The sequence below is a fragment of the Chiloscyllium plagiosum genome, unplaced genomic scaffold, assembly GCF_037043375.1.
Source record: "Chiloscyllium plagiosum isolate Xiang-an unplaced genomic scaffold, Cpla_swu_hap1 HiC_scaffold_52, whole genome shotgun sequence".
NCBI classification, from domain to species: Eukaryota; Metazoa; Chordata; class Chondrichthyes; order Orectolobiformes; family Hemiscylliidae; genus Chiloscyllium; species Chiloscyllium plagiosum.
In genome coordinates, this window is record NW_028270190.1 from 17,808,112 (window position 1) to 17,880,200 (window position 72,089).

At 43.1% G+C, this 72,089-nt stretch overlaps 2 protein-coding genes across 2 annotated transcripts; one reads left to right on the plus strand and one right to left on the minus strand.

Moving 5' to 3' along the window:
• The first annotated feature begins 1,989 nt into the window (after positions 1-1,989).
• On the plus strand, positions 1,990-5,620 carry LOC148134819 (putative G protein-coupled receptor 139). The gene is made up of 2 exons (XM_087985376.1): positions 1,990-2,056; positions 4,740-5,620. Exons 1-2 carry the CDS (start codon positions 1,990-1,992, stop codon positions 5,618-5,620), a joined length of 948 nt encoding a protein of 315 aa, XP_087841502.1.
• A 39,598-nt stretch (positions 5,621-45,218) lies between these two features.
• On the minus strand, positions 45,219-47,178 carry LOC148134820 (uncharacterized). Its single transcript, XM_087985382.1, has 2 exons — positions 47,066-47,178; positions 45,219-46,031 (listed from the first exon to the last, which is right to left on the minus strand). The coding sequence occupies exons 1-2, from the start codon at positions 47,161-47,163 to the stop codon at positions 45,371-45,373; spliced, it is 759 nt and encodes a 252-aa protein (XP_087841508.1). The 5' UTR covers positions 47,164-47,178; the 3' UTR covers positions 45,219-45,370.
• Positions 47,179-72,089: the final 24,911 nt, after the last annotated feature.

Genomic DNA, 72,089 nt, shown 5'->3' on the forward strand with positions numbered 1-72,089 from the left:
CACATCCCCCAAATGCCTTGAATATCACTTGCTATATCCGCTATCCAATAAACATTAATATCTTTAACTTCTGGCATTATTAATGGTATATTGGCCTTTTCTACGACCAAGTCCTGCTACGAGCACTCCAAACTTACTTCAATCTGTCAGCCATGTTTATTTGAACTGTTTGTGAGTAATTATGAGACCATCTTCTTTGCTTCTCATTGAAGTGGGTTAGTGTATTTGCTGAGTTTGAAGGAATTGTGAAGGAGCAGAGGGAAATACTCATCCACAGTACGTAAGGTAATAAGTAGAAACATGTTAGCATACTTTACATGCACATGACGTATTTGTGCTGTGTGTTCGTGGTGAGGCTGGTTGGTGGGATAAACAGAGGGGAAGTTTAGCGATGATAAGTATGTTTCATGATACAAATATTCACAGGGTGATTGGCAGTGATGAAGATAATCTCAGGTTCCAGATAGAAACAGACAAATTTGTCAATTGGGCATGTCAGTGGTAGATGAAATTTAACTTTGATAAATGTGAGATGATGCTTCTTTCCAGGAGGCACAAGACAAGACAGTACTCAATGAGTGGTGGCATACTCGGAAGCTAAGAGGAAATAAAGATCCCTCAATGTGGCAGAAGTGGTTAATAGTTCAGTGAAAAAGATATCTTTACCAGCAGGGATTTTCTGTCGGTGCTCTGGAGGACTTTGGTTCAGTCACAATTGGAGTTTTGTGTGCAGTTCTGGTCACTGTACGATAAGAAGGATGTGATTGCATTAGACAGGGTGCACAAAGACATTCGTGAAAATGTTGCTGGGAGAGTAGCAGTTTAGTTGTGAAGACAGATTCTGGATAAGGTCGAGTTCCTATCTTACGAGTAGAGATAAGAGGATATGACTATGAGGGGCATGGATTGGGGACTCTAAAGCAGTATTTCCCCTCCTCTGAAGATCCAATAGCAATGTGACCCATTTTTTCTAGCTGAAAGGCTCGAGGTTTAAAGGGAAGATGACACCCAAAGGACGGTCGGTAGAGTTGAGAATCTTCAAAATCTTTAAAAAGTAGTTGAAAGACAATCAAGACAATGGAGTAAGTTTTGAAATGGGACTCGTGTATAATATAATTTTCGAGTTACAAACAAGACAGATCGATGAGTCAAGTCTGTCCCATATGATGTTATCATTCAATGATTTGTAAGTTAACTTTCTGAATTAGTTTCTGTTTTTAGATTAGATTAGACGATTTACAGTGTGGAAACAGGTCCTACAGCCCAACAAGTCCACACCGACCCTCCGAAGAGCAACCCACCTAAACCCATTCCAATGCATTTACCCCATTCACCTAACACTATGGGCAATTTAACATGGCAAATTCACATAAGTTGCACCTAACTAATTTTTGTCTTCGCTTTGAAGAAATATTAACTTGTGTACGTTCAAGCTGTTGTGATGGTTACTATGAACTTTTGGTTCTGATTCAGAGAATTCATTCACAGATAGATTTTGCCAAACGAGTTGAAAAAGTGAATTAAACGGAAAGCAATAATATAACCATGTTGAATAGAACACCTCTCAACGAACTCTACAACGAGAGGCATTGAATGACCGAATAGCCTCAGCAACAACAAGTGTCCTCGGTGAAAAGAAGTGCAAAAAAATTATATTTGTGGGACTAATTGTGAGAGAAATAAAACAAGTCTTGTCGTTTGAAGACAACCTGCAATTCGCATTTGAGACCCAAGAAGATCCAATTAATTTAGAAATTGGGGGTATTCAAATTGACTTAGTGAAAAACATCATTAAAGTAAACCTGTTGGGAAAATTTGGTTGTTGAAAATGATTAAAACTTTAAAAGTGTCATCATAATTTCCCAACGGATATTCCACACAATATAAAGTGAAGTCTCTGAAACTGTGCTACCTCCAATTCGAAATAATGCTCCAATTTCAACAGATTAACAGCTGCAGCAAGGGAGAGTTAGTGCCACAAACAATAAAATGTATCTTCCAAGGCAACTGATCAAAAAAGTTTACTACACCATCATTGCTGTTGTAGGAGCTCCTGGTAAATCTTGGAACCACTCATGTTGTACATTTCTCTGCATCTTCCAATTAGAAGTATTCGGAATGTGGGTTCCTATTCAAAGAGGAACAAGTAACTCCAGTGTCCAAGTGTTACTGGGAGCATCACTCAAAGTAAAATTATACTGAGTGTGGGTTACTAACTGGAGGGGAACAACTTACCCCAGTGGCTTTGTGTACGTAGGAATATCTATGAATATAGAATGTAACTGTTTGTGATGAACCGAATTCAAGTGAATACCTGACTACGTTCATAACAGGGACCATAATTTGACTGTAAACGTGGAATGCTTCTTTCATAATACATTTCTAATTTCTAATGTGTTCACTGATGAAATTGTCATTGTAGATTGTGAATACGATTGAATGCAAATTAGATCAATCGTTGATGTCTATAGTTGGTACTAAGTTTGCAAAGTTAAATGTTGCATTGGGGGTACATATATGTGACTGATTCGCCCATCGTGAAAATAACAGAATAGCAAAGTCAATTCACTCATTTGTCCGATGGACACATAATGTTTACTTTAAAAATCTTTTGGACTGATTGATATTCCAGCATGGTTAGGGCAAGCCTGTATCATGGCTACTACATTTCTTTATCTTGATGTTAATAATGAAGGATCTGGACTAATAACTGTTGACACTATTTCGCACCTGCATCTGATAAGATTTTGATTAACAATGTTTGAATCGGTTATTCATAATCTAAGCGCAGTTGATTTTTAAAGCGATCACTGCCCATTACTTTGTGATGTGTGTCCTCCTTGGGATGAAGAGGTTTTGTTACGAACGTTGCAACAGTTAGTTTTTAGGCAATATTATTAAAAAGCAAAATAACAATTTGATAGGAAAAAATTCTGATGCAATAAATAGTGGGCATTTGCACTTGCAATATTATGGCTGTGATAAATAATTAAATTAGAGAGGAGTACAGAAAAGAAAGAGAATACAATAAAGAATGTTGTATAATGAATCAGAAAATCGTGAACAAGGTTTTTGACTTCAGGCATATTGGTTAGATTCTACAAGCCGTCTGCATAATTCATGTTACTGGCAGAGCTCATAAATATAATTTTCCAGGTAGAGAGGATTTGTCTTCTTTTCGTGTGATAATGATGAACGTTCTGACTCTGCCAGGTGTCCAACCTCATTCCACAACTCCAATTCGTGATCCACAGTTTCTGACCATTCAACATAACCATGTGTTAAACTCGAAAGTGTGACAAACTCCGGATGGTTTGACTTGCAATTACAAAATATTTATTCCATAATCAGATGTTACTATTTTTATAGTTTTTTTTTAATGAACTGAAATAAAATCTCCGGGTTCTTAACGTATAACTCATAAAATACACTGACAACAGAATGCCTTGAAGAAACTGGAGTCAATGCAATTACCACTCTTTTTATTATTGCACTGCCTACATGTAAGATGGTTCTGGCAGTAAAATGGCAATCATCTCAGCTGTCATACATTGATGCACGAATTCTGCAAGGTCGTGTCCTTGGCCCCAAACTCTGCAGTTGCCTCACCAATGCCCTTCCCTCCACTTGTCATGTCCAAAGCGAAGATGTTCCCATACAATTACACCACGTTCAGCACAGTATAATTGTATAATTTGTGTCCCAAAACTTCATGATAGCCATACAGCTTGTCATGGTAATTGTGAAAGAATATTCACACTCCGCAAACACCAGACAATAATAATCTTAAGCTATAAGAATCTACCAAACACCCATTGACCTACAATGCCATGACCACCCCTGAATGCACGATGAGCATCATAGAGTTGTACAACGGAAACACACACTTCAGTCCAACTTGTCCATGCCGACTAAGTCCTGCACTTCATAGAATCCACATCAGTGGAAACAGGCAGCTCAGTCCAACAAGTCTGCATCCGATCTCCCTACGTTATCCCCTGCAATTCCAATGCCTGACGCACCTAACCAACACATCCCTGAACACCAGGGAAAATTTAGCATACTCATACCACCTGACATGTGCATTTTTGGATTTTTGTTGGAAGTTGGTGCATCCGGCAGAAACTGACGTAAAACACGGGGAAATCGTGTTATCTCCACATCGACAGTTGCAGTGAGGCTGGAATCTAACCTGACTCCCTTGTACTGTGAGACAGCAGTGCAAACCACTGTGCCATCCAAAGCCCTCTATACTTTTCCTGTTCATGTACCTGTCCAAGTGCCTTTTAAATATTACATCTGTACTGGTATTTATCAATTCCTGCGGCAGTTCGTTACAAAACTAAACCACCTTCTGTGTGAAATAGTTGCCCATCAAGAGTCTCCGATTCGTTGTTTTACTGATTCTGTGTTTTTTGTGAGTGTTTTGTTATGGGAAATTACAGCTAGATAGAATAAACTGTAAAGCAAAATAAATAACTTCTCCTGACCCACCCCTCCCCCGCCCCCCAAAAGACGTATTGAGTACCTGGTCGAGTTTCTGAGATTAATTTTCTGCCCATGTGATTCTGTTTGTCTTTTGAAAGTGCAAGTTATTTCACTTGAGAGAAGCTACTGTAGTGGTTCTCATGTCATTGTACTGAACAAAAAGAAACATGAGTTCTAAAATTCAACATGTATCGAGAAAACTTAATTAATCTTTTTTAATCTATTTTCTTCCATTTTCTTTCATCTTACAGTTAGTCTGGTGGCAATTGCATTCTTATCTCGGAGCAAGTGTGGCCTTTCAACATGTTCCACTCGCTATTTCGTCGCCATGGCAGTGTCTGATCTACTCTTCATTATTTTTGATATCATATTTGATGAGTTTGTTTACTATTATTATCCGCTGTCTTTTCTGGACATCACTCCTGTTTGTAGTGTTCTCCACGTCCTGAGCTGCTTTACTGTTGATTGTTCTGTCTGGTTCACTGTTGCTTTTACATTTGATCGATTTGTAGCCATTTGTATTCATCAGATGAAATCTCAGTATTGCACAGCGAAAACAGCAATGAGAGTTCTGGCAACAATTTGCATTTTCTTCTCTTTAAAGAATATTCCCAATTACTTCATATTTGAATCCGGAAGGATCATTAGAAACATTCCATGGTACTGTTACACAAGAGACAGTTATTATGACAATGTACATTGGGTGAGTTTTACATATATTGAAATATTTTTAACACCATTTCTCCCATTCATTTTTATTCTCTTTCTCAACATTCTGACCGTCAGGCACATCTTTGAGGCAGTTAAGGCACGGAAAGGACTGAGGGGTCAGAGAAAAACAGAGAATGACCCAGAGATAGACAGCAGAAAGAAATCTGTGATTTTACTATTTGCCATATCCGCCAATTTTATCCTTCTCTGGTTTGTGTATATTTTATATATGTTCTATCTTGGTGATTACGTGGATGATTTTTATCTCTTTGAACAAGTTGCATACATACTGCGCAACCTTAGTTGCTGCACAAATGCATTTATTTATGTGGTGACACAGAAAAAATTTAGAGACCAGTTAAAGTATGCCGTGAAATATCCAGTTATAAAAACAATTCAATTGATGAAGAAATCCAAGTGACTGAGAGCCAACATGAGATGCAGCAGATAATGGAACGAGGTGTCCACGTGAGGAATGGACGAAGGGGAAAAAAAGGAGTAGCAACAGGATTTTGTTGTTTTTTCCAATGAGAAAGAAATGACCCCATCCCAGGAGCAACACGGAAGAGACAAGAGGAACAAAGTCAAAGTAAACTGCTAATAGCAATGAGCAGCAGAATATAGAAAGCTAAACAACAAAGCCCAAACCGAAAGAGGAATGATTCATGCCTCAGAAAAAAAAAAATCTCCCAAGCAATCACTGCACAGCAAGTGAAGCAGGCACAAAAATAAAGTATCTGGTAAATGTATCATCGCTTATTGCAAGCCTGAGTGGGGAACTCTTTCTCACAGAACTCTCGGATCCACACATCTGGACAAATTGCAAAAACACAAGAAGCTTCCAATTAAAAAGATTAAATAGCATACTGTATAAAATATGTTTTTAAATCATAAATGTGTTTCCATGGATACTTTGTTTCCATTCAGTTCCCCCGGCTTGATCCAGATATCAGTTCCTTCCTTTGTTTATTTTTCTCATCATCCATGTAATCTGAGACAGAGGACCGGAGAAAATGTTGCTGTAAAATCTAATACTTTTTTTCTTTAGGTATTTAGGTATTAGAGGTCATTTCCTCAAATTCCAGGAACAGCAATTACTGTTTTCTAAGCTGTTGCGTTGTTTTGGAAATTTTGGGGAAAAGAAGGATTAGAATAAAAATGACACTTTTTAAAAAAAAAAGAGAGAGAATGGCAAGAACCTCGTGCTCAAGGTATTAAAGGAGAAAGAAACCGACACAACTGTTTTACACAGCTGCTACAAGGAAGTATCTTTGGACATCGAAGTGTGTCTATGAAAAAATAAGCAACAGTCAAATTCCAAGATGAACTTGAAGGAATCTGCGAGAGAGAGCTCGCAGTACAGGAGCAGCTAAGTGCTTAGTTTTTAAAATATTTTAAGTGGAACCTTACTGCCCTTTTTTTGGAAGTCTGCAATAGTGAATAGAGTGGGTTCTTTGTATTGAGTTCTGCCTCTTGATCAAATTTAAAAATGCAAAATATTGATACTGAATTTGCCTGGATCAGTGCTTTATTGGAGCAGTAAGACTGTGCTATTTCTTGCACTTATAGATTGTTCCGGTGCAAAGATTGCCTTTAGGAGAGTAATGTGCCCTTCCTCTACGATGTGAGGGGTTAGGGAGAGTTTCCATGCTATTGTTGAGTATGTTGGCAGTAAGATTGTTTGGTTTTGAATTCAATAACATTATTTTGATCAGCTGGAACGGCAGTTAGAGGCAGTGAAGAATTTACAGCAGCATAACAGTTATAGGAAGGGAGAAAATCCGCAGATACAGTCATGTAGATGGGTTACGTCTATTAAAGTTAGGAAGAAGAGGCAGGTAGTGCTGGAGTTTCTGTGGCTATTCCCATCTCAAACAAGTATGCTGCTTGGGATGTACATGAGATGGATCTCAGATGAATGTAGCACCAGCAGTCAAGTTTCTGTCACCAAGTCAGTCTTTAATGAAACGTAGAATGTCAGGTTCCAAGCGATTGGTTGTGAGAGGAACCTCTAAATTCAGAGATACAAACATTCTGCAGGGGACCGCGCGAATAGCTTGTTGCCTCCACGGTGCCAGGATCAAGAATATCTCGGACAGGGTGTACAATGCGCTCAAAGGTAAAAACAATGACTGCAGATGCTGGAAACTAGATTCTGGAATACCGTGGTGCTGTAAAAGCACAGCAGTTCAGGCAACATCTGAGGAGCAGTGAAATCGACGTTACGGGCAAAAGCCCTTCATCAGGAATACAGGCAGAGTGCGTGAAGGGTGGAGAGATAACTGAGAGGAGGGTGGGGTGGGTATAAAGTACCACAGAGTACAATAGGTGAGTGGGTGGGGGTGGGGATGAAGGTGACAGGTCAGAGAGGAGGGGGGAGTGGACAGGTGGAAAAGAAGATAGGCCGGTCGCACAGGTCACAGGGACGGTGCTGAGCTGGAAGTTGGGAACTGGGGTGAGGTGGGGGAAAGGGAAATGAGAAAACTGATGAAGTCCACATTGATGCCCTGGGGTTGAAGTGTTACGAGGCGGAAGATGAGGCGTTCTTCCTCCAAGCGTCGGGTAGTGAGTGGGGGTGGGGTGCGGTGAAGGAGGCTCAGGACCTCCATGTCCTCGACTGAGTGGGAGGGGGAGTTGAAATGTTGGTCCACAGCGCGGTATGGTTGGTTCGTGCAGGTGTCCCAGAGATGTTCTCTGAAGCAGAGCGCTAAAAAAGAAAGCAGGTGAACCCTAAGGCATCGTAAGAAAATGAAGCAAAAGAGGACAGGGAATGTCAATTTTGATAAGGGATAGCATTACATCCAAAGATAGACCTAAGACGAACTAGTACGGAACATGAGAATTCATTGGCGGATCAAGGAAACCCTGAGGCTTTCTATAGCATCATCACGAATAAAAGAATGAATAGAGTAAGATTAGGGCTAATGTCGCATAGTACTGCAAAGTGGTGTGTGGAGTCAGAGGAGATAGATTAAGCTCTAAATAAACATGTTTCGTCAGTATTCACACGAGAAAAAGACAATGTGTGCGAGGATAATACTGAAATACAAGCTACTAGACCAGATGGGATTGCGGTGCATAAGGAGGAGGTGTTAGCAGTTCTGGAAACTATGAAAATAGATAAGTCCCCTGTGCTGGATAGGATTTATCCTAGGATTCTCAGGGAAGTCAGGGGGAGATTGCTCAGACTTTGGGTTTGATTTTTATATCGTCGTTGCCTCCAGGACTCGTGCCAGAAGACTGGAAGATAGCATATGTTGTTGCCTTGTTCAAAAAGGGGAGTAGAGACAACCTTGGAAATTATAGACCAGTGAGCCTTACTTTTGTTGTCAACAAGTTTTGGAAAGGGTTGTTAGAGACAGGATTTATAATCATCAAGAGATGAATAAGTTCATAAGGGATAATTAACACGGTTTTGTGAAGGGTAGGTCGTGCCTCACGAGCTTTAGTGAGTTCTTTGAGAAGGTGACCAAGCAGGTGGATGGTGGTAAAGCGGTTGATATCGTAGACATGAATTTCAGGAAAGTGTTTGATACGTTTCCCCACTGTCAGCTATTGCACAAATACGGAGACATGGGATTGAGGATGATTTAGCAGTTTGGTTGAGAAATTAGCTAGCTTAAAGCAGACAGAAGGTGACGGTTGATGGGAAATATTCATCCTGGAGTTTGGTTATTAGTGGCGTTCTGCAAGGATCTGCTTTCGGGCCACTGTTTTTCATTTTTACAAATGGCGTGAATGAGAGCATCGAAGTGTGCGTTAGTAAATTTGCGGATGACACTAAGGTTGGTCGAATTGTGAATAATGGTGAAGGATGTTGTATTTTACAGAGAGATATAGATAAGCTGCATAGTTGGGCAAATAGTTGGCAAATGAAGTTTAGTGTGGAGAAGTGTGAGGTGATTCACTTTGGAAGAAGTAACAGGAATACAGAGTACTGGGCTAATGGTAAGATTCTTGGTAGTGTAGATGAGAAGAGAGATCTTGGTGAAAGGTACTTAAGATCCTTGAAAATTACCGCCAAGTTTGATAGTGGAGTAAGAAGGCATACAGTTTGTTAGCTGTTATTGATCAAGGGATTGAGTTTCGGGTCCAGGACATCTTGCTGCAGCATTAAAAAAAAAAACACTGATACAACCACATTTGGAGAATTGCGTACAGTTCTGGTCACCGCATTATAGGAAGGATGTGGATGCTTTGGAAATGTTTCAGAGGGGATTTGCCAGGATGTCGCCAGTTGTGGAGGGAAGGTATTACGTGAAATGGCTGAGAGATCTCAGGGTGTTTTCATTGCAGAGAAAAAGACTGAGAGGCGACCAAATTGATACATATAAGGCAATCAGACATTTAGCTAAGTTGGACAGTGAGATCCTATTTCCTCTGATGGTAATGGCTAGCACGAAGATATGTAGCTTTAATTTGAAGGGTTGTAGATATAGGACGAACAACAGAGGTAGTTCCTTTACTCAGAGAGTAGTAGTGGTGTGGAACGCACTGCCTGCAACAGTGGTGCACTCGCCAACTTTAAGGGCATTTAAATTGTTTTTGGAATAGGCATATGCACGAGAATGGAATACAGTAGGTTAGATGGGCTTCAGGGTGATTCCACAGGTCGGCGCAACATCGACGGACAAAGAGAACGTAATGTTTGATGTTCTATGTACAGAAGGAGGATGCACTTGGTAACACATCCAGGGATGTGGAGCAGGAACTTAGAAAGGAATGATTACCTTATCGGGATTGTACTATACACCCTACAATAATCAACTGGAAATTGATAAACAATCTTGCAAAAGGATCGTAGTTATCGGTAAGAATAATACAATGGTAATGGTAGGGGATTTTAACCTTGCAAACATAAACTAAAATTGCCATAGTTTTAAGGGTTTAGACGGAAAGGAATTTGTCAAGTGTGTGTAAGAAAACGTTCTAATAAATTATGTGGATGTCCCGACTAGAGACAGTGAATAATTTAACTTACTCTTGGGAAACTATGTCGAGCAGGTCACTGAGGAGTCAGTGAGGGAGCACGTTGGGCCAGAGGCCATAACTCTATTGTTTTAAAACAGTGATGGGAAAATATAGACCAGTTCTAAAACTTAATGTTCTAAAGTGGAGGAACGCCAATTTTGAAGGTATTAGGAAAGAATATTCCGAAGCTGATTGGGGGTGAATGTTCCCAGGAAAGCAACAGTTGGAAAATGAGAAGCCTTCAAAAATGGGATAATAAGAATCCAGAGACAGCATGTTCCTGTTCGGGTGAAGGACATTGCTAGACTCAAAAGGGAATACTGGATCACTAGAGAAATTGAGGTTGTGGTTAAGAAAAAAGAAGGAAGCATATGTCAGGTATCGACAGCAGAGATCAAGTGAATCATTAGCAGAGTATAAATGTAGTCGGAATATACTTGAGAGGCGAATCAGGAGTGTGAAAACGGGACACGAGATAACTTTGGCAAATAGGGTTAATGAGAATCCAAATGCATGTCATAAATGAAAGAAGGACAAAAGGCTAACTAAACGAGAGAGTAGATTCCCTTAAACGTCAGCAATGCAGCCGATGAATGGAGCAGCAGGGGGTGGGGATATTCTAAACGAGTATTTTGCATTAGTGTTTACTATGAAGAAGAAAATTGAAGGTGGGGAAATCGATGGTGTTATCTTGAAAAATGTCCATATGAGAAGGGAGCAGGTGCTGGATGTCTTAAAATGCAAAAAGGTGGATAAATCCCAGGACTTTATCAGGTAAAGTCTCGATCTCTGTGGGAAGCTGGAGAAATGATTGCTGTGCACTTTGCTGAGATCTTTGCTTCATCAGTCGTCAGAGGTGACGTGCCACATGATGTGTCACTATTTCAGAAAGGTAGGAAGGAACTGCAGACCAAAAAAAGTCTAATATCAGTGATGGGATAGTTTTTGGAATGCAAGTATTTGGAATGACAAAGATTGATTAGGGATAGTCAACACTGCGTAATGCTTGAGAAGTCATGTCTCACTAACTTGATTGAATTTTTAAAAGAAGTAACGGAAGATGAATGATGACGGCAGAATGGTGGACGTGATCTTTGGGGTATTTCGTAATGCATTTGCAAGATTTCATGCTGCAGAGTGGTTCGCCTGGTTAGATCACATGGAATATAGGGATAACTGGCTATTTCGATCCCGAACTGGCTCCAAGGTAAATGAGTGGTGGTGGTGTTGGTTGGTTGTTTTCCAGGCTGGAGTCCTCTGACCGATGTATTGCCACAGTGAATCGGCTTTTCGTTATATTTAAAAATGATTTGGAAGTGAGCATAGGAGTTATTTTTAGGAAGTTTACAGCTGTCACAAAACTGGAGATGCAGTGGACAGCGAAGAACGTTATCTCATAGTACAATAGGAACTTGATCAGTTGGACCAGTTGGCGGAGGAGTGGCAGATAGAGTAATTTGGATAAATGTGATGTGCTGCATTTTGGAAAGGCAAATCAGTACAAGATATATGCAGGTAATGGTATGTTCATGGGGGTGTGTTGCTGAACAACGAGACCTTGTAGTGTAGCTTCATAGTTTCTTGAAAGTGTATTTTCAGGTAGATAGGATAGAGAAGAAGGCGTTTCGTTTGCTTGCCTTTACTTTTCAGTGCATTGAGAATAAGAGTTGTGAGGTCCCGTTGCGGCTGTACAGGATATTGGTTCGGCCAATTTATGAATATTACATGGAATTCTGGTCTCCCTCCTTTAAGAAGGATGTAATGAAACTTGAAAACGTTCAGAAAAGATTCGCAATAATGTCGTCATTTGAGGGTTTGAGGTATACTGAACCACTGAACTGCCTGGGGCGGTTTTCCCTGTAACGATTGTCACAGAGGAGGGGGCATTTGTTTTTTATTTATAAAATCATGAGGGTCTTGGAGATGGTAATTAAGATTGTATTTTCCATGGGCTGGGGGAATCCAGAAATAGAGGCAATGGCTTTAGGCTGAGGGGCAGGAATTCATAGGGACTTAAGGGGTAATTTTCTTTACGCAGTACATGATGTATATATGGAATGAGCTGCCAGAGGAAGTGGCGAAGGCTGGCACATTTCGAACATTTATTGAACGTCTGGATGGGTATATAACCAGGAAGAGTTTCGAGGCAAATGGGCCAAATGGGACTAAATAGACCTGGGATAACTGGTCAGCATGGATGAGCGTCTGTTTCCATGTTGGACAACACTACGAGACACCAATAAGAGCATGGCTGAACTGTGATCTAACCCCTCATTCCTTCCTTTGTCCCTTACCTGCAACATCTTCGTCCTCAATTCGATTTCAAACAGTAACACACTTCCCGTTGTGTTATGGAATACACATGGTCGTCGTCCTCATCCCTTGTGGCATGTCCTGCTACCGAGCATAGCATCTGATTTCAGGTCAGTATGCAGTACAGAAGCCACTTAGGGCTGGGGGGAGGTGTGTCTTGAATACATAAAATCGTTGATATCATCGATGAAATTCCAGTCTCTAACGCCGTATTAATTAAACATTTGAATATTACATTGTGAGTTGGAATAGAGAAAGCTGAATTTTATTTTCTGTCACATTCTGTTCATCAGTCAAAATTATTTTTGGAGTGTTTCTGTTCCGTGAGGCAGAACACTCCCAACTTCTCAAGGGCTGATAAGAATGGGGGAATAAATGCTGAACCCAGCCAATGATGCCCACATCCCATTACCGAATGAAAAAACATTCCCTTTGAGTTCCCCATCACTCACTGCCTCTGCAGACAAAGCAAAACATCCTCACTTCCCTAGTCCAACGGCTCGATGACATTGGCAAAACATTCTAAAATTTGGTGTCACTATCCCATAAGATCACTCTGATTTGTGCACAACAAAATGGAAAATAATAGTTAATACTTAATAGATTGTGTAGTAAAGGGGTACTAGCTCCAACAACGCAGGGCTCGGGTCTCTTACTCGATTTCTCACTCACACAGGCACACAGAGATACGCACACACACAGACACACACACACACAGACACACACACACACACACATTATATCTATGTGAAACAATCCCTGAATGTCAGATTAACGCCGGACATCCACACACCTGGGTCAGGCTCAAGACACACCTCCCCCCGGCACTGAGTGTCTTCTGTCCTGCATTCTGACCTGAAATCAGATGCTGTGCTCGGTTGCAGGACATGCCACAAGGGATGAGGACGACGGCCATGTGTATCTTCAGAACAGTAATCTAACAGGGAATCAGAACATAACAGTGAGAAGCAAATAAAGAACTTGGTGTTGAATTTGTAGAGTACTTCAGATCTTGATATGTGTGTGTACATGTCTGTGCGGCCTGGCATTGTGTTTGTCTCTGTCTGTGCATCTGAATATAAGATAATGAGAGTTGAGAGTGAATTTAACTCAGCACCTCTTGTCAGATTGTACATGCCTTAAAAACATGTATTGGGATTTCAGCTGTATAAAACTCCATGCTTTACCTGTCTGGGGATTGTGTGGAGCGGTGTTTCCTCTGCATGTAACCCTGTTCTGGCCATCCTGTGGGGGTTGTTGGGGATACATTAAAGATAGCCTTACAGTATATCCAACTCGATCCTGTCCCTAATCAGAAAGTGTTTGATGGGGACAGTGCAGTGGGATGTTAACTTTGGAACATAAGAACTATGCTAAGCCATTCCGCCCTTATGCCTGATCTATCATTCGACGTGGTCATGGCTGATGTGTCCCTTCACTCCATGTTCCTCCCTTTGGCCCACACCCCTCATGAACTTCACTGACTGAAAACATATCTGTCTGAGATTTAAACTGAACAGCAGACCCGACATCTTCGCTGTTTGTGGTAGAGGATTCCAAATCTCTCTCACGCCTTGTGTCTCAAAGCACTTCTTAAATCTCTCCTGAGGTCTCTGAGCATTCAGTCTCAGGCTCTGCTCCATCTCGTTCCACAATCTGCAACCAGTCGGCATTCTTTATCTTGGTGGAACATGTCTCATCCAGTTGATATCTTGACGGCTTTGCTTAGATCTCCCCTGAGTCTTTTCAATTTGAGCGGAAACATTTGTACAATCTCTCCTCAGAATTTATCCTCTCAAGTCCAGGATCATTTTTGCTTCTAACAGTTTCTTCCCGTTCCCCCGATCTATCAATATCTCTGTGTAATTTGGAGGGAGCATCTGCATGTTTTCAATGCTGCTTAACTTTAATCCTATCCCAGTGCTCTGCCTCGTATTATCGAATCAGTGTAGAAAGCGCTTTACTCTGCATTGAACACTGTGCTGCACCTGTCCAGGGAGTGTTTAATAGGGGTAGTATAGAGGGTTCTTCACTTTGCATCTGACTTCATTCTCCACATGTTTTGGTGAGGTCTGGATTGAAAATGTGAGAGGGACACATACTCTGATTTAACCCAGTGATGTTGCTGCCCTGAGTGTATTTGATGGGCTCAGGATGGGGGAAGTCGGAAATTTTATCAATATCTAACACACGCTGAAAGTGGCCTGGGAATTTCAACAGCTGCAGAGGAGAGAGAAATCTATTCTCTATGTAATCCCATTCTCGACTTGCACTGGGTTAAATATGGCGAGTCTGGTGAATTGTTAGGAGAACTGAAACAATGTGACATGTGAATTGATGCTTTGTGAATGTTACACCGAAGACAAGATAAAATAAACGATCATATGTTAATTTGGTAGCAGAAACACAGAAAGCTTCTGTTGTGTTACATGTCTCCAAATTTATGTCTGGGCCAAAAATACTGTCACAATGTGCAATGAATCAAAAGCTGATTTCAGTCCCATATTAATGTATCATCACAATATGAATTTTCGTTACAGAGGTAGTAAATGGAGGAGTTTTTTGAAGGTGATTAAAATGCAAATTCTAGAGATTGCTTGCAGTGAATCCCTGAGACAATGTCACATTTCCCCAGTTTTGTCTTACTTTCCAAGCACCAAATATCTGCGCGACACAAATATGCCAAAACTGATATAGTTCACCCACTGAATTGCACGTGTACAGACTTGTTCAGCTCCTGATGATGGGCTTTTGCCCGAAACGCCGATTTTCCTGCTCCACAGATGCTGCCTGCCATGCTGTGCTTTTCCAGCACCACTAATTCAGATTTGTTCAGTATCTGTCGCAAAGTTTGAATTCTGTAGAGCGAGGCCCCATCCGAAGTCTTTCTCAAATGCCACGCAGACCAGCTTATGTAAAGATGAGACGTGAAGGCTCAGCTAGGGCGCGTGAGAGTAACAAGGCAGCCAGGAAGGACATAAAGAGGGAGCTGAGAAGATCCAGGAGGGGACATAAGAAGTCTTTGGCAGGTAAGATCAAGGAAACCCGAAAGCATTCTAAAGAATACCAGGAGCAAAAGACTGACTTCATTAAGATCTGGGTCATTCAAGGGCAGAGCATGGAACAGTAGAACAGAGAGTGCAGTGCAAGGCATTCGGCCCTCGATGTTGTGCCGACCTGTGGAACCAATCTATAGCCTTTCCATTCTCAACTATTTCATTTTCATCCGTATGTGTATCCAATGACCATTTAAAGATGGCGAGTCTACACCTATTTCCGGCAGTGTGTTCCATGCACCTACTATTCTCTGAGTGAAGAAACTACATCTGTCACCAGTCTTATACCTATCATCCCTCAGTTTAAATTTATGTCCCCTCGTGCGAGCCATCACCATCTGAGGAAAAATGCTCTCACTGTCCACACTATCTAACCCTCTGATTTTCTTATATGTTTCAATTAAGTCACCTCTCAAACGTCTTCTCTCTAACTAAGACAGCTTCAATTCCCTCAGACTTTCATCATTAGACATTGCCTCCATACCAGGCAGCACCCTCATAAATCTCCCCTTAAACCTTTCCAAAGCTTCCATATTCTTCCAATAATGTAGTGCCCAGAACTGTACGCACTACTCCAAGTGTGGCTGCGCCAGAGTTTTGTACAGGTGCAGCATGACCTCGATGTTCTGAAACTCAATCCCTGTACCAATAAAAGCTAATACACCGAATGCCTTCTTAACAGCCCTATCAACCTGGGTTGCAACTTTCAGGGATCTATGTACGTAGACAACAAGATCTCTATACTCATTTATGCTCACCAAGAATCTTACCATGCGCCCAGTTCTCTTTATTACCATTTCTCCTTCCAAAGCGAATTATCTCACACTTTTCCACATTAAACTTCATTTGCCACCTCTCAGCTCAGCTCTGGAGATTAGCTATGTCCCTCTGTAACCTGCAACATTATTCGGCACAGTCCACAACTCCACTGATCTGAGTTTCATCCGAAAATTTACAAACTCTTTCTGCTACACACTCACCTCGGTCATTTATAAAAATAACAAAGCACAATGTCCCCAAAACAGATTATTGTGGTACACTACGAATAACTGTACTCCAGAATGAAAATGTTCTATCAATCACCACCCTCTTCCCTCTTTGAGCTAGCTAATTTCTGTTCCAAACCCATTAAATTAACTTTAACCCCTTGCCTCCGTATTTTGTATAATAGCCTACCATTGGGAAACTCATCAAACGCCTTACTGAAATCCATATGCACCACATCAACGGCTTTACCGTCATCCACCTGTTTGGTCCCCATTTGAAAGAGCTCAATAAGGTTTGTGAGGCACGAACTACCCTTCACAAAACCATGTTGACTATCACTAATGAGATTTATTCTCTCTTGATGGTTCGATATCCTATCTCTCATAACCTTTCCAATATTTTAACTATTTTAGCCAAAGTGAGGCTCACTGGTCTATGATTACCAGGGTTGTCTCTACTCACCTTTTTGAATAAGTGAACCGTATATCCTATCTTCCAGCCTTCTTGCACTAGTCCTGTAGATAATAACGACAGGAAGATCAAAGCAAAAGGCTCTGCAATCTCCTCCCTAACTTCCCAGAGAATTCTATGATAAATCCCAACCAGCCCAGGGGAGTGCTCTATCGTCACACTTTCCACAATTGTTAACACCTCCTCCTTGTGAACCTCAATCTCGTCTAGTCTAATATCTTGTATCTGAGTATTCTCCTCGACAACATTGTCTTTTCTGATTGGGGATGCTGACGAAAATTATTCATTTGGCGCTTTCCTGTGACTCCACTCACAACTTCCTACAACTATACATGATTGTCCCTAATCTTTCTGTCGTCATACCTTTATTCCTGATATCCGTATAGAAAGCTTTCAGGTTTCCCTTGATCTTATCTGCCAACCACTTGTTACGCCCCCTTCTGGCTCTTCATAGCTCTGTCACTGAGACCTTACCTTGCATAACTTGTAATTCACAAATGCCCTGACTGAGCCTTCACGTCTGATCCTAATATAAATTTACTTCTTCCTCTTGTGAAGAGATTCAACATCTTTAGTAAACCACGGCTCCCTGGCTCGACCACCGCCCTACCTGACAGGTGCACATTTATCAAGGTTACGCAATATCTGTTCATTGAATAAGCTCCACATTTCAACTGTGCCAATCCCCTGCAGCTTCCTTCCCCATCCTCTGCATCCTAAATTTAGCCTAATCACATCATAATTCTCTTTCCCCAACAATAACTCTTGCCTGGCTTTCACGCAACCACATTGTGATCATTTTCCTCAAAATACTCACTTACCTGAAAATCTGGCACCTGAAGTGGTTCGTTACCTTGTACCAAATCCAACGCAGCCTCTGCCCATGTTAGCTTTTCTACATACTGTATCAGGAAACCACCCTGAACACACTGGACAAAAACTGACCCACCTGTATTCCATCAATGTTATTTTCAATCTAGATTTCGAAAGTTGAACTCCCCCATAACAACTACACTGTCACTTTTGCTCCTATCCATAATTATCTTTGCTCTCTTCTCCTCTACGTCTCTGGAATTATTTGGAAGCCTATAGAAAACAGCCAATCGTGTACCTTCTCATTTCCTGCTTCTAAACTCAGTCCATATTACCTAAATATACGAGTTCTCAAACGTTCTTTCTATCAATGTAATACTATCCTTGACTAACAATGCGACACCTCCCCCTCTTTTACCATCTTCTCTGTTCTTACTGAAACATCTAAATCCCGGAACCTGAAACAACCATTCTTAATCCTGCTCTATCCATTTTTCTGAAATCGCCACAATATCGAATTCACAGGTACCAACCCATGCTGCAAGTTCACCCACTTTATTCCAGATGTTTGTGGAATTTATGTAGACACATATGCTTATCCTATATATAAACCCCCAGATCCCCTCAGTTAGATTGTGCACAGTTACTCACTCACCAGTATGTATTGCCTATGTTTAAAACACCAGATCCACTCGATTGGGTTACACACTGTAAATCACTCTCCGGTACTCGTTATCCTCCATCTATACACCAGATGGCCTCGATTAGATCACATATTGTACCTCACTCCCCAATATATATTATCCCGTGTATAAAACCCCAGATCAGTTCAATTTGATTGCACACTGTGCATCACTTCTCCGTTTATGTTCTAACATGTATTAAAAACTCACGATCCCTTCGATCAGATTAAAGACTCTAACTCACTCTCCGTTATATGATACCATTTATATAAAGCCCAAGATCCCCTCAATTATATTACACACTGTAACCCACTCCCTGGTGTGTGTCATCCAATAATTATAAAACTACAGATCCCCTCGATTACATTATACACTTTGACCCACTCCCCAGTGTGTGTTATCCTATATATAAAACCACAGAATTCTTCGATAAGATTACATTCCATAACTCACACGGCGGTTTGTTATACTCCCATTCAAAACACAATGGCCTGGTGAAAAATGTCAATGTGTCACTTTTCCTCCCCCTCACATCCTTTGTTATTGAAAATCTAGATGAAATCTAAATGAGTGAAAGTTCTGAGATTGTGCACGAGAGAGAGAGATTCCGTATGAGAGAGACAGTGAGAATGTGCATGGCAGAGTGTAAGAATGTGTATGAGAGAGATTATGTATATGTCAGAGAGAGCGTGAGAATGCATATGAGAGAGATATTGAGATTGTGCAGGAGAGAGAGAGACGTAGTGAGATTGTGTATGAGAGAATGTGGGATTGTGTGTGAGAGAGCAAGATTGTGTATGAATGAGAGAGATTGGGATTGTGTATGAGAGAGAGAATGTGCATGAGGGAGAGAGTTGGATTGTGCATGAGAGACAGTGATTAAGCATGAGACAGAGTGAGATTGTGTATGAGAGAGACAGTGATAGTGTGTATAAGAAAAGATGGGACAAATGTGTCAAAAGCGGTCTTGAAGTTTGATGACAGAATCACACCATTTGTGATTTGCGTAAAAGGATAGGATAATAGTGTTGAATACTGAATAAGTACTGAAGTAAAGGAGGAGCTAACACAATAATGCAGGTCTATGATAGCACGCACACACGCACAATCACTCACACACAGATGCACACTGGCTCACAGTTATACAGGGACATGGAAAGGCAAACTGATATTGGGATTTTAAAAGGAAAGTTCCATTAAACGATCAAGAGGTGTCATTTTAAAACAGGATATTTAAACAAATGGGTTAGGTTCAAGACGCTGAAAGGCTCCTGTCTCACACTTCGGATAGGAATCAGATGGTGTTTTTGGTAGCAGGACGTGGCACATGGGATTAGGTTGACTTTACATGCGGATTTTCAGAAACAGGAATCTAATCGGGAATCAGAACAGAACAAAGAGAATCAAACAAAAGACTTAGTTTTGCATCTGTAAAGTAGTTCTTTTGATGTTGAGAAGGCTTGCATCATGGTCAAGAAGGAAGGGGCATGTGCGTGGGGGCGAATGTGTGCGTGTGCAAGAGTGAGTGTGGGTGTGTGTATATGTGAGAGAAATACAGAGAGCGAGTTTGAGCGTCTCTGTGTGTGACAGTGTCCATGTAAGAGAATGTGTTGTGATAGAGAGATTGTGAGTGTGTGTGAGACTGTGTGAGTGTGTGCGTGTGTATGTACGTGCAAATGTGTGCATATGGGAGATATGTATGATAGAGTATGTATAAGAGAGTGTGAGCGTGAGTGTGTGTGAGAGAGACTGTATGTGAGAGTGCGTGAGTGTATAGTGTGTGAAGGTGTGAGAGTGAAATTGTGACATAATGTGTGAGACAGTGTGAGAGACTGTGCAGCGCGTGTGTGAGAGTGTGTCAGCCTGCCTGTATAGAGCATAGAATATAGAACAATGAACAATACAGCACAGAACAGGCCCTTCAGCCCACAATGTTGTGCCGACCACTGATCCTCATGTATGCACCCTCAAATGACTGTGACCATATGCATGTCCAGTAGTCTCTTAAATGTCCCCAATGACCTTGCTTCCACAGCTGTTGCTGGTAACGCATTCTATGCTCTCACAACTCTGTGTAAAGAACCCGCCTCTGACATCCCCTCTATACTTTCCTCCAACCAGCTTAAAACTATGACCCGTCGTGTTAGCCATTTCTGCCCTGGGAAATAGTCTCTTGCTATCGACTCTATCTATGCCTCTCATTATCTTGTATACCTCAGTTGGGTCCCTTCTCCTCCTTTTCTCCAATGAAAAAAGTCCGTGCTCAGTCAACTTCTCTTCATAAGATAAGCCCTCCAGTCCAGGCAGCATCCTGGTAAACCTCCTCTGAACCCTCTCCAAAGCATCCACATCTTTCCTATAATAGGGCGACCAGAACTGGACGCAGTATTCCAAGTGCGGTCTAACCAAACTTTTATAGAGCTGCAACAAGATCTCACGACTCTTAAACTTAATCCCCCTGTTAATGAAAGCCAAAACATGATACGCTTTCTTAATAACCCTGTCCACTTGGGTGGCCATTTTAAGGGATCTATGTACCTGCACGCCAAGATCCCTCTGTTCCTCTACACTGCCAAGAATCCTATCCTTAATCCTGTACATAGCTTTCAAATGCGACCTTCCAAAATGCATCACCTCGCATTTATCCAGGTTTAACTCAATCTGCCACCTCTCAGCCCATCTCTGCATCCTGTCAATGTCCCGCTGCAGCCTGCAACAGCCCTCTATACTGTCAACGACACCTCCAACCTTTGTGTCGTCTGCAAACTTGCTGACCCATCCTTCAATCCCCTCATCCAAATCATTAATAAAAGTTACAAACAGTAGAGGCCCAAGGACAGAGCTCTGTGGAACACCACTCACCACAGACTTCCAGGCAGAATATTTTCCTTCTACTACCACTCGCTGTCTTCTGTTTGCCAGCCAATTCTGTATCCAGACAGTTAAGATCCCCTGTATCCCATTCCTACTGACCTTCTAAATGAGCCTATCATGGGGAACCTTATCAAATGCCTTGCTGAAGTCCATATCCACCACATCCACAGTTCGACCCTCATCAACCTTTCTAGTCACATCCTCAAAGGTTTGTGAGGCATGAGCTGCCCCTCACAAAGCCGTGTTGATTGCACTTAATCAAGCCACGCTCTTCCAGATGGTCATAAATTATCTCCCACTGAATCCTTTCTAACACATTGCAGACGACAGACCTGAGACTTACTGGTCTGTAATTGCCGGGGATTTCCCTATTTCTTTTCTTGAAGAGAGGAATTACATTTGCCTCTCTACAGTCCTCAGGTACGACTCCAGTGGAGAGCGAGGATTCAAAGATCTTCGCAAGTGGCGAAGCAATTGCATTTCAGGTTTCCCAAATCTGGTCCGGGCCTGGTGACTTGTCAATCTTAATGTTTGACAGAATTTTCAGCACATCAGCTTCCTCTAGCACTATCCATTCCACATGCACACTTGCTCTTCAAAGTTTTAATTCACTACAAAGTTCGTTTCTTTCGTAAAGACAGAAATAAAACACTCATTTTGGACTTCGCCTACCTCCTCAGACTCCACACACAAATTCCCTATGCTATCTCTGATCGGCCCTCCTCTTTTTTGACCATTGTCTTACTCCTCACGTAATGTGCACTTTACTCAAAGACACAAACCAGCTGGTATCTGGCAAGTGAACAACCTGACAATGAAGCATTGCCTCACCACTGCTCCTTATAATACGACAGTCCGTATACTCTGTCGTCTGGTGAGCTTCCATTTAAATCAAAGATTTTAATGATTTCATCATTTGTAACAAATTTGAGTTCCAATCATGAGCAAAAGCCTAAAGAGATCTAATCATGGAATACAGGGGAAGGTAAAGAGTGTTGTCAATTAAAGAAAGAGGTGTACAAAGCTGATGTTGGGTTGTGGGGAGCGTTTTCTTGTGCAGTGGTAATGTAATAAATGTACAAATTATATATAAAGCTGACGTTAAACCCTGGGCCTGTGGACTCAGAACATTTTCTAATTCAAGAAGGCAGGACTAACAAAATAATGCGTTGAGAGAGAAAGCAACATGAAATAAACTCGTGAGAGATACAAACGTGTTCGCAACAGGTTTCTATTGATAAAGCAAAATGTAATCAGAAAAGTCAATATATGCCCTCGATTGGTAGCAGAAGAAAAGCTGCAATTGGGACAAAGTAAACAACAGAGAAATAAAGATAATATTTTGGGTCTTTTTGCAGAGACGAAAATTCACTGAGGTTCTCAGCAATACAACAGGCACAATACTCTCATCAAAATGAGGAGATAGACGAATTGGTTATTCGTGAACAGAAGTAGAACATAGAAAAGCACAGCAGACAGCAGGCCCTTGTGCCCACGATCTTGTGCCGAGTATTAATCCTAACCGAAAATAAAATAACCTAACCTACCCACCCCTCAATTCACTGCTGTCCATGTGCATGTCCAGTAGTCACTTAATGACTCTGTTTCCACTATCACTGCTGGCAATGCATTCTATGCGTTTCGAACTATTGTGTAAAGAACCTATCTCTGACATCTCCGCTGTACCTCCCCCCAACACCTTAAAACTATGACCCCTCATGCCAGTCAATCCTGCCCTGCGGAAAAATCTCTGGCAATCGACTCTGTCCATGTCTCTCCTTATCTTGTCCACCTCGATCAGCCTATCTCTTTTCCTCCTTCTCTCCAGAGAGAGAAGAGCGAGATTAGTCAATCTCTCTTCTTAAGACAAACCCTCCAGACCAGGCACCATCCTGGTAAACCTTTTTTACAGTTCTCTCTCACTGACCCTCCATTCTATCCCTCTCATTGTTTCTCCCATCTCTCTCGCTGCCCCCCCCGCTATCCGCCCTCTCACTGTCCCTCTCTCTCGCTGCTCCCCTCTCTTGCTGTCCCCCTCACTTTCTCTCGCTGTCCCGCGCTCCCACGGTCGCTGTTCTCCGCTTTCTCGCTGTCCCGTGCTCTCTCTCTCTCACATTCCCGCGTTCTCCCTGTCCCTGTCGCGCACGCGGTCCCGTTCTCCCTCTCTCTCACTGTCCCGTGCGCCCTTTCGCTGTGCCCGCTCTCCCCATCGTTATCCCAAGCTCCCTCTCGCTGTTCTGCAGGTGGCCTGGGGGAAGGGGAGATGTGTGACAATATACGCCTTGAAGAGGGATTTGCTCTGTTCTGTTCTGTTTCTCTCCAAACCAGGTTCTTCGTTGCCTGCTCCATGAAAAGCAGAGGAAGTAGCTTTCACTTAAAGTGAACAAAGGAACGATGAATGGGTGGATTTTGTCTCACACACAGACCCAGGTTTTAATTTTGCTTTCACTTGTTGAAGTTGGAGTCTTGGATTGGAACCTGCGAGATGCAGGTCTCCCTCTCTCCCTGCTGCGAGGCTCCTAGTGTCGGTGTACCTTCTCCTGGACTGGAGATACCGCAAGTCAGCAAAATCTGCTGAATTGTAGGATTTGCCTCTGCCAAGGATGTGTTTAGAGGATGCTACTATACTGGCACTGTTGATAAACAGAAGTAATTTTGTGAAGTAACTCGATAGAGTTAAGGTTATGCCAACCCGTCTTCTTATAGAGTCATAGAGATGTACAGCATGGAAACAAACACTTAGGTCCAACCTGTCCACATCAACCAGATATCCCACCCCAAACTAGTCCCACTTGCCAGCATCCGGCCCATATCCCTCCAAACCCTTCCTATTCATATACCCATCCAAATGCCTCTTAAATGTTGCAATTGTACCAGCCTCCACCACATCCTCTGGCAGCTCATTCCATACATGTACTACCCTCTGCGTGAAAAGTTGCGCCTTAAGTCTTTTTTATATCTTACCCCTCTCACCATAAACCTATGCCGTCTAATTCTGGACTCACCGGCCCCAGGGAAAAGACTTTGTCTATTTAACATACCCATGCCCCACATAATTTCTTAAACCTCTCTAAGGTGACCCCTCAGCCTCCAGACGCTCCAGGGAAAACAGCCACAGCCTATTCAGCCTTTCCAAATAGCTCAAATCCACCAACCCTGGCAACATCCTTGTAAATCTTTTCCGAACCCTTTCAAGTTTCACAGCATCTTTGGTATTTGAAATGTGGTGTAAGAATAAAGTGTGTTTTACCCAAAGCCTAGCAGTTTGATCATTCAAATCACATCTGGAATGCAACGTGGTCTTTCCATAACACATGAAAGGGCTGTGTAAGCAACGAGATAATGGAGAGCAGGCCAGGACAGAACAGAAACTGAATGTGTGATAACAAAGGCAAAGAATAGGAGAGAATGGGCAATGGGGCAGAGTGCGACCTTCCCATCGGCCCTGCTCCATCTTCCGATATGATCATGTCAGATCCTTTATCACGCAGTCACATACCTGTTATTTTTCCAGACGCACTGACACTTTTAGCTTCAGGAAATCTAGATGTTTCTTTCTTTAAAAACAAAGTCACTTTGCCTTCAGAGCTTTCTGCAGTCGACGTCTCCAGATGGTCACCCTTGTCTGAGTGAAGACATTTCTCAGCATCTCAGTCGGAAATAGTGTCCCATATGTATGCTGAGACAGTGGCCCCTTTCTCTCGACTCCCAGGCCAGGGGAAACAGCATCACTGCATCCTGAGCCCTGTCTGGATCCTACATACAGTGGGACACTTGACCTTCGCATATCATCCAGTCAATACAGGCCCACCCAACCCCCAACTGTCCTCATAGGACGAACCTGGCACAGCAACAATTATAATGGTAAACCCTTACTGTTGTCTCCTCACAACAGGTATCAATTTCCATCGGTATCTGAATCAAGAATATCCATAATACTCCAGCTGTGGTCTCACTAACTGTACAAGCTTTCAAGTTGTGATGAAATGCTCGGGCAATGAAGACCAACATGCCGCTTGCCTTTCTAACATGTTGCTACACGGCTGCACCTTCATTTTGGATTTCAGTTACCTCAGGACAAGAATATCCATAGAGTCATCGATTCATACAGCATGGAAATAGGCCCTTTGATACAACCCGGCCATACCCACCAGGTTTCGCAAACTAAACTAGTTCCATTTGGCCCATATCCCGATGAACCTTTCCTATTCATGCATTTGTTCAAATGCATTTTAAATATTGTATCTGTACCTACATCTCCCTCTTCCTCTGGCAGTTCAATCCACACATGAACTACCCTCCGTTTAACAATTTTGCCCTCAGGTCCTTTTTAAATCTGTCGCCTCTCACCTAAACACTGTGCCGTCTAGTTTTGAACTCCCCTACCCTGAGGAGAAGACCTTTGCTATTCACCTCTTCTATGCCCTCATGATTTTCCAACCTCTCTAATGTAACCGCTCCACCTCCTAAGCTCCACTGAATAAATGTCCCAGCCTATCCCTCCTCGCCTTATGGATGCCAATATTGCCCCATTCTATTACAATTTGAATAAGACTCTGCAATTCCGTCTCTTATTACGTACTGACGTGGACAATTTCCCATTCCCACCTTCCATGTGTTTCCCAGTTTACTGAGTTTAGCATCATAGCCTCCTTATCTCCTCTACATCGATCACAATGATGCACAGGTTTGAATTGTTATCTTGATTCTCCTGTCCAAATTGCTGATATGTGTTGTGAATAACTGGACCTACACCAGGGTCAGTTTGTGATCAGTGTGTAATACTGGGAACCTGTGCAATATCCTGTGAGACCTATCAACCATTTAAAGGTACTATGTAAGTGCACAGTGTTGTGGACATTTTCAAGGTCCTGTTACTTGGAGGCTGAGTACACATCTCCTCCAACTAACCATCCAAAAGAGCTGTGACCTATTGTACCTATTCTGAAAGGTTAGCTATACCCGATAACTCCTGGAAGAAACTCCAATCCTCACCTGAAAATCGGGCCCAAGCACTCAGCAGAAATTCTGCTTAATGACAGGGCAAGCATCACACAGGGCAATAGTGTCATTTTGTGTTTACTGACATGTGTGTCCCTATATCTCTTTCACCATTTCACCAATGTAATTATGAATTGCACAAGTTGTTTTTACATCCTTTACAAGTTTCTTCTGAGTGTTCACTATAGTACGGTTAAAGATGCTGACAAATCTCAACATGCGAGCACTCTGTATGTTCCTGCTGGTACTCACAATCCCCATGTCAGTTGCAGCTGTATTGGATAACCATGCATTGACTAGCATTGTCATTCGGTAAGTGTCAGTGAAACAGGTCTTACCTGACCAGCTCTGTAAACTGTGGGCTGGGCACAATCTGAGGTCAAATCGGAGCCTTGTTGCCTGAAGCAAGCTGATAATAAATGGAGAGGACACGGCGGGTATAGGGAGTGCTCTATAGCTGTGGGAAATAAGTCTCAACCCAGTACCAAGGACGCTCATTACTCCCTGAGGAAGGGGCTTCCTGGGAAACTATGACCAGATTTCCTGGGATCACATTACTAAGAGTGAAATTGATCGTATCCGCTGACCACGAAAAAAAGGAGAGAGCGAAATACATCAGAGTGAGGTTTGAAGATCCACACACAGGCAACATTCTACTGTTTGCTGAATCATCTCACTAAACTCTCAATTTCCCTTTGTCTCCCTCTGCCTCCTTTGGTATGATTCCTATTTCCTCTCGATCTACAAGTCTTTTGTTCTGTTTGTCACTCTTCTGTTCCCTTGCTTTTCCGTTAACGTCATAGAGATATACAGCACAGAAACAGACCCTTCGGCCTAAGTTGTCCCTGCCGACAAGAAATCCCAACCGAATCTAGTCCCATCTGCCAGTACCCGGCCCATATCCCTCCAAATCCTTCTTCTTCATACACCCATCCAGATACCCTTTAAATGTTGCAATTGTACTAACCTCCACAACTTCCTCTGGTAGCCCATTCCATACAAATACCACCCTCTGCGTAAAAAAGTTGCCCCTTAGGACTCTTTTTTATCTTTCCCCTCTCGCATTAAAAACTATACCCTCTCGTTCTGGACTCCCCAACCCCAGGGAAGAGACTTTGTTTATTTGTCCAATCTATGCCTCTCACGATTTTATAAAGCTCTACAAGTCACCCCTCAACGTCTGATGCTCCAGGAAAAACAGCCTCAGCCTATTCAACCTCTCCCTATAGCTCAAATCCTCCAATCCTAGCAAAATGCTTGTAAATCTTTTCTGAACTATTTCAAGTTTCACAACAACCTTTCAATAGGAAGGAGCCCAGAATTGCACGCGGATGTTCGAAAAGTGGCCAAACCAATGTCTTGTAAAGCCGCAACATGATCTCCCAACTCCTGTACTCAACACTCTGACCAATAACGGAAAGAATACCAAATGCCTTCTTCACTATCCTATTTACCTGCGACTCCACTTTCAAGGAACTTTGAACCTGCACTCCAAGCTCTCTTTGTTTAGCAACACTCCCTCGGACCTGACCATTCAGCGTTTAAGTCCAGCTCTGATTTGCTTTCCCAAATTGCGGCACCTCGCATTAAACTAAATTAAACGACATCTGTCACTTCTCAGCTCATTGGCCCATCTGATCAAGATCCTTTTGTAAACTGAGGTGACCGTCATCGCTGTCCACTCCACCTCCAATTTTGGTGTCATCTGCAAACTTATTAAATATATCGCCTATGCTCTCATCTGAATCATTCATATAAACGATGAGAAGTAGTGTACGCAGCATGCGCTACACCTTTTCCTGATGCCCCAAACTTTTCTGGTTTACAATTCTTCCAAGATTCACTCTATCCCCAGCTCCCACTGTCTGATCCTGGAGCTCTCATTCTCTCTTTCTCTCTCTTTCTCTCTACCCAACTCTATTTTTACCCATCAAATATCGCTTGGGGGATTGAGAAGGGCATTATTCAAAGGATATTACAATAAAGCTACGGTGAGCTATCAGGAAGCTAGTGACATTTTATGGTTCATTGCAGGAGGATTTGTACAAAAATAAGTAACAATGTTGTGCTCTCTGTCAAATTACCCTGATTCTCTCTTTAAACCTCTCGATGATCCCAGGATTTACTACAAGAGTGTGATAGGGATAAAAAGTGAAGCAACATTGCAAGAATTTGAAATGTGCATTTCAGGGTTTCACATTGTATTTAATATGATGGGCATTGTTCCAAGTAACACATCTCAAACTGGGCGCACTGACACGACAGATAGAATGTTTCACCCAAAGTCCATCCCTTGACTCACACCCTTACTTTACTCCTTTCAGTTTCCGCTTGGCGGCTGGCCATCAGGCATCTGATTATGGGAGAAAACATCTCGCCTTCCTGTTGGCTTTACCTACTTCCCACTGCAAAAAAGATCAACGTAGATTTACACTTTAACACCAGCAGATCAATACATTCTTTTATCACCGACGATGTGAACGTTTTCCTGAACTACCCAGGTGGAAATGACCTTGCTGTCTTCCCGAACATCGGCAGACGTTGCCCAGAAAATAAATTGCTGAACCCCACACAGATCAATAGGAACCGCACCACGGCTCAGCTTTTCCAAACTCAGCTGAATAACAGGACCCAGCACAATAACCAGCCAGTGGGCTGTATCATTCTCTACACCACCTACAGCCTCTGTCTAGATCACTGTTTCAGTAACACGGGGAATTTTGAGATCATCCCTGCCTTGCAAAGTTCACTATTTCGGGACATATGGACTGAACCAGACATTCACAAGTATTTTGTCTTCAGTAAAATATTTGCACATGATGCAGATCAGAGCCGACACCAGGAAATACGGGAATAGCTGGCTGCAGTGGAGAATATCGAGTTTCATGTCCGAAGGTGTGCTATCGAATACACAATCAGGTGTAAAGAATACTTCGCTCCATAACACGGCATCGAACAGGTTACAAAATTGAATATACAAGTTAAAGTCTGTGGTATTTTCTGTAAGTGAGTGCCATGCACATTCAAAAACATTTCAAATCAGCATAATAATCTCAATTTACCAGTATACACGGATATTGTTTCAGCTTATAATTCGATGGATCATACCAGATATCATCAGAGAATAAAGGTCAATTACCAACTCAATAAATTCAAGAATCCCTCACAGTCGAAATCAATTCCATTCACAACCTCTTTTTCCTGTCCATCAACACATCTGCAAATGCAACCCAATACTGGTCCGACATTTTCAGTGTCAGTCTTATTCGAACCCTGCTGCTCATTGCATACAGTGATAGAACATAGATACAGAAGGTTTGAGGAACTGAACAAGCTTACAGGGATAGGATGTGTTAAAACACAGCGCCTTACATGCTTTTTGGCCCTCAATTTTGTACCGACCTGTGAAATCAATGAGAAGCCCATCTAACCCACGCTATTCCATTATCGTCCATATGTTTATCCAGTGATCATTTAAATAACTTTAAAGTTGGCGAGTCATCTACCGATGCAGGCAGGGCATTCCATGCCCTTACTACTTTCTGAGTAAAGACTCTATCTCTGATATCTGTCCTGTATGTATCACCTCTCATTAAACTATGCCCCCTCGTGCTTGCAGTCCCCATCCGTGGAAAAAGGCTCTCACTGTCTGCCCTATCTATTCCTCTGATCATCTTGTGTGCCTCTGTCAAGTCACCTTTTAACCTTCTTCTCTCTAAGGAAAACAACATTAAATCCTACAGCCTTCTTCATAAGACCTTCTCTCCGCACCAGGCAACATCCTGGTTAATATCCTCTGCACTATTTCCAAAGCTTCCACACCATTCCTATAATGCAGTGACCAGAACTGTGCGCATTTTTCCAAGTGTGGCCACACCAGTGTTTGGTACAGTTGCAACATGACCTCATGAGTACAAAACTCAATCCCTCTACCAATAAAAGCTAACGCACCGTATGCCAACTTAACAACCCTTCAACCTGGGTGGAAACTTTCAGGGCTCCAACATGGACACCGAGATCTCTCTGCTCATCCACACTACCAAGAATGTTACCATCAGCCCAGTACTCTGTATTGCTGTTACTCCTTCCAAAGTGGATCACCTCACACATTTCCACATTAAGCACCATTTGCCACCTCTCATCCCAGCTCTACAGCTTATCTATGTCCCTCTGCACCGGAGTAAACCTTCAGCACTGTCCACAACTCCACCGACTTTCGTGTTATCTGCAAATTTACTAACCATCATTTTATGCCCTTATCCAGGTCATTTTTAAAAGTGACAAACAGCGATGGCCCAAAAACAGATCCTTGTGATACAACACTAGTAACTGAACTCCAGGATGAGCATTTCCCATGAACCACCACCCTCTGTCTTCTTTCAGCTCGCCAATTTCTGATGTAAACAGCTAAATTACCCTTAATTCCATGCCTCGGTATTTTTTGCAATAACCCACCCTGCCAAACTTTATCAAACGTTTTACCGAAACAGAGATGTTTGACAACAATACTTGAAACAGGTTCAGAAAAGATTTCCAAGGATGTTGCCACAGTTATTGGCCTTGAGCTTCAGGGAGAGGCTGAATAGACTGTACTCCGTGTGATCTTACCTTGCTAACCAGCTTACAATGAGAAACTTTGTCAAACCCTTTCCTGAAATCCATACATTTGACATCCACCACTGTATTAAAAATCATTTGGATGGCTATATGAATAAGAAGGCTTTTGAAGAATATGGGCCAAATTCTGGAAATGCTGCGACATTTATTTCGGATATCTCTTTGGCATGGACGCTTTGGACCGAAGGGTCTGTTTCTGTGCTGTAACTCTGTATGACTCTATGACTGTGATTCTAATAGGAAGGGTATTCAGTAACGTTCAAACCCAGTCCTGGAAATGTACGTGAAATAACTGCACAAAGGCTGGTGGCCTTTTCCAAGTCAATCTTTATTTCCACGTAAACTGTCCTTGACCTCATCACTGCTTCGTTCAGAGACTGCATCTCTGACACTGACACTTATCTGTCAGCCAGGACCCCCTGCCTGGTCCAGATTAGCAGCCTTAATCAGGGAATCCATATTCTGACACAGACGATGATTAGAGGAATAGATAGAGCAGACAGTGAGAGCCTTTTTCCTCTGATGGTGATTGCTCGCACGAGGGGGCATACTTTAAACTGAGGGGTGATACATGTAGGATAGATATCAGAGATAGATTATTTACTCAGAGAGTAGGAAGGGCATGGAACGCCCTGCCTGCATCAGTGGAGGACTCGCCAACTTTAAGGGCATTTAAATGATCACTGTAGAAACATATGGATGAATATCTTTTTGAGTGGCTGACGTGGTCACAACGACTGCAGTATGCCCCTGGAAATAAAGCACATGCTAATGAGAAACAGTTACACACCGGGGTAAAGGGAGGGATAAGGCCATGCTGTGGAAGGAAAGGGAGACCCAGAGAATGGAAGAAAATCGAATCGGAAGGAGACCAGAAAAGACAGAGGGAGACAGATTTAATTGGCTGAACGAAGCATTCAATTTGACAAAAGGTATAAGATTTTGGGACAGAGTATGTCTTCAGTTTCCCCTTAATTGACGTGCAGGTTCGGCATCATTTCCAAATGTTCTCTCTCTAGTGTTATATTGTTGGAATGGTTTGAACAGCAGAGATATAATTTATTTGCACAGTTATATTCAGTGAAATGAGTTGCATGCAAAACTACACATCATTTTTCTGTTTTTGTTTTAGGTATATAAAATAAAGTTAATCCCGCCATTAAACAGCAATCTATTTTCAGATGTACGATTCATCTCATTCACCTGCCATTGATTCCTGTTGATGAGTCGTGTTTCGGTTTTCTGAAGAAATATGAATGAACTGGAGAAGTAATGGCAGTGCCCATGTGGGGATTCTCCAACACTGCAGCTGGATGGTGGGGTCAGGGAGGAGGGTAGAGTTCACAAGAACGATTCAGGAGGGAAAGGGAGAGACACATGGTGTATGTGGGTGCACCAAGGCAGTGAGGAGAATGAAATGCGGCCTGGAGAGGTCTCTGCCTGTACACTCAAAGAAAGCAGCTAAATGGGAGAGGACACACATGACTGACTCACATGAAGTAAGGATCAGGCTAGGCTGACCTTGAAACAGGCAACAGATATTGGGAAGTTACTGGTAGGAGTTTGAACAGTTCATGCTCAATGTGAGACTGTTTCCAGTCATCGTATAGTTACTGGGAGATGTGGCGATGAGACCAGTCTCACATACACAGATGCTTATTTGACACTAATTGCCGTGAATTCCCCGAGGGTGAAGTGTGAACAGCTAGCCATCCGTAGCAGCTCCCACTGCTGCTGGCAGCTTCCAGGCCAGTCATTCAGGCCAGAGACTTCAACTGCATCATCAATGTGGGTGGACGATCTGGAGTGGCTGACAGCGAACTGGACTACACGTCCAGATTCCTATTGGAAACGGTTAAAGTCACCAAGCTGTACGATATCGTCAGCACTCCCTGCAGGCGGAGTGCAGCGTACACACACTTGATCCCAGCCAGATGGGGCTATCCGCTCAAGGATAGATTTCCTGTTTGTGACCTGTGCATTCTCGCTCAGATCCATCGCTGTCAAGCTAGTGTTCTTCACTGACCACTGCCTCCTGCTGGCAAGGGAACTTGGAAGCTGACCATGAAACTTTTGACCCCAGAAAATACTGAGACAAAAAGGGATTAAACAGTTTGAAGAACCGTGAAGACCACTTAAAAGGGTTCCCCACATGGACTGGTGGGAAACAGTCAAAGGGAACATCAGGTGGTGTTCAGAAGCTGGAAAAGAGTTGGGCAAGACTATCGAAATTTTCAGAAAACCATGCAGAGCCTACTGCTGCTGCAGACGATGTGAGTATTTGTCACGGAGGATCTCCAGGAGGTAACCAGCCAGCCAGCAATCTTCCGGGCCAGAATTCGCACCGTGAAGCAAGATGAGACATGCTGGTGTTTCTCCTTCCAGAAGGTGCAGAAGGAGAGCTCTGTGCTCAGCAGCCTGAAGGAAGATGATGGCTCAGTAACATCAACTCAGTCTGGCATAGAGGATGAGCAAAGCCTTTGATGCCAATTTGTATGACATGAACACACAGACAGCGCTGCCTCCCAGTCGTTCCTGTCCTCCATTACGGAGGTCTTAGACAGCAGCATGCGGGAGACGCTGGACCAGCCGTTACCTCTGGATGAGCTAACAAAGGCCCTGTAATCATGAGAAAAGAATAATACCCCTGGAAGCAACAACTTAAATGCTTATTTGTATTCGGTTCAGTGGGAAGTGATTGGCCAGGACCTGCTGGGCGAGTATGACAGTATGCTTCTGGCAGATACAATAAGCAAATTCATGAGGAAAGGTATCATCTCCTTCATCGATAAGTGGAAGGGGGAAGAGGGGGAAATTAGAATTTGGCGAACAATATCATTGCTGAATGTAGACTACAAAATCCTGTCTAAGGTCATCACAAACCGGATCCGGTGTGCTCTGGGATCAGTGATGAAATTGCCTGATACTGAGCCAGCCTTCTGTGTTAATTTCAAAAATATACTTTATTCATGCAAAATCTCCTTGTGTACATTGTCACAGTTTGGTTCTGTACAATCTCCATTAGTTTTAAAACAATGATGTTAACGATAGACCGGATCTAAAATTTAAAGTTATAAATTGGAGGAAGGTTAGTTTTGATGGTATTAGGCAAAAACTTTCAAAAGTGGATTGGGGGCGGTTGTTTGTAGGTAAAGGGACGGCTGGATAATGGAAAGCCTTCAGAAATGACATAACGAGAGTCCAGAGACTATATGCTCTTATTAAGAGTTAACAGCAACGTCGGTAAGTGTAGGGAATGCTGGATGCCTACAGAAATGGCGGTTTTAGTCAAAATAAGGAGGCATATGTGTAGACATTTGAGATTAAGTGAATTGGAAGAGTATGAAGGCAGTCGGAATATAATTAAGAGGGAATTCAGGAAGGCACAAAGGGGGCATGGGATAGTTTTGGCAAATAGTGTTGAGGAGAATCCAAACGGATTCTACAAATATATTAAGGACAAAAGGGTAACTAAGGAGAGAATAGGGCCCCTCAAAGATCAGTAAGGGTACCTCTGTGTAATCGTCGGGCATTGGGTAGATGCTAATCAACTATTTTGCATCAGTGTGGGGAAGCTTATGGAAGATAGAGAACGTGGGAAATAAATAGCAACAACTTGAAAATGTCCATCTTAGAGAGGAGAAGCTACTAAACCGTGTTCACGGTGGGCGGCACGGTGGCACAGTGGTTAGCACTGCTGCCTCACAGCGCCTGAGACCCGGGTTCAATTCCCGCCTCAGGCGACTGACTGTGTGGAGTTTGCACGTTCTCCCCGTGTCTGCGTGGGTTTCCTCCGGGTGCTCCGGTTTCCTCCCACAGTCCAAAAAGATGTGCAGGGTCAGGTGAATTGGCCATGCTAAATTGCCCGTAGTGTTAGGTAAGGGGTAAATGTAGGAGTATGGGCGGGTTTCGCTTCGGCGGGTCGGTGTGGACTTGTTGGGCCGAAGGGCCTGTTTCCACACTGTAATGTAATCTAATCTAATCTAAACGTATTAAAACACATAAACGTGGATAAATCCGCTGGACCTGATCATTTGTACGCTAGAACTCTTTGGGAAACGACGGAAATGATTGCTTGGCGCCTTGCTTTGTATTATCAATAGCCACAGGTGGTGCGTTAGAAGATTGGAGGTTTGCTGACTGGTGCTACCATTTAAGAAAAGTGTTAGGAAAAAGCCAGGGAACAGCAGATTGATGAGCATGACATCGGTGGTGGGCATGTTGTTGGAGGGAATTCTAATGGATATGTTTTACATCTACTGGAAAGGCAAGGACTGATTACGGACACTTAATATGTCATTGTGCATGGGAAGTCATATCTAAAAACTTGATTGAGCGTTTTGAAGTAGCAAAGGGGATTGATCAGAGCAGAGTGGGGGACGTGATCTATATGGACTTCAGTAAGGTGTTCAACAAGGTTCCGCATGGTAGACAGTTTGGCAAGGTCAAATCATATGGAACACAGGGAGAACGAGCTATGTGGATGCAGAACTGGCTCAAAGGGAGAAGACAGGTGGTGGTGGTGGAGGGATGTCTCTCATTCTGGGGGCCTGTTGCCAATGGTGTGCCACAATGATCCATGCTGAGTCCACTCCTATTTGTCATTTATACAAATGTTTTGGATGTCAACAAAGGAGGTATGATTAGCAAGTTTACAGATGACACCAGATTTGGAGGAGCAATGGACAGCAAAGTCGCTTACCTGAGAGTGCAGCAGGATCTTGATTAGATGTGCCAATGGGCAGGAGAGTGACAGATGGATTTTAATTCAGATAAATGTGAGGTGTTGCATTTTGGAAAGGTAAATAAGGGCAGGAGTGAACACCCGTAATGGGGAAGGTCCTGGGGAGTGTTGCTGAACAACGAGGCCTTGGAGTGTAGGTTCATCGTCCCTTGAAAGTGGAATCACAGGCAGATAGGACAGTGAAGAAGGTATTTAGTTAGCTTGCATTTATTGATCAGTGCATTGAGTACCGGAGTTGGGAGGTTATGTTGGTGCAGGACATTGGTTCGGACACTTTTGGAATATTGTGTGCAATTGTGGTCTGCCTGCAAAAGGCAGAATGTTGTGAAACTTAAAAGGGTTCAGAAAAGATTTACAAAGATCTTGCAAGGACTGAACGGTTTGAACTATAGGGAGGGGCGAATAGGCTGGAGATATTTCCCCTGGACCAGCAGGGGCTGAGCGGTGACCTTACAGAGGTTTATAAAATTATGAATGTCATGAATAGGGTAACTGGACAAGGTAAGGTCCCCGGTGTGGGTAGTCCAAAATTAGAGGTTATGGGTTAAAAGGGAGAGGACAATGATTTAAAAGGTACCGAAGGAACAAACATTTTCATGCAGAGGGTGATGCATGTATGGAATAAGCTGTCAGAGGTAGTGATGGAGGCTGGTACAAATACAGCATTTAAAAGGCATCTGGATGGGTATATGAATTAGAAGTATTTGGAGGGATATGGGCCCAATACTGGAAAATGAATCTATATTAATTTAGGATATCTGGTTGGCAGGACAAGTTGCAGTGGAGGGTCTGTTTCTGTGCTGTTCAACTTTGCGACTCTATGATAATTTAGATAGGCAGGAACATAGAGGGAGGAAGAGGGGATAGACAGAGGGTTGTAAGGATGGAAGGGCTTTACAGAGAAACAGAGGTTAACTCGGGATGACAGGTAGTTACAGTGATTGGAAGAATTGCAGGGAGTGGCAGAGGCTTTGAAAATAAATTGTGGACTCATGTCTAGAGGAGATTCTGGAGATAAGCAGCCATGTATGAACTGAAGGAGATGACAGAAGGAAAGTGTTGAATGGACTGAAAAGTTTACATGGATATGGTACGTACGAGGGACAAGTACAATGTCGGGAGAATGAATACGTTGTCGAGATGGATGGACGTTATTGAGATTGTTCCTTACACGAGACTAGATAGATCTGACATTCATAAAGAAAAGTGTAATCAATTCTGGAAAGTGTTAAAATAGATACGTCTCATGGGCCAGATGGGATTTATCCTAGAATTCTCTGGGAAGCCTGGGAGGAGACAGCCGAGTCCTTGGCTTTGAGCTTTATATCGTCATTGTCCAGAGGAATAGTGTCTGTCGGAAGACTGTAGGATAGCAGTTCCTTGTCATGAAAGACCGGTGAGCCTGACTTTGTGGATAAAGTGTTGGAAAACATTGTAAGAGATAGAGAGAAGGGAATAAGCTGATTAGGAATACTCAACACGATTTTGTGACGGGTAGATCGTGCCTCACAAACCTCATAGAGTTCTTTCAGAAGGTGACCAAATAGGAGGATGAGGGTTAAGCTATTGATGGATAGAGTCATAGAGATGTACAGCATGGAAACAGACCATTAAGTCGAACTCGTCCATGCCGACCAGATATCCCAACCCAACCTAGACCCACCTGCCAGCATCCAGCCCATATCCCTCCAAACCCTTCCTATTCATATACCCATGCAAATTATCGTAAATGTTGCAGTTGTACAAATCTCCACCACTTTCTCTGGCAGCTCATTCCATACACGTATCACACTCTTTGTGAAAAAGCTGTCCTTTAGGTCTCTTTTATATCTTTCGCCACTCACCCTAAACGTATGCCCTCTAGTTCTGGTCTCCCCCACCCCAGGGAAAATACTTTGTCGATTTACCCTATCCATGCCCCTCATAATTTTGTAAACCTCTCGAAAGTCATCTCTCAGCCTCCGACGCTCCAGTCAAAACAGCCCCAGCCTGTTCAGCCTCTCCCGATAGCTCAAATCCTCCAACTCTGGCAACATCCTTGTAAATCTTTTCTGAACCCTTTCAAGTTTCACAACATCTTTGGTATTTGAACTGTGGTGTAAGAATGGAGTGTGTTTATATAAAGCCTAGCAGTTTGACCATTCAAATCATATCTGGAATGCATCTTCGTCTATTTTTATCTGAACTCCTCCAGTTGCTAAAATGCTCCATATCTCTACTTCCTCCAGTCACTACTAGCCTTCCTAACGCAGTAATCTCCTCCAAACGCTAAAACTAACCATTTCCTTTTAACATTTTCTTGATTGATATAAGCACCTCCAGCCCCTCAAGCTGTCTCTTTGAAAGAGATTGGAGGAAATAACAGACATGAGGAGGGTCGAAGTAACTTCGCAAGGTCAGACAAATAGCGAAGGAAGTGAAGAATTCAGCAGGTTACACAGGAAGGGAAAGCTGTAGCCACTGGTCAACTTTAAGCAATTGGGGAGATTTGTATGAACAGTTGAAGATTACAGAGATTGTGCATTGTTGTTGAAGGGAGGAAGCAGAGTTGCAGGGACTGGAGGAGGGTGTACAGATGAGGCGGATTCGAGTTGTTGGAGGAGGTTTTCAGACAGTGGAGGAGATGACAGAGATAGTGACTTCGACAATGACTGGACATCGAAATTGCTGAGATAAAACATGTTGTAGAGACAGGAACGAATTACAAAGAAAGAAATTGAGGGTTTGGTTAAGAAAAAGAAGGAAGCATATATCAGGTATAGATCGAGTGAATCCTTAGAAGAGAATAAAGCTAAGAGGAGTTTCCATAACAGGGAAATCAGGAGGGCAAAATGGGACATGAGATAGCTTTGGCAAATACAGTTAAGGAGTATCCTAAATACATTAAGGACAAAAGGGTATCTAGGGAGAGAATAGGGCCCCTCAAAGACCAGCAAGGCGGCCTTTCTGTCCAGCCGCAGAAAATGGGGCAGATATTAAACGAGTATTTTGCATTAGTATTTACTGTGGAAAATGACATGAAAGATACAGAATGTGGGGAAATAGATGGTGACATCTTGAAAAATGTCCATATTACAGAGGAGGAAGTGCTGGATATCTTGAAACGCATAGTAGTGGATATACCCCCAGGATCTGATCAGGTGTAACTTTGACGTCCTTGGGAAGCTATAGAGTGATTGCTGGGCCTCTTCCTGAGATATTTGTACCATCAATATCACAGCTGAGGTGCAGGAAGACTGGAGGTTGGCGAATGCGGTGGCCCTGATTAAGAAGGGTGGCAAGGAAAATCGAGGGCACTATGGACCAGTGAGCCTGACGTCGGTGGTGATCAAGTTGTTGGAGGGAATCCTGAGGGACAGGATGCACATTGATTTGGACAGGCAATGACTGATTAGGGATAGTCAACATGGTTTTGTGTGTGGGAAATCATGTCTCACAACTTGATTGATTGAGGGCAGAGCGGTAGATGTGATCTATATAGACTTCAGTAAGACATTCGCCAAGGTTTCACAAGGGAGACTGGTGAGCAAGTTTAGTTCTCGTGGAATACAGGGAGAACTCGCCATTTCAATACAGAACTGGCTCAAAGGTAGAAGACAGGGTGGTGGTGGAGGGTTGTTTTTCAGACTGGAGGTCTGTGACCTGTGGAATGCCACAAAGATCGGTGCTGGGTCCACTACATTTCATCGTTTAAACAAATAATTTCGATGTGAGCATAAGAGGTATACTTAGTAAGGTTGCAGATGACACCAAAGTTGGAGGTGTAGTGGACAGTGAAGAAAATCACCTTATATTACAACGAGATCTTGACCAGTTGGGCCAATGAGATGAGAAGTGGCAGATGATGTTTAATCTAGATAAATGTGTGATGCTGCATTTTGGGAAAGCAAATCTTAGCATGACTTATACACTGAATGGTAAGGTCCTCAGGACTGTTGCTGACCAAAGAGACCATGGAGTGTAAGTCCATGGCTCCTTGAAAGTGGAGTCGCAGATAAATAGGACAGTGAAGAAGACATTTGGTATGCTTTCCTTTATTGATCAGAGTATTGAGTACAGGAGTTAGGAGGTCATGTTGCGGCTGTACAGGACATTGGTTAAGCCACTTTTGCAACATTGTGTGCAATTCTGATCTCCTTTCCATCGGAAAAATGTTGTGAAACTTCAAAGGGTTCAGATAAGATTTACAAGGATGTTTCTAATTTTGGAGGATTTGAGCTACAGGGAGAGGTTGAATTGGTTAGGGCTGTTTTCCCTGGAGCGTCGGAGGCTGAGGGATGACCTTATAGAGGTTTATAATATCATGAGGGGCATGGATAGCATAAGAGACAAAGTCTTTTCCCTGGGGTGGGGGAGTCCACAACTAATGGGTATAGGTTTAGGGTGAGAGTGGAAAGGTAGAAAAGAGACCTAAAGGGCAACTGTTTCACTCAAGAGGGTGGTACGTATATGGAATGGGTTGCCAGAGGAACTGGTGTAGCTGAAAATGTGTTGCTGGAAAAGCGCAGCAGGTCAGGCAGCATCCAAGGAACAGGAGAATCGAAGTTTCGGGCATAAGTCCTTCTTCAGGAATGAGGAACGTGGGATAGAGGAAGCAGTGGAACCTAGTACACTTGCAACATTTGAATGATATCTGAATGGGTATATGAATAGGAAGGGTTTAGAGGGATATAGCAAGTGGGACAACATTGGGTTGGGATATCTGGTCGGCATGGACGAGTTGGACCGAAAGATCTGTTTCCCTGCTGTACATGTCTATGACTCTATGAGATAGGGACTGGAGGATGTTACAGAGATTGGGACTGTCATTGATGTTAGAAAGGTGAAACACACAGGATCATAAGATGTGACATAATTATAGTGTTGATGAGAGAACAGAATAGAATACAAAGATATCAGGCTTAATTGCCGGTCTCTAATGAAGGGCCAGCTTTTACCTTTGTTGAACTGAGCTTCATGAAAACAGCATGTGAAGATCCCAGTCATCAATTGTGGCCTGTGCTGTCTTCGTGGATCTCAGTAAAGTAGTGGTGAAAACAGGCCTCTCATGACAGGATGACAATCAGCCTTTGTGTTCTCTCTTCAACTCTCGAGCTAAATCACGTTTGTGGGCCTACAGATTCGAGCCCTCTAATTCGTCTCCTGCTTTATCCAACATGAGTGATCTTTCCTGTAGGATTTATTGAACGCTGTAGATCTCACTGTCGTTCATCTTTCTGGCTGGTTGACTGTGATACTGGATGATACAAGAACTACAAGTAACTACAGGAGACACAGAAATAGACAGACGCAGAAAGCAAATTCATGTAGTAAGAATTACACATGTAGAATGGTACTGAGTCTCACGGAGATCTGGAAAATTTCAGTCTCCATTCCTGGCCTGTGCAGCATCATCTCTCAGGGACAAACATGGGAAGAAACGGGCTCAAATATTCAACAAAAAAACACATTCTTTCGCTATGGGCACTCTCACCATCTGTTCCCCTTGGTCTACAACACAAAGGCCAGCATTTTCGAGCAGCTCCATCAAGTTCTGAACAAGATTTAGGTCAGACTCTCGACATTAACTATTTCTCTTTCCACACATCATTCCTCAGCCATTCACTTCCCGCAGAACAGTGTGGACTACATTAGCCATGCTGCCCTGGCAGACAGCGACTGCGCAGTAAAGGCCGGCTACCTTGGTATCGACAGGGTTGGTTCGCGGTGGCGCATGTGAGTTGTAGTTCTGACGAGCACTCATGGGCACCTCGGAGCTGAACGACCAACGGCCGGGCGTTCGAAACACAGCGCGCGGCAGCCCCGAGCGGAGGTCACGTGGTGCGTCAGGAATGGGGGAGCGCCCCTATAAATCCCCGGGAGGCGAGGTTTGTAGATCCATGGAGTCCTCAGTCAATAGGCTCTCCCCAAACCTGGGGGAGTAAGAGAGTAATGACACAGACATTAGTTTCATGTGGGAAATAAAAACATAATTTTGAATTACGGGGAACAAACTGTCCTGTAACATAAAGCATGTAAATCCATCTGAAGATATAAAAGCAAGGAAAAAACAAACTACCAGCGATGGAGATCTGAATTATAAACTAAGTGCTGGTAATCTCAACTGGTCTGGCAAAATCTATGGGAAAGGCTGGTCTCGAATCCCAAAAGAGCCAGGTCAATTCTCTGGTGACAGGGATTTGAATCTGAGGAGGTCATCCGGTGGAACTGATTATAATTTTGTCAATGCCATGAAGGAAAAAGCTAGTCCCAGTAATGGGGACTATGAATCGCCCATTGAGAAATGTAACAACTGAACAGGTTCATTCATGTCCTTTAGGATGGAAATTTGCCATCCTCATCTGGTCTGGCCCACATGACACTCCAGCCCCACAATGATTTAGTGAACTCTTTGGGAATGATGTGGACAAATATTTTCCTTCTGATTTAATGATACAGCAAACAAAACGAATACCAGAAACAACTGTAAACTAGGAGAATATCATAACTGTCCCAGAGGAAGTGCACTAAATGGTCAAACATTTTATCTCTTATTGTTCATTTGTGGGATGTGGGTGTCACTAACTGGGCCAGCATTTTATTGCCCGTCCCTAATCACAGTCGGGAAAAGAGCTGGTGAGCAGTCCCCTCAGACTGCTGCAGTTCATCTGCTGTCGGTTGACCCACACTGCTGTTAAAGAAGGAAGGACAAGATATTGACTCAACGGCACTGAAGGAATGGCTATATATTTCCAATTCAGAATAGTGAGTGGCTTGGAGGTTAACTTATAGGGAGGATGGTACTCTCTTGAATCTGGATATTTGGTGAAGTTCTGCAGTGCGTCTTGTAGATAGTACACACTGAGTATCAGTGGTGAAGGGAATGGATGTTTGTGGATATGATGCCAATCAAGCAGGCAGCTTTGTCCTGGATGGTTTCAAACTTCTTGAGTGTTGCTGGAGTTACACCATCAAGGCAAGTAGGGAGTATTTCATCACACTCCTGACTTATGATTGGAGAAGTGGACAGCCTTGGGGGAGTCAGGACGTGAGTTACACAACTCAAAGCTTGTTGGCGGCATGTTGGCACAGTGGTTAGCGCTGCTGCCTCACAGCACCAGAGACCCGCATTCAATTCCCGCCTCAGGCGACTCTCTGTGTGGACTCTGAACATTATCCCCGTGTCTGCGTGGGTTTCCTGTGGGTGCTCCGGTTTCCTCCCACGATCCACAAATGAGCAGGTTAGGTGAATTGGCCATGCTAAATTGCGGCTTGTGTTAGGTGAAGGTGTAAATGTCGGGGAATGGGTCTGGGTGGGCTGCGCTTCGACGGGTCGGTGTGGACTTGCCAGGCCAAAGGGACAGTTTCCACACTGTCAGTAATATTTTTAAAAAATTCCGAACTTCTGACCTATAAGGATAGTGGTGGGAAGTTGTACGTGGAATTTGAGGAGATAAGGGAAGCAATAAATGAATATTTTTCGCCAGTATACACACTGGAAACAGAAAATGTTGCCGAGGAGAACTGAGATTGAGACTCGTGAACTAGACGGGATTGAGGTTCACAAGGAGGATGTGTTAGCAATTCTGGAGAGTGGGAAAATAGGTAAATCCATTGGGCCGGATGGGATTTCGCCTAGGATTCTCTGGGAAGCCAGGGAGGAGATTTCAGAACCTTTGGCTTTGATCTTCATGCCGTCATTGTCTACTGGAATAGTGCCAGAAGACTGAATGATAGCAAATGTTGCCTCTTGTTTAAGGTGCGGAGTAGAGACAATCCTGATAATTGTAGACCAGTCAGCCCTACTTCATTTGTGGGTAAAGTGTTGGAAAATGTTATAAGTGATAGAATTTATAATCATATGGAGAGTAATAAATTGTTTGAAGATTGTCAAAACAGTTTTGTGAAGGGTAGGTCATGCCTCACACAACGTATTGAGTTCTTTGAGAAGGTGACCATACAGATGGATGAGGGTAAAGGCGATAGATGTGGTATATATAGATTTCGGTAAGGCATTTTATAAGGTAGGTGAATGCACAAAATAAGGAGTTAAAAATCACACAACACCAGGTTAGAGTCCAACAGGTTTAATTGGAAGCACACTAGCTTTCGGAGCGACGCTCCTTCATCAGGTGTTTGTGGAGGGCTCGATCGTAACACAGCAAAAATGTGCAGTGTGATGTAACTGAAATTATACATTGAAGAATTGATTGTCTGTTAAGCCTTTCATCTGTTAGAATACAGTGATAGTTTCCGGCATCTCCGAATCAAAATAAGGAGGCATGTGATTAAGGGTGATTTAGCGATTGGATCAGAAATCGGCTCGCTGAAAGAAGACAGAGGGTGATGGTTGAGAGGAAATCTTCATCCTGGATTTCAATTTCTTGTGGATTACTACAAGGATCTGTTTTGGAGCCAGTGATGTTTGTCATTTTTCATAAGTGATCTAGATAACGGCGTAGAAGAATGGTTAGTACGCTTGCAGATGTCACGAAGATCAGTGGGGTTGTGTATAGTGCTGAAGTTACAGAGGGATGTAGATAAGCTGCAGAGCTGGGCTGAGAGGTGGCAAATGGAGTTTAATGTGGAAAGGTGTGAGGGGACTCACTTTGAAAGGAGTAACAGTAATAAAGAGTAGTGGGCTAAAGGTAAGATTCGTATAAGTCCAGGCAAATTTGAGGGATCTATGTTCTGGCACAGCCAGATCCATCTGTTCCTCCACACTGCCAAGAATCCTGTCTTTACTCCGATATTCAGCATTCCAGTTCAACCTTCCAAAATGCATCACTTTGCACTTATCCAGTTTGAACACTATCTGCCATTTCTCAGCTCAGCTCTGCATCCTGTCTATGTCGCGCTGCAGGCTGCAGTAGCCTTCTATACTATCGACGACACCTCGAACACTTGTGTCATTTGCAAATTTACTAACCCACCCTTCAACCTCATAATCCAAGTCATTTATAAAAACTACAACGAGCACAGACCCAAGAACACTGTAAGTAATCTAGTCTAATCCAAAAACAGAGCCCTGCAGGACACCACTCAACACTGACCTCCAGGCAGAAAACTTTCCATCCACAACCACTCTCTGCCTTCTCTCAGCCACACAATTCTGAATTGAGATGGCCAAATCTTCTTGTATCACATACTTCCTGACATTATGAATGAACCTACCATGGGGAACCTTATCAAATGTAGGATAGATGGGCTTCATATTTGTTTCACAGGTCAGTGTAACATCGCGGAACGAAGGGCCTGTTTTGCACCCTATTGTTCTATGTTCTAACAACCTATTCCTGTAAGCTTGTTCTGTATCTTTAAGCATTCTGTATTCATGTTCTATCTCTGTCTGCAGTGATCAGTAGGGTTAGAAATAAAACTAATACTGAGAATGTGGGACCAGTGTTGTGTTGCATTTGCAGATTTGTTGATGGACAGGAAAAAGAGATTGTGAATGGAAATGATGTTGACTGCGAGGGATTCTTGAATTTATTCAGTTGATAATTGACTTTTTCTTCTGATGATATCTGGTAAGATTCATTGACTGATCAGCAGAAATGATGACAGTGCATGTTGGTAAGTTTGGATTATTATACTGATGTGAAATGTAATAGATGTATTTGAATGCGAACGGCACCCAATTCCAGAAATTACCAGATCCCTTAGTATAATGAATGAATTATTGGAGACTGTTCGATGCAGTATTTCGGTGCAGAGCATTCTTTACACCTGATTGGGTATTCTACATCACACCTTCTGACATGAAACCCGGTATTCTCCACTGCAGCCAGCTTTTCCCGGATTTCCTGGTGTCGGCTCTGATCTGCATCATGTGCAAATATTTTACTGAAAACAAAATACTTGTGAATGTCTGGTTCAGTCCATATGTCCCGAAATGGGGACTTTTGCAAGGCAGGGATGATCTCACAATTCCCCGTGTTACTGAAACAGTGATGTAGACATGGGCTGTAGGTGGTGTAGAGAATGATACAGCCCACTGGCTGATTATTGTGCTGGGTTCTGTTATTCAGCAGATTTTGGAAAAGCTGAGCCACGATGTGGTTCCTGTTGATCTGGGCGGGGTTCAGCAATTTACTTTCTGGGCAATGACTGCTGCCGTTCGGGAAGACAGCGAGGTAATTTCCACCTGGGTAGTTCAGGAAAAAGTTCACATCGGAGGTAATAAAAGGTTGTTTTGAAAACCTGGCGTTCAAGTCTACATCTAAGTTGGTCTCTCTGCACTGGGAAGCAGGTAAAGCCACCAGGAAGGCGAAATGTCCTCTCCCATAATCAGAAGCCCGGTGCCCAGACGCCATGTGGAAACTGAAAGGAGTAAAGTTAGGTTGTGAATCAAGGGGTGGACTTTGGAATCAGTGAGAGATTTAAAGAGAGAATCAGGGTAATGTGACAGAAAGCAGAACGTTGTTACTCATTGTTGTACAAATCCCCCCGCAATGAATCACAGAATGCCACTAGCCTTCTTGATAACTCACTGTGGCTTCATTTTGAGACTCTTTGACTGATGCCCGATTTGATGCTGATATCACACGTGATGGAGAGAGACAGAATGAATGAGAGTTTTAGGAACAATCAGCTTGAACGGCATGTCATAGAGTGAAAGAGATGTACAGCATGGAAACAGTCCCTTCGGTCCATCCCGTCCATGCCAATCAGATATCCCAACCCAATCTAGACCCTCCTGCCAGCACCCGGCCCATATCCCTCCAAACCCTTTCTATTCATGTACCCACCCAGATGGCTTTGAAATGTTGCAATTGTACCAGCCTCCACCACTTCCTTTGGAAGCTCATTTCATACATGTACCACCCTCTGTGTGAAAACGTTGCCCATTGTGTGGAGCAACTAAAAAGCAAGGGAATAGAAGATAGAGACAAAAGAGAAAAAAAAGAGTTGCAGACCAACAGGAAATGGGAATAATAGCTAAAGAGGCAGAGGGAGACAAAGGGACACTGAGAGGTGAATGAGATGATTCTTAAAAAAAGTAAATTGTTTCCTGTGTGTGGTATTTGGGCGTTTTCTCCAAACCGCACTCCGATGTATTTCAATCTCTCCTTTATTTCGGGGTCAGCAGATGCTTTCGATTTCACTCTTAGTGAGGTGACCCCGGGACATCTGGTAATAATTTCCCTTGAAGTCCCTTTTCCATGGAGTAATGAATGTTCTGGGTAATGGGTTGAGCCTTATTTCCCACAGCGACTGAGTGCTCCCCATACCTGCCGTGTCCTCTCCATTTTTACCAGCCTGAACCAGCCAACCAGGATCCGAATTGAGCTCAGATTGAGCACAGCTCCCAGCTGACATAGCTGGTCAGGTAAGTCTGTTTCACTGACACTTACCGGTGAACAATGTGAGCCAAGCAACGGTTATCAAGTACAGCCGTATCTGACATAGGGATTGTGAGCAGCACCAACAGGAACAGGCAGAGTGTCCGCATTTTGAGATTTGTCAGCACCCTTTAACCGTACTGTAGGGAAAACACAGAAAAAAATGAAAAGGATAAAAAAACAAGCTGTTCCGTTCAGAAGTACATTAACGCGAGTGACATACATCCAGGGACACACGTGTCAGCAAATATAAAATGTCTCTCTGTCGTACTGGGTAGTGCTTGCCCATTAATTAAGCAGAGGTTCTGGTTATCGCCCATGGACACGATTTGCAGGTGAAGATTGGAGTTTCTTCCAGGAGTTTTAGGTATAGCCAACCTTTCAGAATAGGTGCAATATGCCCACGGCTCTCTTGGCGGGTCGTAGGAGGAGATGTGTACTCAGTCTCCAATTACAACAGGACCTCGACAATGTCCACAACACTATGCACTTACACAGCACCTTTAAATGATTGATACGTCTCCCAGGATCTTGCACAGGTTCCCAGTATTACACACGGATCACAAACTGTCCTTGGCATGGGGTTATTCACAACATATGTCAGCAATTTGGTTGGGTGAACCAAGCGTAAATATCCAGGTTTGATGACCGTTCAAACCTGTGCATCATTGAGACCGATGTGGAGGAGGTAAGGAGGCTTCAGATTGATACTAACAATCTCAGTAAATTGGGAAACACATGGAAGGTCCAAATGGGAAATTGTCCACGTCAGTAGGTGATAAGAGACATAAGTGCAGAGTATTATTCAAATAGTGATAGAATGGGGCAAGAGTGGCATCCATAAGGAGAGGAGAGATAGGCTGGAACACTTATTCACTGGAGCTTAGGAGGTGGAGGGGTGACCTTGGAGAAGTTGAAAAATCATGAGGGGCATAGATGAGCTGAATACCAACGGTCTTTTTGCTTCGGTAGGGCAGTTCAAAACTCGAGGGCACAGTCTTTAGGTGAGAGGAGACAGATTTAAAATGGACCTGAGGGGCACCATTGGGAGTGAGGGTCTATCGTGTGTGGATTGAACTGCCAGAGGAAGAGGAAGATGCGGGTACAGTTACATTTAAAAGACATTTGGACAGATACGTGAAAGGAAACGTTCAAAGAGATATGGGTCAAATTCAGCAAAACTGAACTAGTTCAGATTGGGAAAACTGGTAGGCATGAAGAGATTGCACCGAAGGTTCTGTTTTCATGCTGTATGAGTCTATGACTCTGAATGTCCTTGTCCAGAGGTCACCGAAATAAAAAATGAAGGTGCAACAGGGGAACAATATGTTGGAATGGCAAACGGCATGTTAGCCTTCATTGCCCGAGGATTTCAGTCCAGACGAAATGCTTATACAGTTGGTAATACCACAGCTGGAGGATTACCTACATTCTTCAGTAGGTGTAGTGGACAGCGAAGAGGGTTACCTGAGATTACAACAGGATCGTGACCGGATGGCCAATGGGCCGAGAAGATGGTTTTTAATTCAGATAATTGTGAGGTGCTGCATTTTGGTAAAGCAAATCTTAGCATGACGTATACACATTATGGCAAGGTCCGAGGCAGTGTTGCTCAACAAAGAGACCTTGGAGTGGAGGTTCATAGCTTCTTGAAAGTAGAGTCGCAGGTAGATAGGATAGTGAAGGCGGCGTTTGGTATACTTTCCTTTGTTGGTCAGAGTATTGAATATAGGAGTTGGCAGGTCATATTGCAGCTGTAGAGGACATTGGTTAGGCCATATTAGGAATATTGCATGCAATTCTGTTCTCTTTCCTAACGGAAAGATGTTGTGAAATTTGAAAGGGTTCAGAAAACGTTTACAAGGACGTTGCCCTGTATGGAGGATTTATGGATGGATGGATGAACGGACGGAGAGATAGATAGATAGATAGAGAGAGAGAGAGAGAGAGAGAGAGAGAGCGACATAGAGAGAGAGTGGTAAAGAGAGAGTGAGATCGAGAGAGTGTGAGAGCGAGATAGAGAGAGAGAGAGATAGAGAGAGATAGAGATAGAGAGAGATAGAGAGAGCGAGGTAGAGATAGAGAGAGTGAGAGAGACGAGAGAGAGATAGAGAGATAGAAAGATAAAGTAAGAGAGAGAGAGACAGCGAGAGTGAGAGAGCGAGATAGAGATAGAGGGAGAGCGCGAAATAGAGACAGAGAGCGAGATAGAGAGAAAGAAAGGGAGAGATAGTAAGAGAGAGAGAGATGGAGAGAGAAGCGAGCCAGCGAGAGATAGAGAGAGATAGAGAGTGAGAGATATATTGATAGAGAGAGATTGAGCGAGAGAGAGGGGATAGAGAAAGAGAGAGATAGAGAGCGAGAGAGAGACGGAGGGAGACGGAGGGAGACGGAGGGAGACGGAGGGAGACAGAGGGAGATAGAGAGAGATAGAGAGAGAGAGAGAGCGACAGAGAGATAGAGAGCGAGAGAGACAGAGTGCGGGAGAGAGAGAGAGTGAGAGACGAGAGAGATCAATAGAGAGAGCAAGAAAGAGAGATAGAGAGCGCGAGAGAGAGAGAGCGAGTGAGACCGAGAGATAGCGAGAGCGAGAGGAATAGAGAGAGAGAGCGAGAGAGCGGGATAGAGAGAGAAAAAGAACGAGCGAGCGAGAGAGAGACCGGGAAAGAGAGAGCAAAGGAGAGAGCGAGTGAGAGCCAGAGTGAAGAGAGAGAGAGCGAGAGAGAGAGATAAAGCGAGAGAGAGATATAGGGAGATAGCGAGAGATACAGAGAGAGAAAGAGAAAGGGAGAGATAGAGAAAGGGAGAGATAGAGAAAGGGAGAGATAGAGAGAGATAACGATAGAGAGATTGAATGAGAGATAGAGATAGTGAGATAAAGAGAGAGAGCATTAGAGAGAGAGATAGAGAGAGATGGAAGAGACATATAGAGATATAGGTAGAGAGAGACAGAGCGAGAACGAAAGGGAGACGGAGTAAGAGAAAAAGAGAAAGACATAAAGAGAGAGAGAGAGAGAGATAGAAGGATAGATAGAGAAAGATAGAGAGAGAGGTAGAAAGAAGAGATAAAGAGAGAGGGAGAAATAGAGGGAGTGAGATAGAGAAAGATAAAGAGAGAGAGATAGAAAGAGAGAGATAGAGACAGAAGTAGAAAGAGATAGAGAGACAGATAGAGAGAGAGATAGAGAGAGTAAGAGATAGAGAGAGATGGAGAGAGAGAGATAGAGATTTAGAGAGGGGGGAGAGAGAAAGAAATAGAGATAGAGAGAGAGAGATGGAGAGAGAGATAGAGAGAGAGTTTGGGTGAGGGTGAGGGAGAGTGAGGTAGAGAGACAGAGTGAGCGATAGAGATAAAGAGAGAGGGATAGAGAGAGGGTGATAGAGAGAGGGTGATAGAGAGAGTGATAGAGAGAGTGATAGAGATAGAGAGATAAAGACGGAGCGATAGAGAGAGATACAGAGAGATAGAGAGATAGAGAGAGAGAGATAGAGAGACATAAAGAGAGAGATGGAGAGAGAGATTGAGAGGGAGAGATAGAGATAGGATCATAAAGAGAGAGCGATAGAGAGAGAGAGACTGAGAGAGGGATGGAGAGAGTGAGCGAGTGAGATAGAGAGAGAGAGATAGAGAGAGATAGAGAGAGAGATAGAGAGAGAGATAGAGAGATAGATAGAAAGAGAGAGATAGAGAGAGAGATAGAGAGAGTGATAGAGAGAGAGAGATAGAGTGAGAGATAGAGTGAGAGATGGAGAGACATAGAGAGCTTGGGCGAGGGAGAGTGAGCTAGAGAGACAGAGCGAGTGAGCGAGATAAAGAGAAAGAGAGGTATAGAGAGATAGAGAGAGGAATAGAGAGAAATGGAGATAGAGGAGTGTGATAGCGAGATAGAGAGAAGAGATAAAGAGAGATAGAGAGAGAGAGATAGAGTGAGAGATAGAGAGCGATAGAGTGAGAGAGAGATAAAGAGAGAGAGAGAGTTCGAGAATAATGAAGAGACAGATAGAGAGATATAGAGAGGTATATACATAGATAGAGAGATAGAGAGATAGAGAGAGTTAGATAGAGAGATATAGAGTGATAGAGAGAGAGATGTAGAGAGAGATAGAGATAGTGGGAGAGAGAGAGTGAGAGATAGAGAGAGAGGTAGAGAGAGGTAGAGAGAGATAGAGAGAGAGATAAGGACAGATAGCGAGAGCGTGAATGATAGAGAGAGTGTGAGGCAGAGAGAGTGAGAGACAGAGAGATAGATAGGGAGAGATATATAGAGAGATAGAGAGAGGGATAGAGAGATAGACAGAAAGAGATTGAGAGAGAAAGATAGAGATAGAGAGGGAGAGAGAAATAGAGAGTTGGAGAGAAGTAGAGAGAGATAGAGATAGGGAGAGAAATAGAGAGAGATAGAGAGAGAAATAGAGAGAGGTAGAGATAGAGAGAGATAGAGGTAGAGAGAGATAGAGAGAGCAAGAGAGATAGACAGAGTGAGAGATAGAGATAGAGACAGAGTTGGAGTGAGACAGAGAGAGAGAGAACTAGAGAGAGTGAGAGATAGAAAGAGGGATAGAGAGAGAGATCGAGAGATAGAGAGGGAGACTGAGATAGAGATAGAGTGAGATATAGATAGAGAGCGATAAATGAGAGCGTTAGAGGGAGATAGATAGTGTGAGAGATGGAGAGAGAGAAAGTTAGAGAGAGATAGAGATAGAGAGAGAGATGGATAGAGAGAGATAAAAGAGAGCGTTAGAGAGAGATAGATAGTGTGAGAGAGGGAGAGAGAGAAAGTTAGAGAGATATATAGAGAGAGTGAGAGATAGAGAGTGTGAGCGATAGAGAGAGATAGAGAGAGGGAAGTAGAGAGAGAGATAGAGAGATAGAGTAAGATAGAGAGAGATAAAGAGAAAGAGAGAGACAGAGAGGGTGAGATAGAGAGAGATAAAGAGAGAGAGATAGAGAGATAGAGAGAGCGATAGGGAGAGAGATAGAGACAGAGAGAGTGAGACAGTGATAGTGGTCTAAATAGAGAAAGATAGAGAGAGAGAGCGATAGAGAGAGTGAGTGGGTGATAAACAGCGAGATACATAAAGAGAGAAATTGGAGAACATTGAACATAGAACATAGAACAATACAGCACAGAACAGGCCCTCCGGCCAACGATGTTGTGCCGAACATTTGTCCTAGCTTAAGCACCCATCCATGTACCTAACCAATTGCCGCTTAAAGGTCACCAAAGATTCTGACTCTACCACTCCCACAGGCAGCGCATTCCATGCCCCCACCACTCTCTGGGTAAAGAACCCACCCCTGACATCGGCTAATGAAATCTAATACACCATAGGCCTTCTTACAAGCTCTATCCACCTGAGTGGCAACTTTCAAAGATCTATGAACATAGACCCCAAGATCCCTCTGTTCCTCCACCTCACTAAGAACCCTACAGTTAATCCTGTATTCCGCATTCTTATTTGTCTTTCCAAAATGGACAACCTCACACTTGTCAGGGTTGAACTCCATCTGCCACTCTTCATCCCAGCTCTGCATCATATCGAAGACTCTTTACAGCCGACAACAGCCCTCCGCACTATCCACAACTCCACCAATCTTCCTATCATCTGCAAATTTACTGACCCACCCTTGAACTCCCTCATCCAAGTCATTAATAAAAATTACAAACAGCAGAGGACCCAGAACTGATCCCTGCGGAACTCCACTTGTAACTGGGCTCCAGGCTGAATATTTGCGATCTACCACCACTCTCTGACTTCGACCAGTTAACCAGTTTTCTATCCAATTGTCCAAATTTCCCTCTATCCCATGCCTCCTGACTTTCCGCATAAGCCTACCATGGGGAACCTGATCAAATGCCTTACTAAAATCCATGTATACTACATCCACTGCTCTACCCTCATCCAAATGCTTGGTCACCTCCTCAAAGAATTCAATAAGACTTGTAAGGCAAGACCTACCCTTCACAAATCCGTGCTGGCTGTCACTAATCAAGCAGTGTCTTTCCAGATACTCATAAATCCTACCCCTCAGTACCCTTTCCATTACTTTGCCTACCACCGAAGTAAGACTAACTGGCCTGTAATTCCCGGGGTTATCCATATTCCCTTTTTTGAACAGGAGCACAACATTCACCACTCTCCAGTCCCCTGGTACCACCCCCGTTGACAGTGAAGATGAAAAGATCATTGCCAACGGTACTGCAATTTCCTCTCTTGCTTCCCACATAATCCTAGGATATATCCCGTCAGGCCCGGTGGACTTGTCTATCCTCAAGTTGGTCAAAATGTCCAACACATCTTCCTTCCTAACAAGTATCTCCTCTAGCTTATCAGTCCGTTTCACACTCTCCTCTTCAACAATACGGTCCCTCTCGTTCGTAAATACTGAATAAAAGTACTCATTCAAGACCTCTCCTATCTCTTCCGACTCAATGCACAGTCTCCCACTACTGTCCTTGATCGGACCTACCCTCGTTCTCGTCACTCTCCTGTTTCTCACATACGCATAAAATGCCTTTGGGTTATCCTTGATTCTATCCGCCAAAGATTTTTCATGCCCTCTCTTAGCTCTCCTAATCACTTTCTTCAGCTCCCTTCTGGCTATCCTGTATCCCTCCACTGCTCTGTCTGAACCCTGTTACCTCAACCTTATGTAAGCCTCCTTCTTCCGCTTTACAAGACATTCAACCTCCCTCGTCAACCAAGGTTCCCTCACACGACCATATCTTTCCTGCCTGACCGGTACATACATATCAAGGACACGTCGTATCTGTTCCTTCAAAATGTTCCACATTTCCACGACATCCATCCCTGACAGCCTATGCTCCCAACTTATGCTCCTCAGATCCTGTCTTACAGCATCGTATTTACCCTTCCCCCAATTGTAAAACCTACCCTGTGGCACGCACCTATCTCTCTCCAGAACCAAGGTGAAAGTCACAGAATTGTGGTCACCATCACCAAAATATTCACTCACTAACAAGCCCATCACTTGTCCCGGTTCATTTACGAGTACCAAATCCAATATGGCCTCCCCTCTGGTCGGACAATCTACATACTGAATTAGAAAAGCTTCCTGGACACACAGCACAAACACCGCCCCATCCAATCTACTTGATCTAAAGAGCTTCCAATCAATATTTGGGAAGTTGAAATCGCCCATGACTACTACCCTGTGGCTTCTGCACCTTTCCAAAATCTGTTTCCCAATCTGTTTCTCCACATCTCTGCTGCTATTGGGGGGCCTATAGTAAACACCCAACAAGGTGACTGCACCTTTCCTATTTCTGACTTCAGCCCATACTACCTCCAAAGGCAGATCCCCCTCGAATTGCCTTTCTGCAGCCGTTATACCATTTCTAATTAGCAACGCCACCCCCCCAACCTTTTTCACCACCCTCCCAAATCTAACTGAAACATCTGTAACCAGGAACCTCCAACAACCATTCCTGTCCCTCTTCTATCCACGTTTCCGTGATGGCCACAACATCGTAGTCCCAGGTACCGATCTACGCCTTAAGTTCACCCACCTTATTTCTGATACTCCTTGCGTTGATGTATACGCACTTGATCCCATCTCGGTGTTCGCAAGTATTCCCTGTCAGTGCTTCCTTCTTCACAGCCTCCCTGCATTCTTGGACATCCTGACAAACAGCTAGCCTACTTGCTGGACTACAAGTCCGGATCCCATCCCCCTGCTAAATTAGTTTAAACCCCCTCTAAGAGTGCTAGCAAACCTACCCCCCAGGATATTGGTGCCCTTCTGGTTCAGGTGCAACCCGTCCTGCTTGTACAGGTCCCACCTTCCCCAGAATGCAGTCCAATTATCCAAGTACCTGAAGCCCTCCCTCCTACACCATCCTTGCAGCCACGTGTTCAACTGCACTCTCTCCCTATTCCTTGCCTCACTGTCACGTGGTACCGGCAACAACCCAGAGATGACGACTCTGTCTGTCCCAGCTTTTAGCTTCCAGCCTAACTCCCTGAGCTCTTGAATGACCTCCCCACCCCTCATCCTACCTATGTCGTTTGTGCCAACGTGCACCACGACTTCTGGCTGCACACCCACCCCCTTAAGGATTCTGAAGACACGGTCCGAGACGTCTCGTACCCTGGCACCCGGGAGGCAACAAACCATCCGAGAGTCTCGCCCCTGTCCACAGAACCGCCTGTCCGTCCCTCTAACTATAGTGGCTCCTATAACTTGCGCTCTCCTCCTCTCCCCCTTTCCCTTCTGAGTCTCAGAGCCAGACCTCGCGCCACAGACCCGGTCACTGCAGCTTACCTCTGCTAGGCCGTCCACCATTACAGTATCCAAAGCCGTATACTTATTGTTTTGAGGAACGACCACAGGGGATCCCTGCACTGCCTGCTTCCTCCCCTTCCCACCTCTAACTGTTACCCAGCTACCTCTGTTCTCTGGCGTAGCTATGTCCCTGTAGCTTCTATCTATCACCCTCTCAGCCTCTCGAATAATCCTCAGTTCATCCAACTCCAGTTCCAGTTCCCTAACTCGTTCTTTGAGGAGCAGGATCTGACTGCATTTCCTGCAGATGAAGTCGGCAGGAGTATCGGTGGTCACCCCTACCTCGAACATCCTGCAGGAGGAACATTTCTCTGCCTGCGCTGCCATTACTCTACACCTCGTCTCCGAAAACAAGAACACTGAGTAGCTTACCTGTGGACTTTAAAATTAGGTTAGAGGAGGAGGATGGGAGGGAGGCCTGGAGTCGAGAACACACCTACTGAAATATCAATCACTTAACTTACCGACCAGCTCTGCGCTCCAACCTCACTTCCGTCCAGCTCGCGCCGCTCTCCGCTGTGAGAGAGATAGAGACGGATAGATAGAGCGAGACAGATATATAGAAAGAGATCGAGAGAGATAAAAAGAGATAGATAAAGAGAGAGACAGATAGAGATAGAGAGAGATAGAGAGATAGAGGTAGTGAGAGGTAAAGGTAGTGTTAGAGAGATTGAGGGAGTGAGAGATAGAGAGAGATAGAGATAGAGCGACAGATAGAGATAGTTAGAAAGAGATAGAATGATAGAGACAGAGAGAGATATAGAGCGAGTTATATAGACATAGAGATAGAGAGAGATAGAGAGAGATAGAGATAGAGAGATAGAGATAGAGAGAAAGATAGAAAGACAGCAATATAGATAGACACACAGATAGAGAAATAGAGATAGAGAGAGATAGAAAGATAGCGATAGATTGAGAGAGATAGTGTGAGAGATAGAGAGATATATAGAGAGTGAGAGATAGAGTTGGAAAGAGGGATAGAGAAAGGGAGAGACAGAAAGAGAGAGGGAGAAATAAAGAGAGAGAGGGATAGATAGAGAGAGATAGAGAGCGAGAGAGAGAAATAGGGAGAGAGAGTGACAGAGATGGAGAGATAAAGATAGAGAGAGAGCGAGAGAGATAAAGAGAGAGGGAGGTAGAGAGGTGTAGAGAGAGATAGAGAGAGAGAGGGAGGTAGAGAGACGGAGATTGTGAGAGATAGAGAGAAGAGAAACGAGAGAGAAATGGAGAGTGAGTATAGAGAGAGTGAGATAGAGAGAAACAGAGAGAGATAGAGTGAGATAGAGAGAGAGAGGTAGAAAGAGAGATAGAGAGAGAGATAGAGAGAGATTGATTGAGATATATATAGAGAGATAGAGAGAGACATAGAGGGAGAGAGAGGGATATGTAAAGAGAGATTGATGGAGAGAGTGAGATAGTGGGATTGAGAAAGAGATAGAGAGAGATAAAGATAGAGAGATAGAATGAGAGATAGAGATAGAGAAATAAAGAGAGAGAGAGAGCGATAGAGAGAGAGATAGAGAGAGAGAATGAGAGACAGAGATAGACAGATAAACAGATAGAGTGCGATAGAGAGATAGATAGAGTGAGACATAGAGACAGAGAGAGATAGAGTCTTAGAGATAGAAAGAGGGAATTAGAGAGAGATAGAGGGATATAGAGATAGAGAGAGAGATAAAGAGAGAGCGATAGAGATCGAGAGAGAGATCGAGAGAGATAGAGACAGAGAAAGAGAGGGAGAGATACAGAGAAACTGAGAGAGAGATAGAGAGAGATTGAGAGAGAGATAGAGATAGAGAGGGATAGAGAGATAGAGAGAGATGGAGATAGATAGAGAGAGGGTGAGAAATAGAGAGAGATAGACAGAGAAATATAGAGATATAGAGATAGAGAAAGATAGAGAGAGCGAGAGAGATAGACAGAGTCAGAGATAGAGCTAGAGTTGGAGTGAGACAGAGAGAGAGATAGAGATAGAGCAAGAGAGAATGAGAGATAGAAAGAGTGATAGAGAGAGACATAGAGAGAGAGATAGAGAGATGGAGAGGGAGACAGAGAGAGAGATAGAAAGAGAGCGATCGAGAGAGACACATAGTGTGAGAGATGGAGAGAGAGAGTGAGAGAATGACCGATAGAGAGAGATAGAGAGAGGGAAATAGAGAGAGAGATAGAGAGAGATAAAGAGAAAGAGAGACAGATAGGGAGAGTGAGATAGAGAGAGATAAAGAGAGAGATAGAGATAGAGAGTGAGATAGAGATAGAGAGATAAAGAGTGAGAGAGCAATAGAGAGATCGATAGAGAGAGATAGAGAGAGAGAGCTAGTGACAGAGAAAGTGAGACAGAGATAGAGGTCGAAATAGAGAAATAAATAGAGAGATAGAGAGAGAGCGATAGAGAGAGTGAGTGGGTGATAAAGAGTGAGAGACATAAAGAGAGAAAGAGAGCGATAGAGGTAGAGAGAGATAGAGATAGAGAGAGATAGAAAGAGGGCGATAGAAAGATATATATTGTGAGAGACAGAGCAGCTATATAGAGAGTGAGAGATAGAGAGAGAGATGGAGAGAGGGATAGACAAAGGGAGAGATAGAAAGAGAGAGGGGAAATAAAGAGAGAGAGGGATAGAGTGAGAGAGATAGAGAGCGGGAGATAGAGCGAGAGGGAGAGATAGTGAGAGAGCGACACAGAGATAGAGACGGAGAGATAGGGAGTGAGATAGAGAGAGAGCGAGAGATAAAGAGAGAGAGAGACAGAGAGACATAGAGGGAGAGATAGGGAGATATAGAGAGAGAGACTGATGGAGAGAGTGAGATAGTGAGATAGAGAGTGATAGAGAGAGAGAGAGAAAGAGATAGAGAAAGGGAGTGATAGATAAAGGGAGAGAGGTAAAGAGAGAGATAGAGAGAGATGGAGAGAGAGATAAAGCGAGAGAGAGATAGGGAGATAGCGAGAGATAGAGAGAGAGATAGAGAGAGATAAAGATAGAGAGATAGAGAGAGATAGAGAGAGAGATAAAGATAGAGAGATAGAGAGAGATAGAGAGAGAGAGAGATAAAGATAGAGAGATAGAATGAGAGATAGAGATAGAGAGATAAAGAGATAGAGTGCGATAGAGAGAGAGACAGAGAGAGAGATAGTGTGAGAGATAGAGAACGAGAGCTAGAGATATATATATATATAGAGAGAGAGAGTGAGACATAGAGACAGTGAGAGATAGAGAGATATAGAGAGAGGGAAATCGAGAGAGAGATAAAGAGAGATAAAGAGAGAGATATATAGAGATAGAAAGAGAGCGATAGAGAGCGCGATAGAGATAGAGAGATAGATAGAGTGAGAGATAGAGACAGAGAAATATAGAGAGAGACAGAGAGAAATATATAGAGAGAGCGATAGAGAGAGGGAGTGGGAGGTAAAGAGTGAGAGAGATAAAAAGAGAGAGATAGAGAGAGATAGAGAGGGAGCGATAGAGAGAGAGATGGAGAGAGACAGAGATAGAGAGAGAGATACAGAGAGAGCAATAGAGAGATATAGAGATAGTGAGAGATAGAGATAGCGAGAGATAGAGTGTAAGGTAGAGATAGAGAGAGAGAGATAGAGGGAGATAGAGAGAGATATAAAGAGACAGAGAGATAGCGATAGATAGAGTTAGAGAGAGATAGAGAAAGAAATATAGAGTTAGAGAGAGAGATAGTGAGAGAGAGAGATAGAGATCGAGAGAGATGGAGAGAGAGAGTGAGCGATAGCGAGAGGAAGCAACAGATAAAGAGAGAAAGAGATAGAGAGAGATAGCGTGAGATAGAGCGACAGAGAGAGAGAAAGAGACAGAGAGAGATAGAACGAGAGACATAGATAGAGGGAGATAAAGTGAGATAGAGAGACAGATAGAGAGAGATAAAGCGAGAGTGAGAGAGAGTGTGAGAGAGACAGAGAGTAAGATACAGAGAGAGGTAGAGAGAGATAAAGAGAGGGAGGGAGATAGAGAAAGAGATAGTGATCGAGACATAAAGAGAGAGAGGGATCGAGAAAGGGAGAGATAGAGAGAGGGAGGAATAAACAGAGAGGGAACAATAGAAAGAGAGAGGGAGAAATAAACAGAGAGAGGGATAGATAGAGAGAGAGCGAGAGATAGAGAGAGAGAGATAGAGTGAGAAACCGAGAGAGAGATAGAGAGGGAGAGATAGAGAGACAGAGAGAGAGAGAGAAAGAGAGAGAGATAGAGAGATAAAGAGAGAGGGTGGTAGAGAGAGAGTGAGAGATAAAAAGCGAGAGAGAGATAAAGAGATAGAGAGAGAGACCGAGAGAGATAAAGAGAGAGGGAGGTAGAGAGAGATAGAGAGAGAGATAGATAGAGAGATACAGAGAGAAATATATAGGGAGAGATAGAGACATAGAGGGAGAGAGAGGGGGATAGAGAGAGAGAGACTGATGGAGAGAGTGAGATAGTGTGATAGAGGGAGAGAAATAGAGAGAGTGATAGAAAGAGATAGAGCGAAGGAGTGAGAGATAAAGGGAGAGAGGTAAAGAGAGAGAGGTAGAAAGAAATAGCGAGAGAGATAGAGTGAGCGAGATGGAGAAAGAGATAAAGCGAGAGAAAGAGATATAGGGAGATAGCGAGAGATAGAGAGAGATAGAGAGCGAGATAGAGATAGGAAGAGATAGAGAGATAGAGGGAAAGATAGAGAGAGATAGAGAGAGATAGAGAGAGACATAGAGAGGGATAGGTAGAGAGATAGAGAGAGAGAGACAGAGAGAGCGCGAAAAATAGAGGGAGTGAGAGAAAAAGAGAGAGGAATAAACAGAGAGAAATAGAGATAGAGAAATAGGGGGACAGTTACAGCGAGAGAGACAGAGAGAGGAAGATGGGGAGAGGTAGATAGAGAGAGAGGGAGGTAGAGAGAAGAGATAAAGAGAGACAGATAGAGAGAGAGATAGAGAGAGAGATGGAGAGAGTGAGATAGTGAGTTAGAGAGAGACAGAGAGGGAGAGAGAGAGAGAGATAGGGAGAGTGATAGAGAGGGATAGAGAGAGATAGAAATAGAGATAGAGAGAGATGGAGAGAGAGAGAGATAGAGAGAGAGTTTGGGTGAGGGAGAGACAGAGGTTGAGAGACAGAGTGATCGAGAGATATAAAGAGAGAGGGAGGTAGAGAGAGATAGAGAGAGTGATAGAGATAGAGAGATAAAGAGAGAGATATATATACAGAGAGATAGAGAGAGATAGAGAGAGAGAGAGAAATAGAGAGAAAGTGAGATTGAGAGACATAAAGTGAGAGAGATAGAGAGAGAGATTGAGAGGGAGACAGAGATAGAGAGATAAAGAGAGAGAGAGAGCGATAGAGAGAGAGACAGAGAGACTGAGAGAGGGATGGAGAGAGTTAGATAGAGAGAGATAGAGAGAGAGATAGAGAGGGAGAGAGAGAGATAGGGAGAGAGAAGAGATAAAGGGAGATAGTGAGAAGAAGTCAAGGGGATAGAGAGGGAGATAGAAAGAGAGACAAAGAGAGAGATAGAGAGAGTGATAGAGATAGAGTGACAAAGAGAGAGTGATAGAGAGAGATTCAGAGAGATAGAGAGAGAGATAGAGAGAGAGTGATATTGAGAGACATAAAAAGAGAGAGATAAAGAGAGAGAGAGATAGAGAGCGAGAGATAGTGAGAGTGATAGAGAGAGATAGAGGGAGAGATAGAGAGATATAGAGAGTGAGATAGAGAGAGCGGGAGATAGAGAAATAGATTGATAGAGATAGTGAGATAGTGAGATAGAAAGAGAGGTAGAAAGAGAGAGGGAATGAGAGATAAAGGGAGAGAGATAAAGACAGAGAGCGAGAGAGATAGTGATAGAGACATAGAGAGAGATAGAGAGAGAAAGAGAGATAGAGAGAGACAGAGAAAGTGATAGAGATAGGAAGATAGAGAGAGCGAACGATAGAGAGAGAGATACAGAGAGATAGAGAGAGAGATAGACAGAGAAAGAGTGAGATTGAGAGACATAAAGATAGAGAGAGATAGAGACGGAGAGATAGAGATAGACAGATAAAGAGAGAGAGCGATAGAGAGAGAGACAGAGAGAGAGAGAGAGAGAGAGAGAGAGAGAGAGAGAGAGATATATGCACCGAGAGCGAGAGATAGAGAGAGAGATCAAGCGATAACAGAGATAGAGGGAGATAGAGAGAGATTGAGATAGATAAGGATAGAGAGAAATAGAGAGACAGAGAGACAAGGAGAGAATGATAGAGAGAGATAGAGAGAGAGCTAGAAATAGAGATGGAGAGAGAGTGAGATTGAGAGAGATAAAGAGAGAGAGAGCGAGCGATAGAGAGAGATAGAGATAGAGATAGAGATAGAGATAGAGATAGAGATAGAGAGATCAATAGAGAAAGGGAGTGAGAGATAAAGAAAGAGAGATAGAGAGACATAAAGAGAGAGAGACATGGAGAGGGAGAGACAGAGATAGACAGATAACGAGAGAGATCGATAGAGAGAGACAGACAGAGAGAGAGATGCACTGAGAGCGAGAGCTAGAGAGAGAGATCGAGCGAGAAGAGAGATAGAGGGAGACAGAGAGATAGAGATAGATAAGGATAGAGAGAAAGAGAGAGATAGAGAGAGTGATAGAGATAGAATAATAAAGAGAGAGTGTGATAGACAGAGATAGAGAGAGCTAGAGATAGAGCTGGAGAGAGAGAGTGAGATTGAGAGAGATAAAGAGAGAGAGCTAGAGAGATAAAGAGAGAGAGCGATAGAGATAGATAGATAGAGAGATAGAGAGACCGATAGAGAAAGGGAGTGAGAGACAAAGAGAGAGAGATAGAGAGAGATAGAGAAAGAGAGACAAAGAGAGAGAGCGATAGAGAGAGATACAGAGAGACAAAGAGAGATAGAAAAAGAGAAAGAGAGAGGGTGAGATTGAGAGACATAAAGAGAGAGAGATAAAGAGAGAGATAGAGAGCGAGAGATAGTGAGATACAGAGGGAGAGATAGAGAGAGAGAGTGAGATAGAGAGCGGGAGATGGAGAAATAGATTGATGGAGAGAGTGAGATAGTGAGATAGAGAAAGAGGTAGAGAGAGGGAGTGAGAGATAAAGGGAGAGAGACTAAGAGAAAGAGAGATAGTGATAGAGACATAGAGAGAGATAGCGAGAGAAAGAGAGATGGAGAGAGACAGAGAAAGTGATAGGGATAGGAAGATAGAGAGAGAGCGATAGAGAGAGAGATACAGAGAGATAGAGAGAGATAGACAGAGAGAAAGTGAGATTGAGAGACATAAAGAGAGAGAGAGATAGAGAGGGAGAGATAGAGATAGACAGATAAAGAGAGATCGATAGAGAGAGAGAGAGACAGAGAGAGAGAGATGCACCGAGAGCGAGAGCTAGAGAGAGAGATCGAGCGAGAAGAGAGATGGGGGAGACAGAGAGAGATAGAGATAGATAAGGATAGAGAGAAAGAGAGAGATAGAGAGAGTGATAGAGATAGAATAATAAAGAGAGAGAGTGATAGACAGAGAAAGAGAGAACTAGAAATAGAGATGGAGAGAGAGTGAGATTGAGAGAGATAAAGAGAGAGAGAGATAGAGAGATAAAGAGAGAGAGCGCGATAGAGAGATAGAGAGAGATAGAGAGACCAATAGAGAAAGGGAGTGAGAGATAAAGAAAGAGAGATAGAGAGAAATAAAGAGAGAGTGGTAAAGAGAGATAAAGAGATAGAGAGAAAAAGAGAGAGCACGATAGAGAGAGATAGAGAGATGGAGCGAGAGAGTAGGAGAGAGTTAGCAAGGGATAGAGAGAGAGACATAGTAAGAGATAGAGAGAGAGATATATAGAGAGATATAGATAGAGAGATATATAGATAGGTAGAGAGAGAGATAGAGAGAACGATAGAGAGTGTGAGTGAGAGATAAAAGGTGAGAGAGATAAAGAGAGCGAGAGATAGAGATAGAGAAGAAGAGAGAGATTGAGCGAGAGAGAGATAGAGAGAGGAGGATAGAGAGAGTGAGATAGAGAGAGGGGGAGATAGAGAGAGGAAGAGCTAGAGAGAGAGTGCGATAGAAAGAGATAAAGAGAGAGAGATCTCGAGAGATAAAGAGAGAGATAGAAAGAGATAGAGACAGAGTTAGAAAGAGATAGAGAGAGAAATAGAGAGAGATAGTGAGAGTGGGAGTGAGATAGAGAGATAGATTGATGGAGAGAGTGAGATAGTGAGATAGAGAGAGCAATATAAAGAGACAGAGGTAGAGATAGGGAGAGTGATGTAGAGAGAGATAGAGAGAGATAGAGAGATAGATAGATAGGTAGAGAGAGATGGAGAGAGCGATAGAGAGAGGGAGTGAGAGATAAAAGGTGAGAGAGATAAAGAGAGAGAGATAGAGATAGAGAAGTAGAGAGAGAGTTTGAGCGAGAGAGAGATAGTGAGAGGAGGATAGAGAGAGTGAGATAGAGAGAGGGAGATAGAGAGAAGAGGTAGAGAGAGGGAGAGCTAGAGAGAGTGAGATAGAGAGATAAAGAGAGAGATCTAGAGAGATAAAGAGAGAGAGATAGAAAGAGAGACATAGAGACAGAGGTAGAAAGAGTTAGAGACAGAAATAGAGTGAGAGGGAGTGAGATAGAGAGAGATTGATGGAGAGAGTGAAATAGAGAGAGATAGAGAGAGATAGGGAGAGAAATAAAGAGAGACATAGAGGTAGAGATAGGGAGAGTGATATAGAGAGAGATAGACAGAGAGAGAGATAGAGAGAGAGATAGTGACAGAGATAGAGAGATAGAGGGAGATAGAGAGAGATAGAGGGCGAGATAAGGAGAGATATATATAGAGAGATAGAGACGGAGATAGAAAGAGATAGAGATAGAGACATAGATAGAGAGAGATTGAGCTAGAGATAGAGGTAAGAGAGATAGAGATAGAGTGAGAAATAGAGAAGGAGAGATAGAAAGAGAGTGATAGAGAGAGAGCGATAGAGAGAGATGCATAGAGACAGAGAGGGATAGAGAGAGTAAGGGAGAGTGATAGAGAGAGAATGAGATTGAGAGACATAAAGACAGCGACAAAGAGAGAGATAGAGAGGGAGAGATAGAGATAGAGAGATAAAGAGTGAGAGCGATAGAGAGAGACAGAGAGATAGAGAGAAAGATGGAGAGAGAGTTGGAGCAAGAGAGAGATAGAGCGAGAAGAGAGTTTGTGGGAGATAGAGACAGATAGAGAGAGATAGAGATAGAGAGAGATATAGAGATAAAGAGGGAGATCGATAGCGAGAGAGGTAGAGAGAAATGGAGAGATAGAGACGGAGAGATAAAGAAAGAAATAGCGACAGAGAGAGAGATAGAGAGTGAGATAGAGTGAGATAGAGAGAGATATAGAGAGACAGATAGCGAAAGAGATAAAGCGAGAGAGAGATGGAGAGAGAGATAAAGGGAGACAGATATAGGGAGAAAGCGAGAGATAGAGAGATATATAGAGAGAGATAGGGAGAAATAGAAATAGGGAGAGATAGAGAGAGATAAAGATAGAGAGATAGAGAGAGATACAGATAGAGAGATAAATAGAGAGAGAGCGATAGAGAGAGTTAGAGAGAGATAGAGAGAGACATAGAGAGAGATAGATAGAGAGATAGAGAATTAGAGAGAGTCAGAGAGAGAGCGAAAGAGAAAGTGAGTCAGAGATAAAGAGTGAGAGATAAAGAGAGAAAGATAAAGAGAGAGATAGCGATAGAGAAATAGAGAGAAAGATAGAGCGCGAGAGAGAGATAGAGAGAGGAGGATAGGGAGAGGGAGATAGAGAGAGAGGAATGTAGAGAGAAGAGGTAAAGAGAGTGGGAGAGATAGAGAGAGTGAGATAGAGGGAGTGATCGAGAAAGATAAACAGAGAGAGATAGAAAGAGAGAGATAGAGACACAGGGAGAGAGAAATAGAGAGAGAGATAGAGAGAGAGATGGAGACAGTGAGATAGTGAGATAGAGAGAGATATAGTGTTGGAGAGAGAGATATGGAGAGATATAGAGAGAGATAGAGAGAGAGATAGAGAGAGAGATGGAGAGAGAGATAGAGAGAGAGATAGAAAGAGAGTTTGAACGAGGGAGAGTGAGGTAGGGAGCCAGAGCGAGCGAGAGAGATAAGGAGAGAGGGAGGTAGAGAAAGATAGAGAGAGGGATAGAGAAAGAGGGAGATAGAGAGAAGGTAATAGAGAGATACAGAGAAGAGACAAAGGGGGATCGAGAGAGAGACAAATAGAGAGATAGAGAGGGAGATAAAGAGATAAATAGAGAGGGCGATAAAGATAGAGATATAAAGAGAGAGAGAGATAAAGAGAGATAGAGATAGAGAGAGAGATAGAGAGAGATAAAGAGGGAGATAGAGAGAGTGAGATTGAGAGACATAAAGAGAGAGATAAAGAGAGAGAGATAAAGATAGAGAGATAGAGATCGGGAGATAGAGAGAGATAGAGAGAGTTATAAAGGGTGAGATATAGAGAGAGATAGAGAGCGGGAGATAGAGAGAGAGATTGATGGAGAGAGTGAGATAGTGAGATAAGTAGCAAGAGATAGAGAGAGAGAGATAAAGAGAGGGAGTGAGAGATAAAGGGAGAGAGATATAGTGAGAGAGACATAGAGAGAGAGATAGAGAGATAAAGGGAGATAGAGAGAGAGTTCGAGGGAGATAGAGATAGGGAGAGATAGAGAGAGGTAAAGTGAGAGAGATAAAGAGAGAGAGAGAGGGGAAGAAATAGGGAGATAAAGAGAGAGAGAGCGATAGAGAGAGAGATACAGAGGGATATGGAGAGATAGAGATAGAGAGACAGAGAGAGATAGAGGGAAAGTGAGATTGAGAGACGTAAAGAGACAGATAGAGAGAGAGATTGAGAGTGAGAGATAGAGATTGAAAGATAAAGAGCGAGAGCGATAGATATAGAGAGACAGAGATAGAGATAGAGATAGTGCGAGAGAGATAGGGCTAGAGAGAGGGATACAGAGTGAGATGAAGCGAGAAGAGAGATAGAGGGAGATAGAGAGAGATAGAGATAAAGAGTGATAGAGAGATAGAGAGAGAGGGTGATAAATAGAGAGATAGAGAGAGTGATAGAGATAGAGAGATAAAGAGAGAGCGATAGAGAGAGATAGAGGGTGATAGAGAGAGATAGAGCGAGAGATGGAGAGAGATAAAGAGAGCGAGGTAGAGAGTGACATAGAGAGAGACAGAGAGAGAGTGATAAAGATAGGGAGATAAAGAGAGAGAGATCAATAGAGAGAGATACAGAGAGATAGAGAGAGATAGATATAGAGAGAGATAGAGCGAGAAGAGAGATTGAGTGAGATAGAGACAGATGGAGAGAGATAGAGAGAGATAAAGAGTGATAAAGAGAGAGATAGAAATAGAGAGATAAAATGAGCGAGCAATAGAAAGAGATAGAGAGAGATAGAGAGCGATAGAGAAAGATAGAGACAGAGAAATAAAGAGAGAGAGAGCGATACAGAGAGAGATAGAGAATGAGATAGAGAGAGATAGAGAGAGAGATAGCGAAAGAGATAGACCGAGAGAGAGAGATAGAGAGAGAGATAAAGCGAGAGAGAGAGAGATGCAGGGAGAGAGCGAGAGATAGGGAGATGGATAGACAGAGATAAAGATAGAGAGATAGAGAGAGAAGTAGAGATAGAGGGATAAAGAGAGAGAGAGAGCGATAGAGAGGGAGTTAGAGAGAGATAGAGAGACATAGAGAGAAAAAGAGAGAGACAGAGAATTAGAGAGAGAGTGCGAGAGAGAGATAGAGAGAGGAGCATAGGGAGAGGGAGATAGAGAGAGGGAGGTAGAGAGAGAGTGAGATAGAGAGATAAAGAGAGAGATCGAGAGAGATATAGAGAGAGATAGAAAGAGAGATAGAGACAGAGTAGAAAGAGATAGAGAAAGAAATAGAGAGAGAGATAGAGAGAGAGATGGAGACAGTGAGATAGTGAGATAGAGAGAGATAGGGAGAGCGATAGAGAGAGAGAGAGAGAGAAATGGAGAGATAGAGAGAGTTTGAGCGAGGGAGAGTGAGGTAGAGAGAGACAGAGCGAGCGAGAGAGATAAAGAGAGAGGGAAGTAGAGAGAGATAGAGAGAGGGATAGAGAGAGAGGGAGATAGAGAGAAGGTAATAGAGAGATAGAGAGAAGAGATAAAGGGGGATCATGAGAGAGAGATCTAGAGAGATAGAGAGGTAGATAAAGAGAGAGATAGAGATAGAGATAGGAGACAAAGAGAGAGAGAGCGATAGAGAGAGAGATACAGAGAGATAGAGAGATGGAGAGAGATAAAAAGAAAGATAGAGAATGAGATTGAGAGACAGAAAGAGAGAGAGTTAGAGAGCGAGAGATAGAGAGAGATATAGAGAGAGAGATGGATGGAGAAAGTGAGATAGTGAGATAGAGAGAGATGTAGCGAGAGATAGAGAGAGATATAGAGAGGGAGTGAGAAATAAAGGGAGAGAGATAAAGAGAGAGAGATATTTTGAAAGAGACATGGAGAGAGAGATAGAGCGAGAGAGAGATGGGGGAGCGAGATAGAGCGAGAGAGAGAGAGTTAGAGGGAGATAGAGATATAGATAGATAGAGATAGAGAGAGGTAAAGAGAGAGAGATAAAGAGAAAGAGATAGAGTGATAGAGATAGGGAGATAAAGAGAGAGAGCGAGAGAGAGGGATACAGAGGGATATGGAGAGAGATAGAGAGAGATAGAGAGAAAGTGAGATTGAGAGACATAAAGAGAGAGAGATAGAGAGAGAGATTGAGAGGGAGAGATAGAGATAGAAAGATAAAGAGAGAGCCAGCGATAGAGATAGAGAGACAGAGAGATAGATAGAGAGATAGTGCGAGAGAGAGAGATAGAGCGAGAGAGAGGGATAGAGAGAGATGGAGCGAGAAGAGAGATAGAGGGAGATAGATAGAGATAGAGAGAGATAGAGATAGACAGTGATAGAGAGATAGAGATACAAAGAGAGAGTGATAAATAGAGAGATAGAGATTGAGAGATAAAGAGAGAGCGATAGAGAGATATAGAGGGAGATAGACAGAGATAGAGAGAGATGGAGAGAGAGCAAGATTGGGAGAGGTAAAGAGAGCGAGGTAGAGAGAGATAGAGAGAGAGAGATAGGGAGAGGGAGTGAGAGATAAAGGGAGAGAGATAAAGCAGGAGAGATATAGTGATAGAGACATCGAGAGAGATAGAGAGAGGTATAGAGATAGAGAGAGACAGAGAGAGTGATAGAGATAGGGAGATAAAGAGAGAGAGAGAGCAATAGAGAGAGATACAGAGCGATAGAGAGAGATAGAGAGAGAGAGAAAGTGAGATTGAGAGAAATACTGAGAGAGAGAGATAGAGAAGGAGGGATAGAGATCGAGAGAGAGAGAGCAATACAGAGAGAGATAGAGAGAGAGATAAAGAGTGTGAGACAGCGATAGAGAGAGAGAGATACAGAGGGATAGAGAGAGAGAAAGAGCGAGAGAGGGATAGAGAGAGATAGAACGAGAAGAGAGATTGAGGGAGATAGAGACAGACGGAGAGAGATAGAAAGAGATAGAGATAGAGAGATAAGACAGTGATAATGAGAAAGATAGAGATAGAGAAATAGAGAGAGATAGAACGCGAGAGAGATAGAGAGAGGAGGATAGGGAGAGGGAGATAGAGAGACGGAGGTAGAGAGAAGAGATAAAGAGAGGGAGGGAGAGATAGAGAAAATGTGAGATGGAGTGAGAGATAAAGAGAGAGCTTGAGAGAGATAAAGAGAGAGAGATAGAAAGAGAGAGATAGAGACAGAGGTAGAATGAAATAGAGAGAGAAATAGAGAGAGAGACAGAGAGATAGAGAGAGAGAGATGGAGAGAGTGAGATAGTGATATAGAGAGAGATAGGGAGAGAGATAGAGAGAGATTTTGAACGAGGGAGAGTGAGGTAGAGAGACAGAGCGAGCGAGAGAGAGAAAGAGAGAGGGAGTTAGAGAGAGACATAGAGAGGGATAGAGAGAGAGGGAGATAGAGAGAGGGTGGTAGAGAGATAAAGAGAAGAGATAAAGAGATAGAGAGAAGAGATAAAGGGAGATCGAGAGAGATATAGAGAGAGATAGATAGAGAGAGAGAGAAAGATAGCGCGACAAGAGAGATAGAGGGAGATAGAGAGAGATAAAGAGAGAGTGATAAAGAGAGAGATAGAGAGAGAGTTAGAGAGATAAAGAGAGAGAGCGAAAGAGAGATAAAGAGACAGAGCAATAGAGAAAGAGATAGAGAGTGAGATAGAGAGAGATAGAGAGAGCTAGATAGAGTGATAGAGATAGAGAAAGATAGAGATAGAGAGAGATAGAGATAGAGGGAGCTAGATATAGAGATAGAGAGAAATAGAGATAGAGAGGTATAGAGAGAGATAGAGATAGAGAGAGATAGAAAGAGAGCGATAGAGAGAGATAGATAATGTGTGCAGATAGAGAGAGAGTTAGCGAGAGATAGAGAGAGTGAGAGATAGAGAGAGATATAGAGAGTGAAATAGAGAGAGTGAGTTAGAGAGAGATAGAGATAGAGAGATATAGATAGAGAGATAAAGAGAGAGAGTGATAGAGAGAGAGGTCGAGAGAGATAGAAAGAGATAGAGAGAGACATAGAGAGACATAGAAAGAGATAGAGAGAGATAGAATGAGAAGTAGAGATAGACAGAGAGAGCGAAATAGAGAGTGAGTCAGAGATAAAGAAATACAGAGACAGAGAAATAGAGAGAGAGAGATAGAGCGCGAGAGAGATAGAGAGAGGAGGATAGGGAGAGGTAGATAGAGAGAGGGAGGTACAGAGAAAAGTTAAAGAGAGAGGGAGAGATAGAGAGAGAGTGAGATAGAGAGAGATAAAGAGAGAGAGCTCGAGAGAGATGAAGTGAGTGAGATAGAAAGATTGAGATAGAGACAGAGGTAAAAAGAAATAGAGAGAGAAATAGGGAGAGAGACAGAGAGATAGAGAGATGGAGAGAGTGAGATAGTGATATAGAGAGAGATAGGGAGACAGATGGAGAGAGATGGAGAGAGATGGAGAGAGATGGAGAGAGATGGAGAGAGAGAGATAGAGAGATTTTGAGCGAGGCAGATTGAGTTAGAGAGACAGAGTGAGCGAGAAAAAGAGAGAGGCAGTTAGAGAGAGACAGAGAGGGTGATAGAGAGAGGGTGATAGAGAGAGGGTGATGGAGAGATAGAGAGAAGAGATAAAGAGAAATAGAAAGAAGAGATAAAGGGAAATCGAGAGAGAGATCGAGAGAGAGAGATAGAGAGAGAGATAGAGAGAGAGAGAGAGAGAGATAGAGAGAAAGATAGAGGGAGATAGAGAGTGATAAAGAGAGAGATAGAGAGAGTGAGGTAGAGAGAAATAGAGAGAAGGACAAAGAGGGAGAGAATGAGAGGGGGATACAGAGATAGAGAGAACGAGAGAGATAGAGAGACAGAGAGGTAGAGAGACAGTGCGAGAGAGAGAGTGATAGACCGAGAGAGAGATAGAGAGAGAGATCGAGCGAGAAGAGAGATAGACGGAGATAGAGAGAGATAGAGAGAGATAGAGAGTGAGATAGAGAGAGAGAGAGAGAAAGATAGCGCGAGAAGTGAGATAGAGGGAGATAGAGAGAGATAAAGAGAGAGTGATAAAGAGAGAGATAGAGAGAGAGTTAGACAAATAAAGAGAGAGAGTGAACGAGAGATAAAGAGACAGAGCAATAGAGAGATAGATAGAGAGTGAGATAGAGAGAGTTAGAGAGAGCTAGATACAGAGATAGAGATAGAGAGAGATGGAGAGAGATAGAGAGATAGAGAGATAGAGAGAGATAGAGATATAGAGAGAGATAGAAAGAGAGCGATAGAGAGAGATAGTGTGAGCAGATAGAGAGAGAGAGTTAGCGAGAGATAGAGAGAGTGAGAGATAGAGAGATATTGAGAGTGAGATAGAGAGAGGGAGTTAGAGAGAGATAAAGATAGAGAGATAGAGATAGAGAGATAAGGAGAGAGCGAATTAGAGAGAGGTAGAGAGAGACAGAAAGAGATAGAGAGATAGATAGAATGAGAAGTAGAGAGAGACAGAGAGAGAGACAGAGATAATGAGTCAGAGATAAAGAGAGAGATGGAGAAATAGAGAGAGAGAGAGCCCGAGAGAGATAGAGAGAGGAGGATAGGAAGAGAGAGAGAGAGAGATAGAGAGAGTGAGATAGAGAGAGATAAAGAGAGAGAGCTCGAGAGAGTGAGATAGAAAGAGAGAGATAGAGAGAGAAATAGAGAGAGAGAGAGAGAGAGAGATGGAGAGAGTGAGGTAGAAAGAAATAGAGAGAGGGATATAGAGGGAGAGAATGAGAGGGATATGCAGAGATAGAGAGAACGATAGAGATAGAGAGAAAGAGAGATAGAGAGAGACAGTGCGAGAGAGAGTGATAGAGCGAGAGAGAGATATAGAGAGAGATCGAGCGAGAAGAGAGATAGAGGGAAATAGAGAGGAATAGAGAGTGATAGAGAGAGAGACAACGACAGATTGATAAAGAGAGAGATAGAGATAGATAAAGAGAAAGAGAAAGAGAGAGATAGAGAGAGATAAAAAGAGATGGAGAGAAAGAGTCAGAGAGATAAAGAGAGAGAGATTGAGAGAGAGTGATTTAGAGCGAGAGATAGAGAGAGATGATAGCGAAAGAGATAGAGCGAGAGAGAGAGGTGGAGAGAGAGATAAAGTGAGAGAGATATAGGGAGAGTGCGAGAGATAGAGAGATAGATAGG

Excerpts from the sequence above, each read along its gene's own strand:
- LOC148134819 (XM_087985376.1), top strand. The coding sequence starts at position 1,990 with ATGTATCTTCCAAGGCAACTGATCAAAAAAGTTTACTACACCATCATT. Across the intron at positions 2,057-4,739 it reads TGCTGTTGTAGGAGCTCCTG|TTAGTCTGGTGGCAATTGCA; the intron begins GTAAATCTTGGA and ends TTCATCTTACAG.
- LOC148134820 (XM_087985382.1), bottom strand. The coding sequence starts at position 47,163 with ATGCGGACACTCTGCCTGTTCCTGTTGGTGCTGCTCACAATCCCTATG. Across the intron at positions 46,032-47,065 it reads TTGGCTCACATTGTTCACCG|TTTCCACATGGCGTCTGGGC; the intron begins GTAAGTGTCAGT and ends TACTCCTTTCAG.